The sequence below is a fragment of the Juglans microcarpa x Juglans regia genome, chromosome 5D, assembly GCF_004785595.1.
Source record: "Juglans microcarpa x Juglans regia isolate MS1-56 chromosome 5D, Jm3101_v1.0, whole genome shotgun sequence".
Taxonomy (NCBI): domain Eukaryota; kingdom Viridiplantae; phylum Streptophyta; class Magnoliopsida; order Fagales; family Juglandaceae; genus Juglans; species Juglans microcarpa x Juglans regia.
Window position 1 is genome coordinate 26252448 of NC_054602.1, and position 72089 is coordinate 26324536.

General features: G+C 35.7%; 4 protein-coding genes across 4 annotated transcripts in view; 2 read left to right on the plus strand and 2 right to left on the minus strand.

Moving 5' to 3' along the window:
- Positions 1-5792: 5792 nt before the first annotated feature.
- Positions 5793-31446, plus strand: LOC121265305 (cyanidin 3-O-galactoside 2''-O-xylosyltransferase FGGT1-like). The gene is made up of 5 exons (XM_041168879.1): positions 5793-5798; positions 6402-6403; positions 9520-9531; positions 16699-16707; positions 29798-31446. Exons 4-5 carry the CDS (start codon positions 16704-16706, stop codon positions 31192-31194), a joined length of 1401 nt encoding a protein of 466 aa, XP_041024813.1. The 5' UTR covers positions 5793-5798; positions 6402-6403; positions 9520-9531; positions 16699-16703; the 3' UTR covers positions 31195-31446.
- Positions 31447-33712: 2266 nt separating this feature from the next.
- LOC121265847 (uncharacterized mitochondrial protein AtMg00860-like) lies at positions 33713-34168 on the minus strand. Its single transcript, XM_041169517.1, has one exon. The coding sequence runs from the start codon at positions 34166-34168 to the stop codon at positions 33713-33715; it is 456 nt and encodes a 151-aa protein (XP_041025451.1).
- Positions 34169-34498: 330 nt separating this feature from the next.
- On the minus strand, positions 34499-36247 carry LOC121265848. Its single transcript, XM_041169518.1, has 2 exons — positions 35521-36247; positions 34499-35439 (listed from the first exon to the last, which is right to left on the minus strand). Exons 1-2 carry the CDS (start codon positions 36245-36247, stop codon positions 34499-34501), a joined length of 1668 nt encoding a protein of 555 aa, XP_041025452.1.
- A 34766-nt stretch (positions 36248-71013) lies between these two features.
- The window catches only part of LOC121264495 (ABC transporter B family member 1), a 6656-nt gene continuing 5580 nt past the window's right edge, over positions 71014-72089 (plus strand). The window contains exons 1-3 of the mRNA XM_041167687.1: positions 71014-71549; positions 71641-71695; positions 71797-71972. Of these exons, the coding sequence (XP_041023621.1) occupies positions 71073-71549; positions 71641-71695; positions 71797-71972 (708 nt within the window). The 5' untranslated portion in view covers positions 71014-71072. The remainder of the gene's footprint in view (positions 71550-71640; positions 71696-71796; positions 71973-72089) is intronic.

Sequence of the window (72089 nt, forward strand, 5' to 3'; positions counted from 1 at the left end):
GACTGGGGAATGTCACGAAGTGACATGGTTAAACTAGAAGTCATGCTTGTGATGGGTAAGGAGTTAATGTAAGAATGGCGTAGCAGGAACTTGATGAGATGTCACGATGTGACAGGAGTATGTGAGGGACCGTACTCACAATGAGTTAGGAGTTGGCATAGAAATGGCGTAGCAGGATGTCGGATGATGTGACAAGGTCAAAATATAGCTTGAGAGTAGTCTCGAGCTATGACGTGACGTAAGGTGTAGTTATGAATGAAGTCTTGTCGTGTTAGGTGTTAGGATGAACTATTAAAAGGGACCGGTAGCATGAAGAGTCATGCAAGCCGAGTTGAGAAAAGGTTGGTATCGAAGTATGGGCTTATTTACACAAGTAGGTGATCAATGTGTTATAGGTTGGTCTTAGGTGATAAAAAGGTAAGGTACATGTGTAATCTAATTAGACACATGTGCCAGACGGATTCACCATATGTAATGAGTAATCTGTTCTAAACATGGTTACACAGTGCTTAAGCCTCAGAGTTGACTTAGAGCCGTGTGGCGTGTATGGATGGGAATGAGGATTTGGTGTGGGCTAAAATGCATGAAGGCAGTGACAGGTGTATTGTCTAGGATTGGGATGCGTGACTCCATTGGTCGAAATCATGCGTCGGAATGTGGTCAATAGGAAGAGTAAGATGAAGGTCTTAGTATCTTAATTCTAAGGTGAATCATGGATTCACATTAGTGGATGAGCACTCGAGGTAAGACCTTGAGTTTGGAAGATGTAATGACTGTAAGTAGATCCCGTAGGTTTAGCATAGTAAAGGAGAGTGTTTTCAAGTGAAGTGTAGTTCTATTCTAAGTTTAGTTGTTTCTACATTAGATAAAGAATGACGTTAAGGTTATGTGTATGCATGTAGGTTGCCATCTGACACGCACATGAATGGATTGCATGATATGAAAGTAGCATGGAGTCCAGGTAAGTATTATGTTCATACTCTTCTAGAGTTTTCTAAAAGACCTGAAATGAAAATGAAATGATTTTCCTTAACGATGCCTTACGAAAGGACACGAAAGATGTTTTACGAAAGCATGCTAAGTATAAGTGTTTAAAGGTATACGTATGTATGGCCCCTTCTTGGCAGTACATTTTTACGCACCCAAAGTATTAATTGTATGCATGTGAACTAATGGTTAAACGATGCGGAGAAAGTGTTTTAAACTTCTCTATGAACTGATGTTTTATGGATGTCCCTATGAAATAATGCTTTATGGATGCCATGAAAGATGATGTTTAAGCTCTTGCTTTTAAATGACATTTTCCATGAATGATAGTTTAATGCATGAAAATAGGTAATGGCCATATGAATGAATGGAAAGGATACCAAAGGATTGGGCAGATTGCAATGTCCGGATCCCCAACCCGTGGCCATGGGTGGAGTCCGGGTCCAAAAGACCACTAACCCCAACACACGGGGCGTAATAGTGTGTACCCGCCAAAGAAAGTAATAAGAAAGAATGTATAAATGTATGAATGCATTGCATTCTTTAATAAATGAAGGCACTAATGGGAGAAACATTTGACAAAAAGAAAATCCTTTTTAAAGAGAAACCCTGCCTAGTGATGTTTTCAAATGAATGCATATAGGCATGTACGTTTAGTATGTATAGAATGATGAATGCATGAATGAGAACCTATGTTATTATATTTTAACTGTATGAAGTAATGCATACGAGTCATCGACTCATTTTAGTTTTTATGTATGCCCCTCCCCCCACAGGAACTGAATGAGCAGTATGCGTCAGGACGGACACGGCCCATGGGGAAGAGCATGGGAGTCTAGGCATGAGAGTTTAATTGTATGCAAGGCCTTTTTATTTTATGATTAATGTTTTATGTTGTAAACCTCTTTTATTCTCAAAGCACATTTTATTTTATAACGCAGAGTCTTGCACTTTGGGTATGGGAGTAAAAATTTTTAAATCGAACGGTAATTCTCGTCGTCCTTTCTAAGACCTCGTTTGTTTTCAGGAAACATCTCATCTCATCTTATCTCATCTCACTTCATCATTACAACTTTCCTAAATCCCCACACAAAATAAAATAAACAATTCAACGTTTTCAAATCCCAAAATAAAAATAATATTAAAAAATATATTCTAACAATATTTTATTCAACTTTTTAACTTTAATCTCATCTCATTTCATCTCATCTCTGAAAACAAACGAGCCCTAAAATCATTTTATAAAAAGTCTCACCATAAGGACGGGCATTACAATAGCATCCCAAAAGCATAGAGTATAGTTTAAATCTCCCAAAACTAGGGACCTTCTCAAAACATTGTTCCTCCAAAGTTTGAGATCTAAAGCATAGGTTCTTTCCTTTTTCTTTCTCTTTTTTTTTTTTTTCTTTTTCCACAAATAACTTAGGTTCCCATTTTCTTCATCACTACTGTACCATCAGGAGACAAACACCAGAAGACCCCATGGGATTGCTAAGGCTCGGGCGGTGTCACACCTAAGTCCTTCGTCGTTGCCTTTGTGTCAGCCGAGGCCTTTGAAGCTCACTCCAGATAAGTAGACAGTTGGTCCATGTTCCACCAAAATTTCAAATTCTTGGATGGTTGATAGATCGTAGCATCGATCTCGGTTTCGCTAATACTAGTTAGGATCTCCTTGAGAAGCTTAGCCAAATCTTTTAATGCGTCAGCAATATAGTCATGATGAGCCCAAACAGTCTACTCAATTTCAAGAAATCTTAGTAAGTAATCACACAACATATCACAATTAGCACAAGCAAACAAGAGGTATATCATGAAATGCGTGCATGGACATGCACTTGACTTATGACTTGACCATTTTCAAAAGACTTATAACAGAGACTTTAGCTTTTCAGAAAAACTTCTTAACTTCTTATTCACATGATCTTAATCAGAACTTGTCTTATCAGAACATATCACAAGATTTGCATCGAGTGACCCTTATCATATCACGAGATTTTCATCATGCTCTTATCCTTGTTCAAAGAGTGGACACAACACGGTTCCCCTTTGCACCGCATGTTCCTGCTAGTTACCGCACCATTAATGGTCCATGCACCGTGATGAATACATCATAAGCAGAGATTCATATTAACTTGACGTTACTTCATGGAGTTACATGCCTTATGCACCCACTAGCATTAGGCGCTTCCTCGCTCTGGCATTCTTTGAAAAGAATCCATTCAAGGCTCAACGACGGTACTTTGTCAACCCAAGGGTTACCATTCTATTCTTAAGCACTCCAGAGTGGATAGAGGAGTTCCACTAGGACATTCCTCCGCCCTAGCACTTGGGGTCATGATAAAACTTTTAAACCCTTTTCTTTGAAAACATTTTTCCCCAAATGCATGTGACATGAGACTTAAGACATGTGTACTTACACTTGACATATGACATATGGAATACCGTGCATGAAATTACCAAGCACAACATATTCAATTCATGGGATGATAACATAAATCATATGAGATATCAAAACACATACATGGAAACAAGAAAAATTGGCCTTGGCCAAAACATGTAGATGCAAAAACATGAAAAATCATCACTTGAACATGCTTATTCTTCATACATATTTGCTTAGAAATCAAAGCATGACGAAATGAAATATAAAATCATGGTGTTTGGCCAAGATCTAAAACTTCTAAGACATGGTATAGCCGAATCATCAAGTATAACAAATTGACAACAATATTTCCTTGGAACCGAAACATGCTAAGAACATACTTGCCATTTTCATCTTAAACCAAAACATGCCATTCATGTAATATTCATATTCCAAGATCACATAAGCATATTCAAACAAACAAACAAGAGATAGCAAACAAAGCAAACATATTGATGAAAGGATTTACACAATTATATACAAATAAATCCAAATGTGCTTCATTAGAAAGTGTCTAGAAAAATCCTATTTCATGTTCTTGAGTGTGTGAAGATTTCTAGGGTATCACTTGATCTTAAACCATTCGGCCTTTAGGGTCTTTCGGTCAAAAACCCATTCATTTCACTCATGTAGTAAAACAAAAGTTGAAACAAGATGAATACACATGTGGTGATCGATAACATGGAGAACATACATTCCCCACCATTCGGCTTCAAGGTTTCCTTGAAAACCTTAAAACCTTTTTCCATAAGAATGGGTAGAAGTGTGTATATTTCTCCATTCTCGAAATCCTTATGAGATTTGAACCTCATTTTGAGTTAAGAAGATGACTTGTGTGTGTAAGACTAGAGAAACCGATCCTTAACTTGTCTATTCTTGATGGTGGCAAAATTCTCTTTCGAAAAGGAATCCACCTTGTTTGGTTGGAAAGAAATTACGACAAAGTGCGAGAATCTTTAAGTGGAGGTGTGAGAAGAATGAGGAGAAGATGAGAACACATGCAAAACTCAAAAAATGACCAAGAAGAAAGTCTTTGGCTTCTCTTCCTTTTTTATAGAACTTTCCTCAATCCCTCATTGGTTGCTTGATGAAGTCCATTGCATGTAAGACAAGTGGTCTTTCCCTCTTCCTTCTTCTCTAGCCGAAAATGACCCTTGGTGTTCCCCACTGATAAGTGTTATTTTTATGTGATTTTTATCACTCTTTTATTTATGAAAAGTGTCATTTTGCCTTCAATACTATTGATTTTATTTTATTTCTACATATTTTTATTTATTTTCTTGGATTTGAAGGAATGAGAAGATTTAGTGCAAAATGAGAGTATTTTGGTACAAAAGAAGAGACTATAGATCTAGACAGATGAGAGGCAGCGAGATCTGAAGAGAGCCGATGAGATTTGGGCAAAGAGCCCTGTCCTATGGGCAGCAAAGAGAGTTCTCTCACCCAAAGGCGGGAAGACTTACCTCTCGGTAGGCGAGGAAACTTGCGACCAGAAGGCACGACTAGAAGGTGCGAAGACTTGGCAACAAGGCTTTAGGCGGTTAGATTAGGTGACTAGTCTAAACGACCAACTTAAAAGACCAACCTAAACGACATCGTAGGCAACAACTAGAAAATGTGAGAGGAATCTTTCATCCCAGTCAGGAGTTTTTCTACTCGGTAGGCGAGGAGATGCCCGTTCATTTGTGACCTCCAAGCCCATTCATTTGTAACCTCCACACCCGTTCATTAGTGACCACCACGCCCATTCATTTGTGACCTTCCCGCCATCAGCATATTGACAACCAAATCTGCCCAAACTCCGCAATTCAAGCTGCATATCACTAAATCTTCCATTTTAGATAATTCCAATATTCTTGGGATAATTTTATTTTATGTTAACATCTATCTTTAGAAACTATTTTCAGATCTTTAGGCGAGGTTTTAGCCGCAGTTATCTTGTTTCCAGATGTAATAGAGCCCATGGGAGCGAGTGTCGTCAGGGTAGGAACCAGTGCTTTGACTACGGTCAGACAGGCCACTTTGCTCGTGAGTGCCCTAATCATACCCAAGGGAATTGGGGTGGTCATCATGGTGGAAGAACTAATCAGAGGCAAGTAGTTCAGGCTCAGGTGTACGCGGTGACTCCTGGTAGTGCTGGCGACGAGGTTCCAGAGACTTAGGACGCTGGAGTTATGGCAGGTATGTGTATAATCTGATGCTAATGGATGCCTTGTGTGGTTTATTCTCGGGTTTTGGAAAAGTTGTGCAAGTTGTACCCATATTCGTTGGGTGTTAGTGGTCGTGCGATTTTCTTAAGCATTTTCTAGGTTGTATCTTGTAACTGCCTTAGCATTAATGTTTGACCTTACCAATTTCGAGGATGAAATTTTATTTAAGAGGGGAGGATGTGAAACCCTATATTTTAGTGTATTTTAATTGAAGGATTATTTTAATTAATTTAAATATTGGTTCTCTTGTTTTAAATTTATTAGATTTCTCGTTGGATTTATTTTATAATTTTTAAGTTGTGAAATTTATTATTATGTGCTTTCTTGGTATTAATTATTGTTTTGCATTTAAATTGTTCTTTACTTTAAATTAGTTTAATGTTGGACTTTAAAATTATTATATTGTTGGATTTTTATTATTATTTTATTCTAACTAGTCACTGCATTTAAATTATTTTATTCAACTTACTGTTTTGAAATTCTTTTTGTTGGATCAATTTTTATGACCCAAGTTGTGAGGATGGGACCTCATTTCTTTCTCTCACTTTTTCTTTTTCCCTTTTTCCCTCTTTTTCTTTCCTTCTTCTCCTTTTTTTCCTTTCCTTCTCTCCTCCTGCGCGACTCCCCCCTCCCCTCTCTCTATCCATTTCTTCGTCTGCCCAGTGCGCCGCCATCCGTGGCCTCCACCACCCCTCCTATTTTCTTCCCCTCCAGCTGGCGACCATCCCCCTCCATTTTCAGCCCACCCCGTGCCACTGTTAGCCCCCACGCACGGCTGCAAGCTGTGGGCCATTTTCATTCTAGTTGGGCCATCACGCCACCATTGGCCACCAGCTCTTCACCACACCACCATCAGCCCTTCAGCTACCTAACCCACCATTCCTCAACTCTGATCCACCACCCTTGAAGCCCCTCCATCCCCATTTCTGATTTCAGTGTTTTGGCTTTCAACCGCCACCCTTACCACCACCCGCGGTCAATCACCACCACCATTAGTTTCACCAACACCTTTAAGTCCCTTCCCTAGCCCTCCCGAATATTCATTTGTCCCCATTCAAAAGTTGGGTTTTTGAGACCCACGGCCATAGTCCAAAATACACCATTACGTTGTTGTACCACCACCTCTTGCACCTCCTTGATCCTTCAAAATTTATATTTTAGCACTGTAAGTAATTTTCCAAAGAATTTCTTGAGATTTAAATATATTGTCGCACTAACAAATCTTCTGCAGTCTGGTTGGTTGTGCCGGACATTGAGTCCGAGGAGTATGGGGGTCGGCTGGATGTGAGGTTGGGTTGTTTATTTAATTGAATTATGCTTGCGTGCATTTATGTTGTGTTTGGCATCATGGCATTTATTACATCATTTCATGCATGCTCATGTGTTGTGAACGAAAACTAGGTTTTCATGTGAGAGATGATTTTGGGTATGTTTGAAATGAATGGATTGAACGCTTTGAAAGAGAGGAAAAATGGACTAGGGATGGTGGTAGAGTCCCGCCTGTGATTCGCACCTACGGTGCACGAGGTAGAGATGGTGGTAGTCCAGCCTGCGATTCCTGCTTGCAACGAGAGTTGTAGGAATGGTGGTAAGTAGGGATGGGGGTAGTCTAGCTTGTGATTCCTACCTATAGTGCACGCGGTAGGGATGGTGGTAAAGTCCCGCCTGTGATTCCCGCCTACAGTGTCCGATAAATGATTATGTTGGGCCATTTTCCTGGAAAATTGTTGTTTATGATTTAATGGTTATGAGCACCATTTTCTGGGAAATTGGTTGGTTTATGTTTGGGCCATTTTCTGGGAAAATGATAGATATTATTCATGGCATATTTTGGGTCAAATGGGATTTTGACGTGCATTGGAAAATAATCATTTTCAGGGAAAATAGGGGTTTTGGGTCACATTCATGTTTCTTCATGTGCATACATGTTTGTTGGATACATTAATGTATTTTTATCTCTTGGTTTGCTTGGGTGATTACTTACTGAGATTCACAATCTCACAGTGTTCGACACCTTACGATTTCATTTTTATGGAACCATAGACTTTGATGCAGATGTGGACGTCGAGCCGGAGGCTTTGGCTCCACCTGAGGAGTGATCTGGGGTTGCTCTCGTGTATCGAGATTTATTTTCTCACTTGTTATGTATTTTGCCCTTTGTATTATATTTTTGGGATAACTGTATAACTAATTTCTGTACTACTTTTATTTTGGTAAATTTGTATTTAAAATTGAAGTACTTAGATGACTAGCTTTTAACTTATCCGTTGCGTTTTTTTTGTTGTACACTTTCTGCATATACACACACTTAGCACTTATCGTTGGGATGCGTGATCTGTGTTGTCATTATCCCGACGTCACGATTCCTGAGTTTCCATACTTGGGAGTTGGGGCGTCACAAGTGTGATTTTCAAGAAAATTCCAAAGAACTTAATGAGTCTCCAATTAGTTAAATTCACATAGAGATATGGAGTTATTAGTTGGAGATAATTTTGGTATTATTCAAGAGAAAATATTGAATAGTTAAGGAATTTTTATCATCAACTTGGGATAATTGGGATTCTATAACAAGGAAGAATAAATTGTGTAGGATTTGCTACGTGAAGTCAAACGCTCTAGATTTATTCTTATTATTTTTAAAATCTTAATTTTAATGTTCTTTTCTTCAGTTTAATAAACCATTCTTCAAATTTCGGCTTTCCAAATAGTAATTAATTTAGTCAATTTCAATACTCAATAGCATAATTATTCCTTGTGAGTTTGATATCCATTTTCTTTAAAACACTTTACTACTTATTATGATTCTGTGCACTTGCAGATTATTTTTATGTGAACAGAATGCATGTGTGACACTTGGCAAAGATGTTGTTGGGTCTTTGAGGATGGTCGTGCATCTCACCTTGGCCGAAACCCTAACTCTTTGTGGGTTTTGATTTTTGTTCTTTGAGCTTCCCTATGTGCCTCTTTCCCTTACAATCTTCCTTGAAACTCTCATGGTTTTGAGAAATGGCAAGGGAAAAGTGGGTGGCTGGTGTGTGTGGGTGCAATGGCCGAGTATCCCTTGTCTTCCCTAGGCAACTCATAATTACTTCTTCTAGAAGAATCCTACTTCCATTCTACATGAACGACAAGTGTCAAATTCTAATATTCTTGTCATGGATGGCATGCAAAGGTTTGAAGGCTGCACCAAACCCTAGTTCTCTCACCCTTCTCCCCACTATTTGGTCTAGATTCGTTGGGCCTTGAATGTATGACAAAAAGGCCATGGGTTTTTGGTGGGTTGGGCATGTACCCTAAAACCTCTAGGGTTTTTTGTACTACAATCGAGTTGGCTGCCCGAAATCCTAAGGCCTTGTTGGAACTCTCTTATGGGCTAAAATGCAAATTGCACTAGAGCAAATAATTTTTAATAAATAAGAGCCTAAGATTTCTTAAGGCTCTAAACCATATGCACGGTCCAACTTAGGTATATCATGGTGACAAAAATAGGCGAGGACATGGCTAAGTTCGGGTTGTCACAAAAAACAATGAGGGTAGTGTGTGTCCCTTGCATTTTCCAAAATCCACTTCTCTTCCTTCCTTCTTCCACTTTTGAGTCCAGATATAATGAATTCATAGAGTGAGATTGCATGGTTTCCAATTGGCATGGTGGGAGGAGGGGTTGGCATGTGCCTAAGGTGAGCCGAAACCTTAAGGTTTTCATCCTTCACTTGGCTTCTTCTAGAAGCTTTAGGGCTTTAGTGCATGAGGGACAAGTGGTGGATGCTTCAAAGCATGAAAGACATGAGGGGTGCACACATCTCTATAGCTTGCCTTAGAACGCTCACAGTCCTCCTCCTTTTGAGAGTTGCCCATGTGGTGCTAAGCCTTACTTCTGAGGTCAGACGATATGGCATACAGATCTGCATTCTTTCTTTCCAAGGGTGCACCTATGGTGACATCTTTGATGGAGCTAAGCCTTGCGTATATCATTTGCTGCCTTCTGAACTCCTCCATACTATCTAAAAGTGCTCCCAACTTTTCGTCGGGATTGCCTTTTCCCATGTGACGGCCAAGATTTTTGCTATGCTTTCTATGCATTTTATTATATATTGTTAAATTGGGCCAAGAAAGGTGGAGTAATGTAATGCCCCGTTCCCGGAGGTCCGAAGAGTTAACTCTTAATACCTAAAATCAACTTAAATAACACAACTATAAAATCCAGAAAATCCCATAAAATGTTAATCCATTTAATCAATCCAAATATCCAAGTTCCTTCATGGGGACAATAAAGAAAATCTCAATAATATAAATTAAAAACTCTCCAAAACTCGAAATTATCCTTAACTCATCAAATCAAAACACCCGAAAAATAAAATCAGTTTACTAACTACGACTCTCAAATAAGCACTTGTACCCTCGGGCACTTATTCCACTTCGATCATCACACCTTGCTAAAGCTTCCTACTCTTGTTCTCCAGCTGAACCATCAAAATTATCTGAAAAATATATGGAGATAAGGGGTGAGTTATCAACAACTCAGTAAGCAGAGGACATATACTAGTGTGTAAACATAAGCATTTACAGAAATCAGAATGCAAAACAAAACATTTTCATTTTCAAAGTACGGAAGCAAAACATGTAATCAAAATATCAGTGCGAAGATTTAGAAATAATTTCATTCAAAAATATCTTTTTGGCATAGCATAAATGATCATCATCATCATCAGAGCACCATATCAGAACAGAAGCCATGTATAACCCCCGTGATAGGGTTGTGCAATCTGCAGATAACCAAGCAGAACATAAATCACTCTGTCACCAAGGTGTGCACTCAAAACAGAGACCACTACTATAACACGTGGTAGGGCCGTATCCACTATTATAACCCATGGTTGGGCCGTATCCACTATTATTACCCGTGGTTGGGCCGTAGCCACTATTGTAACACGTGGTTGGGCCGTATCTACTATTATTACCCGTGGTTGGGCCGTATCCACTATTATAACCCATGGTAGGGCCGTACTGAACAGAACGGAAACAGAATCAAATTCAGAATCAAAGAGTCATGCCAAATGTTTTCAGAGATCATATCTTATCCCAACAGAGTACTGAACAAAATCATATTATCTTCGTAATCAAAACAGATCCAAAGCATATTTATAATATTTATGCACAAATTTTTATATTCGCTCTTTTTTCATAAATAAAAAATAAAGTGTCAAAAATAAGCTCATGTCTACACCAGTCATGATGGAAAATACTCTCTTCTTAAACAGAATCTCATGAATAATGCAGAACAAATGATTGAGGTAGTTCAAATTTCTTTTCATAACCAAATATGTATATTTTTCAAAAAGTCAACCTCAGCTCATTTTATTTTAATGCAAAGTCTAGCATAGGAACCCCGCTTACCTGGACTTCTTAGCTTTTTTTTCAGAATTTTCCTCAAAAATGTCGAACAATAATTAATTGTCACCTATAAAATAATCACATAATTCTTGTAAATTTCTAATTAATCTCATATTTCAATATTTAAACTTAAAATGCTAAAAGAACCTATTTTTAAAACCTCAAAACTTAAAATTCTCATAATACCTAAAATACCACCATTTTCTAAGACTATCAATGCCCACTTAATCGAATTCGTACTGAAGAAGAAAAATTCATAGAATAAGTATTATGATAATTATAGAACTCAATAAAATTTATATTCAAAATATCTAAAATGCCAACAATATTTTATAAATAAAAAGAATACATTGGTTACTAAAATTTTCCATAAAATAAGTCATGAAAAACTCTTCTCTTAAAAATAGGTTTACTCTCTTTAGTTAACAATATTATTAAAATACAAATATAATATCTATTGAAATTTAAAGTAAAAATCTATTTAAATATAAACTCAACAAAACTTCTCACCCGAAAACAGTAGGCTAAAACCGGATACTTTCCATATATATATATATATATATATATATATATTAGGTTAAGACTTTACATATAAATATACGTATATATATATAATTACACTTTATGAAATAAAACTAGCGATAAACATAACTCATGAATATTAGACATGCAACGGCGGCAGGGACTCACCGAGAAGCTAAAGTGCGAAGGGGCTGTCTGGAGGGACTGTGTTGGCGCGGCTGAGGAACAGGAGTGCGGCAGAGATGCCGTCGAGTTGGGCTGAGCAAGAGAAAAAAAGAGAGGGAGAGGTGAGCGTGAGAGAGGGCGGAGAGAAAGGAGGAGTAACCGAGGGAGGTACTCACCGTGAGGGGGTGCTACGGCTGAGGTGGCCTGAGGGAGTTCAGCGCCCTTTTCCATGCGGTGGCGACGGCTTGGAGTGGCTGGGGTGGTGTGGCGCGGTACAGTGCAGTGCAGTGGGTGGACCTCTGTTTCGGGCGGCTAAAAACAGAGGAAAACACAGCTGGGTTTTCCGTGAGAGGGGTGGCTTGCAGTAGTGTTAACCGTGTGGTTCGTGTGTTTTGGGCAAGGTTGTTGAAAGGAAGAGGTGGCGCACGGTGGTTTTGAGCCTAGGTGGTGGCCGCTTACGGTAGAAGGATGGGTGTCGGTTTTTACGTGGAGAATGGAGTTTGGCGTCAAACTAGGAGGGCTGGGTGGTTCTGTGCAATGGTTCAGTGACGGCACAGGGTAATTCTCAAGGGTATAAGGTGAAAGTGTATCTTTATAAATGTGAGGTGAAACCCTAGAGAGACAAGAGAGACGTGTGTGTGCATGCATGCCGTGAACGAATGCGTGTGTATGCATGCCGTGGATGAGAGGCAGACCTAGGGGGAAAAAGAAAAATAAAAACGGAAAGAAAAGAAAACAAAATTAAATCTGGTGTTTAAAATAAGAAATAAACATGTGAAGAAAATATAATAAAATAAATGAACTAAAAATAAATAAATAGATAAAAAAAAAAAAAAAGAGCTTGGTTGGGTCCGGGTGTTACAAGTAACCCATTGAGAAATTAGGTTGGAATAAACAGCAAATGAGACCTTGAGGAAGGCCCAAGCCCATGAAAAATTCGGCCTTGTAATGGAACTAGGGTTTTGGAGCCCATTGGAATTAGGGTGCACACCTACCCTAGGGAATGGATTCCCTCTTGCCATGTGTCATACATGCAATAAGGCTTCCTTGTGAGGTAATAGTATGGTGACACTTGTCACTATGGGGAAGAGCTTCTAGAAGGAAGATGAAGAGACATGAAAAGTTGGAACTTGAGGGAAGCCCAAAGGGCATGCACAGCAACCATAGAGAAAGATGAGTTGATTTTTGCCATGTGTCATGCATACAAATAAAAGGTGAAGACTCATGTCTTGGTAAAGGGCAAAATCTTATTGGAAGAAGGAGTTACACGCCTATTAGGGTTTCTAGAAGGAATTTTTGTAAGAAATCCCTTGAGGTGGACGGCTAGAGCAAGGGAGTTTGTGCACTTTTGCCACATTTGTGACCAATCACACAATGTCCAAAATATTAGTGAAACAAAATCTTCTTAGGAGGAGATGGATATTTCGGCCACCATGCACACCCACACCCTCCTCATGCGCCACTTGGCATGCAAGCACACTTGTAGGAGATTGAGGAAGATCCTAGCTAGATGAAAGATCATTTTGCCATAAGGTTCATTGAACCAAGACACAAGATGAAGGGCAAATAGGGGATGGAGGTTTCTGTTTTGAGAGGGAGGCACCACTTGTCCAAAAAGCTCCCTTGTATTCCTAACACAATCAAATGATGGGAAGGGGATGAGGCTCAAGGGTGAGCTGCCACTTGGCATCCATGCAAATAAGCTTAGCTTGTACAAGAAGCCTATTTTGTCTATAAAAGGGAGAAGATGCCTAAAACCCTTTTTTTTAGTCACTTGGAGGATTTTCTCTTGAAGCTTTCGTCCACCACCTTTCTCTCTACTTTCCATCACGTTCTCACCATCCAAACACCACCCACGTTACACTCTTTTCTTTCAAACACCATTTTGAGGGCAAGCAAAGTTAGAGGATGCCTTCTAAGGAGGAAATCACCTAAGGTATGAAGCCAAAAACCACCTTTCCATTTCACCACACACACGGCCATGAGAGGCAAGTTTTGATTTTTGCAAGTTCACCATGAACTCGTGCTTTCACTTGCACATACGCTTGAGCTAGAGGAAGTAGCTCTTGTTTTGTGAAGTTTCCCATATGAGCTTATATGTGCACACACACGATTTTAGGGTTTGCTTTTAGACTAGGGTTTAAGTGATGCTAGTTTTAGACTTAAGGAATGGAGGTCCGAAATATTGGGAGTTTTTCCTTAGACAAGATGTCACAAGCTTTTACATATACACACATAGGTTAGGGTTCTAAATAACTGAACCTAATGATTTTTTGTATATATATTTCCAGCTTGCTTATTTATCATTTTCGGATTTTTGTAAGTAAACTTCTAACATGTACTTGATATTTTATGTATATGCAATATGCACTTGTTGTTTGGTTGTATGGTTATGCTTGATATGATGATGTTCTTCTATGTGATACAATCGGATCCTTGTGTGAATGATCAACCTATGATTGAAATGGTTCATTGTGGTTACCTTATGTCATGAATGTGGAGTGGATTTTTGCCATATTAGGGTTTCCGATTTTTGCATGATTCTTAACATGTTCATGAAAATTATCACCTTGCCTAAATCTTTAAATGGTTTGAACTCAAAGAAATGCTTGTGTTTCCTACACATGCTCACTTATATGTTTCGGCTATACATGGAGGTTTCATTGATAAAGTTTTGTTAAGCACGTTAAAAGATTCTAAGTTCATGAAAGTTGTTGTAATGTATATCCAAGAATAATAGGTTTCTTCCATGACCATAGATGAAGGGTTAGCATGATGTGATTAAAGTTTTAAAGGCATGAAATTAATTCTCATGCCTGCTAGTGTTTATGTGTCTCAGCTATTGTATGATACATGTGAAGTTGTGAATGTTGCTTTTTGTTTGTTGATTGAATGCCTTATCATTTATGAAAAAAGAACATGGTCGCATGTTCTAATATTTTCAATTCGTAACGCGAAATGTACATGGATATGCATGATTGTTTGTTATATGGTCATGATTAAGTTTCATCATTTGCATATGTCACATGAAAGTTCAAAGTTTCATAGTTCATATCACATGCATTGGTTTTTTTGAAACTTTTAAAAAAAAAAATGAGTCTTTTAAAAAGTTTTGTCACTACCCCGAAAGTTACGATGAGGAAATGCCCTAGTGGAACTCCTCTGTCCACTCAGGAGTGTCTAAAATGGAGTGGTAACCCCTGGATCGATGAAGTACAATCGGCAGATCTCGAATGGTTCCTAAAAGAAAAGGATACCGGAGCGGGGTTGCACCGAAAACTAGTGGGTGCCTTACAGTGAAGGCGAAAAGCGAACTGCCATAGTATGAATGGTTCAAAGTAAGACAAAGTCACCTTGGTCAAAGTCGGCCAATGGTTGATGTGGTAACTAGCAGGAAGCACATGGGGCACAGGGGAGCCGTGAGGTATCCATTTATAAGTTAAAAGTCAAAGAAAGACCTTGAGCTCCAAGTTATGCTATGATATATGAACAAGAACTGGAGTTCACAAGTATGTTAAATGAACAAGTATGAAATGACGAAAAGATGTTTTATGAAAGAAAAGGGTTATGAAAGCCATGACATACATGGTATTTTTGAAAAAGTCAAATGCATAAGTAAAGTTTCATGTCCATGCATTCATTTCAAGTTTGCTTACATATGTTTACGATATCTGTTACATGTTATTTGTTTACGTACTGAGATTTTTCAAAATCTCACTATTGTAATTTCCACTACCATTCCCCTACTCAAAATGGTAGAAGTTGTGCTAGGTACGTGAGACCCATAGGTATGGATGGGATTTGTGAAATAGTGGAGGATGAGTTTACTGTGGAGGCTTGCCATCAATCCACTCTAGAATTGCTTAAGGTCATAGTTCAACGACTCAAGAAAATCTTAGTGACCCTCAATGAGCCGAAGTGTTGGGATTTCGTCCCTAGATCCTAAGAAGATTTTGAGGCTTAAGGATGATATGAATTTTGTGTCGAGATATCTTGAGCAAGCCCAAAACTCTATTATAGAAGCAAAAGAGGTCGCTACTAAGTTGGGATTACTAGAATCGGATTCCCGGAAGACTAGGGGAGTCTTCTTGAGTCTAGTAGAGGATGGAGCCTTGGTTTTGATCCATAAGGCTTTTTTGATAAATGTCTTATTTTGATGACACTTGATGTAATGGTCCCACGTTTTGCGAGTCTCTTTTAGAATAATTAAATCTTTTGATGATTATTATGAAATTTCTACTTTGGGATTTATGTGCTTCGGTACCATGATGTCTGTTTTATTTATTTGACCTAAGTAGACTTTCTGTTGTTATATACTACATGCTGCTGGTTATTAATAGGTGCATTGCATCTTATATGTCATGTACAAAGGGTATGTAGCCTTGTGTTTCACGTCCCGACACTTCAGTCACTGTTCAATCCCAAGCGGGGGCTGGGGGCATCACAGCCCATTGCTAGCCTTTTGTATGGTCAACACATCCTTAGCTTGCTCGATGTAGGGCAAACCTTCCTTGGTCACCTTGTGAGGTCCGCGTTTACCAGTCTATCTACAACGTGTTGCTCGCCTTACTTCTCTCCTGACTGTATGTTGCCCGCCTACCTACTTGAGGGAATTCCTTCCTTCATTTTGGTGTGGTCCTCACAACAAGTTGAATCCCATCCTTAAAAATCTTTATGGGATCCTCTTTCTTATTTGAGACCTTTGAGCTTGCCTTGGATTGTTGTGACATCGCAGCCCAAGCTAGGTTCTTGAGGTTAAAACTTAAATTCTATGTTGACCTAAGTGGACTTAAGCCCAGCAGATTATGAAGACTAGAACCGTGTGAGTGAAGTGGACCTTATCTTTTGTTACTATGATAGGTACCCAAGCCCAAGAGAAGGCCCAACTTCTAGTAAAGTTTGGCCATAAAGGGGTCTAGGGTTTGAGAAAAGTCATTAGGGTTTTTGGGAGGCGCCACTTGGAGCCAAGCAAGAAAGGGGACCTTTGAGTTTCCAAGGCCATAATCATGAGGCATCTAGGAAATAAGAGTTTTGGTTTTACCAAGGATTTGCCACTTGGCAAACCTGAAATCAAACTTTTAGAAGAAGCCATTTTCTGTTAGGGCATGAAGAAGAGAGACTAAAGGGGCTTTGATAGATGCCACCCATGCATGGATGTTTCAAAGCCCCTCACATGCATGGGTGCCATATGACAAATCCTCTCTATTCTCTTTTCTTCATGCCCTGGCTAAAAATGGCTTTTTCCCTTCCTCATTATGGCTTCTTCTATAAGCTTTATTGCATGTTTGCCAAATGGCAAATCCTTGGCAAAACCGGAACTCCCATTTCCTAGATGCCTCATGCTTATGGCCTTGGGAACTCAAAGGTCTTCTTCTTTCTTGGCTTCAAGTGGCGCCTCCCACTTACACACAAAACCCTAATGGCTTCTCTCAAACCCTAAACCCCTTTGTGGCCAAAGTTCACTAGACCTTGGGCCTTCTCTTGGGTGTAGGTGCCTCTCCAACTAACAAAAACTAAATTTGGCCTTACTCACATGGTTCTAGTATTCCTAATCTATTGGGCTTAAGTCCACTTTGGTCAATAAAAAAAATTAAGTCTTAACCTCAAGAACTTAGCTTGGGTCTGGATGTCACAATAACCTAGTGTTGCATATCCTAACACTCCAAGTCACTGCAAAATCCCAAACAGGGGTGGGAGGCATCACAATTGTTATGGGTGGCGTCAACATTATTAAGTCAAATGAGGAGAAAGTAGGGAGTCCACCCCTTCTTACTTTGCTAAAGTTGATTTTGTTGATTTCTTGATGGCAATTATCTATATGATCTATCTTTTCCAGGTTCCAAATTCACTTGATCCTAACGTTGAGAGGGTATATATTATTGGAAAAGACTTGACCGAGCTCTTGTTTTCCAATCTTGGTTCTCTGCTTTTCCTCAGGTTACTCTCACTCTCACTACCCTATTTTTATCGAAGACAAAAATGCTTTAAAAATAGATCCGTCTTCTTTTATGTTTCAAAGAATGTGGATCAAACACAGAGTTTTTAGGTTTTGTTCACTCTATTTGGAATCAACCTTGTCATCATTTGGAATGCATAAGATGGTTTTCAAAATGAAACTTCTTAAAATAGCTTTGAAAGATTGGAACTTTTTAGTTTTTGAAGATGTTTTCTAAACCTTTACTTCATTAAGGGACAATATAAAAGCTGCTGAAATTATTTTACAATAATACAGTCTTGATTCTAATCTTATTGCTCTCCAAGAATTAGAAAAATAATATAATGACAAGCTTCATCAAGAAGAAATATTTGTTAAACAAGAATTTAGAATTCATTGGGTGTTGAAGGGCAGTAGAGATACTAAATTCTTCCATTAGATGAATGCTCATAAAAATATGAGAGCTAATATTGCTTATCTCACTCTGATCATAAAATCATTGATGTTGCTGCAGTTGATTTATTTCATGATCAATTGATCGCTGAACCTATTCATGAGGCTACTTCTCTGCTTAGTTTTATTCTCAATCTTGTGACTAAGGATGATAATGACTTGTTGCTTAAAACTCCCACTCTTGAAAACATTAAACAAGTTGTTTGGAGCATCCCTATCGAATTTGCTTCCAGCTTTCTTGGTTTCTCCTCTTCTCATTCGTTTTAGTCTATTATCTATCATGATCTTTTTGAGGTTGTGGTCGAATTTTTCCAAGAGGATCTTTTCCCCCCTTTTACAAGCACATTTTGATCGCTTTAATTCCTAAAACTAGTAGGCCTACAACTCTCTCTGAGTTCTAGCCCATCAATTTAAGCCAAGTCTCTTATAAAACTGTCTCCAAATCTTGGCTTCTCACATTGCTACTATTATGCCTAAGATTATCTCTAGACATCAAGATGCTTTTGTTGAAGGTCGGATTATCTATGATAGTATTGCTTTAGCTTAGGATTTTGTTTTTGTTTTTTTTTTTTTTTTTTTTGACGAATTAATACTTTTTTTTTAAGAAACTAGAGATTAGGTCTCCTTATTATTAATAATCCTCACTTTTGGTAGAGGAAAACCTTATACAAAATTCCAAAGCATGAAGCATCTTTTGTAAAACAAATTAACCCAAAACCAAAGGACTCCATAAGCCGTGTTACTCTACTACTGAATTGACTCATAGCTTGACTAGAAAAAATTATGGTGATAATGGCATGCTTAAAATTGGCATGGCCAGAGCTTTTGATGGAGTCAATTGGGTTTTCTTTCCCATGTTCTATCCACATTTGGTTTGGTCTTCTTTTTTTTCACAGATAAGATAAGTTGATATTAAAGTTAAAAATTGAATAAAATATTGTTAGAATATATTTTTTTAATGTTATTTTTATTTTGGGATTTGAAAATTTTGAATTGTTTATTTTATTTTGTGTGGAAATTTGGTAAAGTTATATTGATTAGATGTCATGAGATGAGATGAGTTGAGAAGTGTTGTGAAAACAAATGAGACCCGCAAGTTGTTGTCTCTCTTCTTCAAGCTTGTTTATCTAATTGTACTTTTTCCATTTGCCTCAATGGTCCTCACACCGATTACTTCTTCGCTAACAAAGATCTTAGATAAGGGGATCATTTATCCCCATTCCTTTTTGTTCTTAGTGAAGAGCCATTAAGTAGAGGTCTCCATCAGCTAATGATTGATGGTCATATCACTCCTTATGTTATACTTTATGGGTGCAACCCTATCACTCACATTCTTTTTGCATATGTCCTTTTGATTTTCACCAATGACTCTAAACAAAGTTCTCAAGCTCTTTTGACCTCCATTACGCATTATGAAAATATCTCGAGGCAAAAGTCAATCACTCTAAAAGTTTTTTCATGATACATAAAAATGTCACTGGCACTAGAAAGAATATTATTAGAGCTACCACGGATTTCAATTAGGGTAAGTTTCCTATTGTTTTTGGTGCCCCCCTCTCCCATAGTAAGCTCCCCATCTCTACTTTTAACTCTATTTTGAACAAAACCAATAAGAAAATGGTTGGGTGAGACGGTTGTTTATCATCCATAGGAGGTAAGCTTACTCTAATAAAATTTGTCCTTACCTACATCCCAATCCATATCCTCTTTGTTCACTTATTGTTTCCAATAAGTGAGGCCTAAAATCTTATGCTTACTAAGTTGGACATAATATCTTTGGTCTTAGCATTCTTGATAGCAAAGTACTCCTAGTGTGAGAGAAGTGTGAAACCGAGTGGGTTGAGAGTGAGTTCTTGGAGGGAGTTGATTTTTTGAGCATCAAAGCGATGTTTTGGTGAGTAATCTTACTATATATATATATATTATATATATATATATATATATATATTTTGTGTTGGGTTAACATGTTAGGCTTTGATTTATGGCATGAGAATGCAGTTTTGATCGAGTTATATGAGGTTTAACTTGAAGAGATGCATATCGGTTCAAATTTGTAGTTTTGATTCAATAAATTATTTTGGGATGAAATTTTAGCCAAGACATGTCTTGATATGATTTTATATGTTTTACTAATATCTTTAGAGATTTATTGAAGATTTAAATTTGAGGAAAATAGCATGTCATGATAGGTTTATAAATCCATATCTTCTATTGATCCTCTAAGTATTCGGTTTGCACTTGTATGAGAATGATCTTAGCATATCATGTTCTATTTCCTCAATGATGGCCTTATGAACCTTTAAGAACCAATTATCATAATGTTAGGCATTGAGATGCGTGATTTCTTTAGGCTTAAAAACTTGCATTGATAAAGAGAAGCTAGAAACATCATACATACACAAGGTTCGGAAGTTTTTCAATGATTTGGTGTTATTCAATGCCTAAGTGTTGGGATGAACTTGTGTGGCATTATTCTAAGTTGTAAACATGTTCCATGATCAATTTTATGGATTTATGTTTAATGTAATTGGATCACACATAGATGCAAAGAAGCTATAGGTTCGAAATCACAAAATTGTCACCAAATTGCAAGCCACGGGTTGGATGCTTTTGACTTAGTAGTTGTTTTCTTTTTGAAAGTCTAAGTTCGTATATGGATTTAGAATATATAAAATACGAGGTTTGTGAAGTTTGGTAAATTTTGGGGCCAAATTGTAAATAGTGAAAGTTTAGGGCTTTAGTGGAATTTTTGGGAAATAGTAGGGGCAATTTCGTGAATATTGTATGTGCCCTTTTGATTATTAACATCTTCCTTAGTTATGCAATTCCTAACTTAAAATAACTCTTATTACAGCCGCACCAATTTCCTAAGTACTCGTAAAGTTTGTAAGTTAGCCTATAGCTTACTCTTAAATAATTTATTTATGATTTATGTATAAATATCACATTCATGATATAAATACCATTTTGAGCATGAAACATTATGTTATATGATACATTGAGTATTTATTTGTTTACATGACATTTGTAATTTTCACAATTTTACCATATTATATAAAATTGTCATTTTCACATGAAACTTATTACATATGCACATGTCATGAAATACATTTTGCAAGCATAGCATGAAAATAAATTGTTGTCATGACCCCAAAGGTTAGGATGGAGAATAATCCTAGTGGAACTCCTCTATCCACTCTGGAGTGAGTAAGAACTACGTGGTAACCCCTAGGTTGACAAAGAACTGTCAACGGGTTTCAAATGGATTCTTTTTAAAGAATGCCAGAGCGAAGTCAATATGACACCTAATGCTAGTGGGTACATATGTTATGATGAAACGTTATGATATCAATGCATTGGGTTACGATGTCTACAGACAAAGATGTAGTGTCAATATGAGTAATGCTACAGTTATCGGCAGGTGCTCACAGTGCATATGAGGAACCGTGTTGCTACCATACGTTATGTTAATGATGTTAAGAATAAGAAAAGATGTTATGTTTTCGAAACGATGAAATATGAAATGTTCTCTTTCAAAATGTCATGTTTTTTAAATGAGGAAATGAAAAAAATGTTCTTTAAAAGAAAATGTGCATTAAACTTTTTCTGAAAAATGTTGAGGAATTTAGATAGGAGACAAATATGAATTTTTCTACATAGCATGCATCTCATGTTTATCGTTAATCATGCATATATTATCTCTGTGCAAGTTGGTTGTTTAACTTACTGAGATTTCAAGTAAATCTCACCCTTGTGGACCCACTACCATTCCTCCCGGAGTGGTAGAAGTTGTGTCAGGACCAGCATTCGACAAACAAGATGAATCGTTAGATTCAGATGGTTGAGGAGGAGCCTGATCTGAAGAGGAGGCTGGACTTGATTTTAACTTTCGTAACAATAGCTCTATATACTATAGGCTAGACTTGATTTTAACTTTCATAACAATGGCTCTATATTATGTAGATTTTGTTTTATGGAGATTCAATCTTCCAAGTTATGTTGAACTCAAGTGGACCTCTTAAGTGAGGAAGTACCTCTTAAGTGAGGGCTTTTTGGGATCACAAGGAAATGCTTAGAAGGCAACATTGTCATATGCAGAGGCTTATACTCCACCTGAAAGGTTACATTTGGAGTAAGCCTACAGAAGGAAAATTACAACTTTGCAGGCCATATAATTTTAACCCAAAGGTATTGTCGAATGCCATGTGGGAGACCCTTACTTAGGAAAGGACTGCAGATTGGATTGAAGACAAGGCGCAGGAACATGCGTGCCTTGTCCTGTCATTTTGTCTCTGTCATCCTACACAGGGGCGGTTGAAACTAAAAAGCTCCTGTTCAAGCATGTCTGGAGTCAGAAGTATGTCAGAAGAACACCTAACGGTCACACCCTTTAAAAGGCATTAGACAAGGGACAAAATCTCACTTTTGAGATTATAAGCATTGGAGTTTTTTTAGAGTCGAAGTCTTCGAAGAATGCCAGTGGCTTCAGAGCAACGGGGGGAGCAGAGTCAACACCACCATAGCATTTTAAATACTATTGAGGTTGGTTAGCTTTTAAAACAGTACTTAGAATGTGGGGTAAATTTATGGATATGTTGTGAGATTTAGCCTTGCATATTCTATAACTTTTCCATTTTTATGAATGTAAATAATATACATTTTCTTCATTATATTTATGGATTATCATTACAATGTGATTTTGAGATTATGGGTCTGAATGGTTTTGATTGATGATGTTGTGGATTTTCGGGTGCATAAGTCTTACCATGTGTCAGTCATCATGGGTGGGTTTTGGCATTCCCGTGCCATTCCTACGACACGTTACCATGACTTTTATACAAAGGAGTAATGGTCCTCATGATGATCAAGGTGGAACACTTTCGTATTGGCTTCACTTGATACACGGGTTGAGAAATTCTCCGGGCATATGCATCTTGTGTCATGTCCTTGAGTCAGTTGATCGAGTAGATTGTGTTCAGGGGCCAAGCTAGTATATCTTAGTGTGTGTGATCGATGATTTGAAACAAGGGAGTCAGCTTGCACATTGGCCAATTGGGAGTGAGTCCCGGAGTCGAAAGGTGTGATGTATGTGGGATCTATATGATGAGATATGATGAGTTTTATGTGCATGAAAAGATGGTGGTTCCTCACCTCAGTGATAAATATGTATACTTTAGATTTGCACTAAGGGTAATTCCTCAAAAGGAGATTCCTTGTCATGCTTATATACTCGTGTTTTTTTCAGAGCGTGGTTTCTCGCCATAGCTATGGTGGTTCTTTTTTCAAGGGTTCTAATCAATTTAAATTGCTTACTCGCATGTTGCCATCGCCTTTTTTCTTTTTTTTAGAGGTATGGCTAGTACGAAATGAAGAGAGATTTGAGCGTTTTGATACTCATTACTATAACTAGTAAGATTAAGAAGTGACTACGAGAGATAAATCCTCTCCTAAAGCCTAAAATTATTGTATCTAATGTCAACACTAATGTGCTCAACTCTTTACATATTTCTCAACTCACTATCCGAACCAAAAGACCTATCCTGGTGACGTGCATTCTACCTCCGTTAGATACTCTCAAGCTTAATATTGATGACACTTCAAAAGTAATCCTAGACCAACTAGTTCTAGTGGAGTTTTATGCTCCACTAATTGCTCTATCATTACTAGTTTATCTTGCTAATTTTTTGGGTATGGGTATTGACACTTTTTGCACGGACCGTGCCGACGCAAGGAGACACACCACTTTTCAAGGGCAAGTAGAAGGCAAAGAAAAGAGCCTTTCATTGGAAAATGGAAGACAAGGTAGCGATGGCTTGCAAAGTGCAGCTAGTCCAATAGGGTGAGTAGCACTATGTGGAAAGCCGAGCTGATACAGTTCAACACAGGGTGAAACAAACAATTTGTCACCCGAAACCGGTCAAGAAAGAAGAGGCACTGTGATGATCCGAGTTTGTCTAGACTTGGCCTTTAGAATTCGTTCTAGGTTGCCATGGCATTTTAGGAGCCTTAGTTACTTTGGATGGCCTTAGAATCTTTGATTTGGTAACTTGAGCCCAAGAGGAAAGTGTCCTTAGTTTACTTTGTAATTTCAGCCCTATTTAGAAACCCAGGTCTAATGGTTTAGGCCCATGACTCAATTCTAAGTCACTAGTGTCATGTGTCATGAGAATGTTACACCTTGAATCTAGTCTTGATAGTGGGTTAAAGGGGAGAGAGAGGTGTAGGAAAGCACCAAGAATGGCTTGCACGCCTAGCCCATTGTTTTGCCCAGAATTCGAGTTCGAAGGTAGATTTCTTAGAAAGGGAAGCCCAGGATAGTGAAATTGAGCTTTTCTAGAAGTTTTGCAATGGGAACCGAAGGGAGGCACATAGGATTTCGAATTTAGTCAGCTTTAGCCAAGTGTCAAGCATGCACTAAGTTTCTAGAAGAATCTATGAAGGGACTTTTGTATCAAGGACAAGTATTCCCTTAGGGTTTCGGCTAGCACACTCCCAAGCACCCCATTCACTTGCCACTTGTCACTTAGTTTATTTTGGACCAATGGTACATTAAAGGTCATCTAAGGAAGGAGCACTTGGAAGATGAAGCATCAACATGGGAAAGGAATAAGGAGTGGATGGCTAGGGCAATGGCACACGCCCAATGCCACTTGACATCCCTGCCTAAGGTTATTTGTTGGGAAAAGGAAAAAGGCATGTAATGTTTTACCAAGCTACCCTTGAATAAATATTTACTTGTTTAAGGAAACAAAAGGCATAAAGGGGAGAGAAGGGAATTTCGGCCAAGGGAAGAGAAACCCTACACACCACCCCCAAGATGTCCCTTCCCAATGCAATCCAAGTGGGGAACTCCAAGAAGCATTTTCGGCAAAAGGGAAAGGGGAAGAAGAAATCTATGTCACTTGTCATCCATGTAAGGATTTTGGAAGCAACTAAGGAGGGAAGTGAAGGGTCTTCTATAAAAAGGAAGGGGTTCATGCCAAGGGGCATTTCCTTTGCCATTTTTTTCAGAAATCGCATGAGCTCTCACTCTCTCCACACAATTCTCCCATGTTCATTTGAAAGTTCTCTCACTTTCTTGTATTTTCTTTCCAACCAAACAAAGAGGATCCTTGCAAGACAAGGGATTTTGGCACCACCAAGGATAAGCAAGGTAAGGATTGGCTTCTTCTTAAGTGTTGCACACACATATGTCACTTCTCAACCCGAAAATGAGATTCAAATCTCATTTGACTTTGAGAATAATAGAACACCCACACTTTCTAACGTTTTCTTGGAAAAATGACTTAGGGTTTCTAAGAAAACTCTTGAAGCTGATTAGTAAGGGGGAGTTCATCCTCCGTGTTTTTGACCACCACATGTATCTTTGTTTACTTTAGGTTTTGTTTTACTTCATGAGTGAAATGAAGGGGTTATAACCCAAAAACCCTAGAAGTCAAGTGGTTTAAGACCAAGTGATGCCCTAGAAATCCACACACATACTCAAGAACATGAGATAGGGTTTTAGTTACTCTTTCTAATATAGTATTTTCGGATTTACAGCTTGTTAATATTTCTTTACGTGAATTTTTGTAAGTATACACTCAACTTACTCTTGGTTAATGCTTATATATATTTGTGTAAATCCTTCCATGGTTTCGATTGCTTTGTTTGTTATCTCTTGGTTGTTTTTTTGAATATGCTAATATGATCTTGAGTAACTCTAAGGAAGGAATTATACGTTTTGGATTTGTGATGAAAATGCCATGAAATACTCTTATAAATTTCGGTTTTCACTTGATTAAGGTTGATGGTTTATGCAACATGATGTTTCGGTTTGAACATGTCTTGGAAGTTTCGGACCTTGGTCAAAAATCCATGATTTCATGTTTTGTTTCACTATGTCTTTATTTCTATATTATATGCTTATAGTTTGGAACACGTTTAAGTGATGAATCTCATGTTTTTATACCTATGAGTTTCGGCCTACGCAAGTTCTCGTGGTTCCATGTATGTGTTTTGATATTTTATATGGTTTATGTTATCATGTTATTAAATGAACATGTTATGTTTGGTTATTTCATGCACGGCATTTCACATGTCATATGTCAAGTGTAAGTACGCATGTTATAAGTCTCATGTCACATACATTTGGGGAAAGTGTTTTCAAAAAAGGTGTTGTCAAAAAGGGTTTTCAAAGAAAAAAGTTTATAAGTTTTATCATGACCCCAAGTGCTAGGGGAGAGGAAGGTCCTAGTGGAACTCCGCTGTCCAATCTGGAGTGTTTAAAAATGAAGTGGTAACCCTTGGGTCAACAAAGTACCATCGATGAGTCTCGAATGGATCATTTTCAAAGGATACCGGAGCGAGGAAGCGTCTAATGCTAGTGGGTGCATAAGGCATGTAATCCGACGAAGTAAGGTCGAGTTAATATGAATCTCTATTTATGACGCATTCATCACGGTGTACGGACCATTGATGGTGCGGTAACTAGTAGGAACACGCGATGCTAAGTGGAACCGTGTTGTGTTCACCCTCTGAGTAAGAATACGAGCCTAAGTGTTAAGGATCACTCGATGTAAATCTTGTAATATGTTATGATAAGACAATTTCTGCAATAAGTTCATGTGAATAAGAAAAAGTTAAGAAGTTTTTATGAAAAGCTTAAGCCTCTGTTAAGAGTCTCTTGAAAATGGTCCAGTGCATAAGACAAGTTCTGGTCAAAGGCATAAGTCAAATACATATCCATGCACGCATTCCATGATATACATTTTGTATGCTTGTGTTAACTGTAGTATGTTGTGTGATTACTTGCTGAGACTTCTTGAAATCTCATTGTGGTAATTTCCACTACAATTCCCCAACCGGAATGGTAGAAGTTATGACAGGTATAATAAACGACGACCATGACCAAGAAGAAGAGAATGGCACCTCCTCCTTTGAAGAGGATTGTGCCTAAGATGATTATGAATCGGCCCGAGCCCTCCATCTTGGAGCAACTCAAGGCCATCAACCGGGAGATTACTAGTATATTTGAATTCATTATGGAGTTCAAGCGGCATAACAACCAGGACAAGGATAAGACTTTGGAAAAACGTGTGAAGCTCAAATCTTCTTGAAGAGTATGAGAGATTAAGTTATTTTGAGGGGGAGGGAAGAGGAAAGGAAAACAGTACTTATGGCTTTAGACATCAACTTTTGTGGAACTATGTTTTTTTTTAGGAGGTCCCGTGTTTTTGGAGTTTTAAACTATACTCTATGATTTGGGATGTTATGCCTTTATGATAAATGTTTACTTTTAGACAATGTTTGGGGTATGATATTAGTATGGTGCCATGTGCTTTGTAATTATTTATCACATTGCTTAGCTTATCTGACTTTTACTATTTTTTCATTGATACGCTATTGCATACTGCTAATGTACTTAGGTGCATAGCATATTATCTGTCATGTACAAATAGTGTGTAGCCTTGTGTTACATGTCCGAGCGTCTCAGTCATAGTTCAATCCCAAGCGGGGGTTGGGGGCGCCACAAGCGCCAACCATATCAAAGAGAGAAAGAAGAGCTAAAGAGACTGGTAGCTAAGACAAAGGGTGAGATACAAACCTAAGGTGAGCAACGGCCAAGACAAGACCCATATGGATGTGAGGACTTTTTGGAATAACAGGGAAACGCTCATAAGGGAGCATTGTCGTACATAGAGACCCATACTCCACCTGAAAGGTCACATCTAGAGTAACTCTGTGGAAGGTAAATTATTACTTTGCAGGCTATATAATTTTAACCCAGAGGTATGGTCTAATGCCATGTGAGAGACCCTTACTTGGAAAAGGATTGTGGATTGGACTAAAGATTGTAGGAACATGCGTGCCTTATCCCGTCATTCTATCTCTGTCACCTTGCAAATGGATGACTAAGACTAAAAGGATCCTATTCAAGCATGATGGTTCTGATAATGTTGCCATTACTATAATTTGTTTGGAGATTTTGACATTCGATGTTACATGCTATGCTATGTAACTCAATTATGCAAGTATAAAGCACATGCACCACACACCCCTTTGTTTAATTTTTATTTTTTAAATTTTGCGTTCTATTCAGTGAGCTGTTTGAAAACATTGCCCACCACATTGGTACTATCCAATCTTTTCAGCTTTTTAATCCTAGGTCCCCCTCCCCCGGCCCCCCAAATTGTTAATCAGACTTCTTAACTAACTTGGCTCTGGGTCCTACTTCACTCTCCCCTGGCCCTCTGCTTTTGACTTGTTTGGCAAGCTCTTGGGGTCACATGCTATGCATAATGTGGAAATTTCTTAATATAGGCTTTTGGTTCATCCCCTAGGACCTTCCCCCAAAGCAAAGAAAATAAGTGGATTGTAATTCCAGAAATGTACATCTCATAATGAAAGATATTGATGATGCTTAGACTTGATTTGTTGGGCATCTTTGTCATTTTCAGTAATATCATTTAAATTGTGTCACATCAAATGGTGTATGTGGAGATGATAATTATAAGATTACAAGTAAAATTACTTTTTTACCCTTCCGACCCAAAAAACTTTCTATAGAAAATTATTTCAAAACATTTGAATAGAGGAGTATGGAAGAAAATCTCTTTCATACAATCTGATCTTTTCCTACAGAACTTTCAATCAAAACAATCAGCTCAACAACAGTTTCATGTCACGGCTTTCCTTTCAATAGGCACTATTATGTGATGAACCACTATAAATCGTGTATTTCTTACCCATTATTTTTCTTTATTTGCCTGTATCAAATTTTTCTGTTTTTCTAAAAATATTGTTGTCTGGTAGAGTTGTTTCCCAACCCTATCTTTGTTTAGCATTTTCCTTTTTTTTTTTTTTTTAATTCCAGTTTTCTCTCTCTTTTTCTATTCTTTTCTTTTCTTTTTCTTTTTATTCTCCAAGGATTATAAGAAGACCGATCGACTGCACGTGTGAGTTCTCCAAGCAACACGTGAATTTAACAAGGGTCTCCACCTCATGCATAGCCTAAGCACACCCACATTTTTTACCTTAATCTTCGTATAGAAATGTTCTAGTCATAAAAAAAAATCGTCTCACAAAAATAAATTTATAAACTGATATGAGTTAATGTAGTATGTTAAATTGTATAACTACTCAAATTATAAAATCACTACAATAAATCAAGTTTTTTCCAACGATTTTTAAATTGTCGCAAAAAAAATCGTCGCAAATAAAGACTATTTGTGTAAAAAAATAATATTTCTTTTAAAATATTATTGTGTAAAATATTGTCAAAAGTTACGTGTTTATCATTTTTCTTTATATACAACTAGCTTATTTTTTTTTTAACAATGCTACACAACTTCTTCAACCTCTACATACCATATTTTTTTAAAAAAAAATTGAGTTTATTTTTTTTAAATTAATTCAATTCTTCTATTCATTATTCATATATTAAATATTAGATAAAAGAAAAAAATAATAAAAATTAAAAAAAGTGTGGTAGGTGGAAGTTGTGAGAATATTAAGAAGTTGTATAGATATTTTTATTTTTTTTATTACGATCCCTCTACAGGGACCGGTCAAACTGTCGTCCCCTTTGCAGTTTCCTTCTTATTATTTTGTGGTCCAAAAACTTTCTAAGTTGTTTGTGATCGGAGGCATACGCCGTGCTCCCAACTTCTTTTTAGGATCAAGCACTTTTTACTTGTTTCTGTTCGTGATTCTTGAACTTGTATTTTGTTGGTTTCGCAGCAAATATGAGCTCCGAGGCCCTTCTTCACATAGCCATGTACCCATGGTTTGCCATAGGCCACCTAAACTCGTTCATGGACACCGCCAATAAACTTGCAGAAAGAGGCGACATAATCTCTTTCTTCTTGCCAGCCAAAACTCAAACTAAGCTGGAGCCTCTTAATCTGTACAAAGACCTCATTACTTTCATCCCAATTACTGTTCCACAGGTAGATGGCCTCCCTTCTGGTACTGAAATAACTGCGGATATTCCTCGCTCATTGTTACCCCTCCTCACCACTGCCTTTGACCTCACTGAACCCACAATTGAATCCTCTCTTCGTGACATCAAGCCCCATTTCGTATTCTACGATTTCGCCCACTGGTTACCTTCCTTGGCTCGCCGCCTATGCATCAAGGCTATATGTCTTTCAGTTGTCGGCCCTCCAGCCGTGGGATATTTGATTAGCCCAGAAAGGAAACTCATTGAGAAACCCATAACAGAGGTCGATCTTAGAGCACCTCCGCAGAGTTTCCCACCTTCTTCGATTAAGCTATCTGCCCATGAATCCCGAGAAGCACTAACCCTTGTAACGGTGAAGAAAGATGGCCAAGGCGGCATATCATTCGTGGAACGCCTAATGATCTCTTACATAGATTGCGATGCCCTTGTTTTCAAAGCCTGCAGGGAGATGGAAGGGATTTACTGTGACTATCTGGAAGCACAATTTAGAAACCCTGTGATTCTTTCAGGCCCAATGGTGCCCAGGCCACCAACTTCAGCATTAGAAAAGAAATGGGCAACGTGGATGGATGGCTTCGAGGCCAAAACTGTGATATTCTGTGCATTGGGAAGCGAATGTATTTTAAAGAAGGATCAGTTTCAAGAACTAATTTTGGGTCTAGAGCTATCGGGTTTACCATTTTTCGCTGCGCTAAAACCACCAATGGGGGTTGAAACAATTGAGTCTGCATTGCCAGAAGGGTTTGAGGAGAGGGTAATGGGAAGAGGGCTTGTTCATGGGGAGTGGGTTCAGCAGCAGTTGATTTTGCAGCACCCTTCTGTGGGCTGCTTTGTGACGCATTGCGGGTCAAACTCTTCAGCTGAAGGCCTTGTGAGTGAGTGCCAATTAGTGCTTCTGCCACACGCTGTGGAACAACATATCATTGCCAGGGAGATGGCCGGAGATCTAAAATTAGGAGTTGAGGTTGAAAAAGGAGAAGAAGACGGGCTATTTACTAGGGAGGGAGTGTGCAGGGCTGTGAGGGCAGTGATGGATGACGATAGCAAGGTTGGGCAGGAGGTGAGAGCCAACCATACTAAATGGCGAGAGTTACTGCTGAGCCCAGGGCTTGAGAATTCCTACCTCGACAGCTTTGTTCAAAGGCTGTATTCTCTGCTGCAATGATTGTATAGTCGCAATAAAAAATAATAATTTTATTTATATTTTCATAAGAAAAACTCTTCTCATCAGTTACTATTCACCACCTCAGATATGAAAATGCTATAGGTGTGGGGGTAATAGTAAATAGTGGCTGATGCATAGCATTTCTCTTTCCATAGTATGTTGTTGGCTGCTGCAAGTTTCTGCCTCCGCCTTCCAGATATGAGTGTTGTTGCTAAGTGCAATTCTAGTTTATGTCAATTATGCTATTTACAATTAGTGGGTGTATAATTTATAAACATATTATGTTACGTGCCTTCTTCCTCCCAGCTCCCAGTGAAGTGCAGAACGTATACAAGGTAGAACGAGAACAAGAAGAAAGAATAGAAGAAACAGAATGAATAGCAAGAACCAAGAATCTACTTCAATTCCTAGAAGAGATTTTCGAGCAATCTCCAAGCTCCTTACAATTCAGACTCAGTACATTCTTATTCCCTTCTACATACGCAACCCTTCCTTTTATAGAACAAGTTCATGATCTAACTAACTAACAGATTAAAACTTGACTAACTAACTTCTATTACAACAAAGAAAGGAAACAACGCCGCTCTATTAACTAGAACGCACCGTTTAACTAAAGCCGTATTCTTTAACATGAATTCAAAACGCATCGTTCCATTAATTCCTTAAACGCCCCGTTTCGATCTGGTGGTTAATTCTGTTGCTCGCACAGTTTGATCCCCATACACCTTCTTCTCATTTCTTCCACCCTCATTTCTTCAACCAGAAACACACTTCACATTCTCCCCCTCTTGAAGGACTTGACCACAAGGCCTTCAACCAGAAACACACTTCACAGCACAGTTCCCACAAGGTGTGGGTAAAGTTGTCTCAACCTCCACAAGCTTTCCCAAGAAGAATCCTCCACAGTAGCCCCCACCCAACTCACAAGCACTTATGTCACAGCATGAGTACCCTTCCTTGAAACTCGTCTGTCCAAAATCTTTTGAGGCTTAGGCTGTATCTAACCACTCCAATCAGTGGGAGGTAATGTTGGCAAAGGTACAATAGACTGGCCAATTTTCCTTTTTAAACAGGAAACATGGAAAACTAGATGTATTTTAGATGAACTAGGCAAGTTAAGCTTGTAAGCAACAGATCCCAACTTCTTCACAATCTGGAAGGGGCCATAAAATCTTGGAGCTAGCTTCATGTTGTGCCTCATTGCCAATGACTTCTGTCTATAAGGCTGGAGTCTTAAGAAGACCCAATCACCTTCTTCAAAGGATCTTTCACTTCTATTTTTGTCAGCATAGAATTTCATCCTATGCTGTGCCTTCTTCATATTATCTCTCAATAAACCCCACAATTCTTCCCTTGATTTAAGTTGCCTATCAACAGCATCATTAGCACAAGTACCTGATACATAAGCCATCAGTTTCGGGGGAGCATACCCATAAAGAGCTTCAAATGGGGACATTTTGATGGAAGAATGCATAGTAGTGTTGTAACACCACTCAGCAAATGGTAACCATGAAGTCCATTCCCTTGGCTTTTGACTGCAATAACACCTTAAGTATCCTTCCAAGCATTTATTCAAGGCCTCTGTTTGACCATCTGACTGAGGATGGTAAGAAGAACTGAAATCCAAAGAAACTCCTTGCATCTGAAATAATTGTTTCCAAAATGAACTAGTGAAAACTGCATCTCGATCAGAGACAATTGATCTTGGTAACCCATGCAATTTGAAGACCCTAGAAAAGAAAACTTGAGCAACTTTAACAGCTGTATAAGGATGCGAAAGGGGAAAGAAATGGGTAGATTTGGTTAATCTGTCCACCACAGAGAAAACCACAGAGAAGCCATTAGAATTGGGCAAGCCATTGATGAAGTCCATGGAAATATCCAACCATGGAGATTGAGGTATAGAAAGTGGTTGTAAAAGACCAGGGTACTGCACAGTTTCATACTTGCTGACTTGACAAACCTCACATTCTTTCACCAATCTTCTCACATCATTCCTCATGCCTTCCCACCAAAAATCTCTCATTGCCCTTTGTAGAGTCTTATGATACCACACATGACCTGCCTGTGGGTTATTATGGATGAACTGCAGAATCTTGGAATGGAATGAAGAAGAAGGAATGACCACCAACTTCCCCTTCCTCAGCAACAACCCTTGCTAAATAGAAAAATGTTTAGGTGCCTCCTCAACTTGTTGCAACTTAGTCACAATTTCAGAAAATTTAGAACTTGAGGAATAACTTCCTTTCAACTCTTCAATCCACAAGGGAGTTGGAAAGGAAATCATTGCAAGCACTGCTTGTTCTTCCTCATTTCTTCTCGAGAGAGCATTAGCCACCAAGTTCTCTTTGCCTTTCTTGTAATCAACTGAAAAGTCATAACCAATCAGTTTAGACACCCACTTGTGTTGTGATTCAGTGCCAATCTTTTGCTCCACCAAAAACTTCAATGCTTGTTGATCAGTTTTGATTTTAAAGTAAGGTCTCCATCTCTGGACAGCAGACACTAGAGCTAAAAGCTATTTCTCATAGGTAGACAAAAGTAGTGCTTTTCCTTTTAAGGCTTTGCTATAAAAGGCAATGGGCTGCGAATCTTGCATCAAAACTGCCCCAAGGCCCACACCAGAAGCATCACACTCAATGGTGAATACTTTGGTGAAATCTGGTAACCTCAACACAGGAGGGTTGCTCACAGCTGTTTTCAACAACTCGAAGGCAACAGCAGCTTTATCATTCCAACAAAATGAATTTTTTTTCAAAAGATCTATTAAAGGTGCTGCTATGGATCCATAACTTCGTATGAATTTTCTATAATAACCTGTTAATCCTAAAAACCCTCTTAAAGACTTCAAGGTTTTAGGAGCAGGCCATTGAACCATGGCTGCTGTATTGGCAACATCAGTTTGTACCCCTTTCCCCGAAATAATGTGGCCCAAGTACTCTATTTCATGCACCCCAAACTTACATTTAGACATCTTTGCATAGAGTGTGTGCTACCTCAGAATGCCCAACACAGTTTCTACATGCAACAAATGATCAACAACATTTCTGTTGTACACCAAAATGTCATCGAAAAATACCAAAACAAACATTCTCAAAAAAGGTTTGAAAATGTGATTCATCAATCCTTGAAAGGTGGCTGGAGCATTGGTAAGCCCAAATGGCATTACCAAGAACTCATAATGGCCTTCATGAGTTCGAAATGTTGTTTTCTAAATATCCCTCTCCCTTACTCGAATCTGATGATATCCAGCCCTTAAATCCAACTTGGAAAAAATCTGAGCTCCAAATAATTCATCAAGAAGTTAATCAATGACAGGTATTTGGAATTTATCTTTGATGGTTTCTTGGTTAAGGGCTCTGTAGTCCATACACATACACCAAGTCCCATCAGCCTTCTTAACCAATAATACTGGTGAAGAAAATGGACTTTGGCTTGGTCTTATTACACCAGTTTGCAACAATTCATGGACAATTTTCTCTATTTCGGTTTTCTGATAATGAGGATACCTATAAGGTCGAACTGAAACAGGAGAAACTCCATCCTTCAGGTTGATTGGGTGATTGAATTCTCTTCTTGGTGGCAATCCCACAGGTTCAGCAAAAAGATCCTCAAATTCTTTAAGCAACTTAGCCATTGGTCCTTCAGAACAAACTCCAGTCTTCTGTTGCTCCCTAGGCATTAACTGCAACAACCATGCTTGCTGACTTATAAAATCTGATTTAATTGCCATAGTTCCTGACATCATGAGAACACTTGCAGAATTCAACCCTTGCAACTTAATCATCTGACCACCCCACTCAAAACTCATTGACATATCAATAAAGTTCCAAGTAATGGAGCCTAAGGTTCTCAACCACTGAACTCCAAGAACTATATCACATCCCCCCAAGGTTAACACATGAAGAGGGATAGAAAATTTTGAACCTTGGATCTTGATTACTTCTTCACCCCTTCCCTGGCTCAAAATTTTATCACTATTGGCCACCCTCACTTGCAAACTGCAGTCTTTCCTGACACTCAGTTTAGCTTCTTGGACCACCAAAGGATCCAAGAAGTTATGTGTGCTTCCAGAATCAATAAGAATTTCAACAGAACAAGGGCCGATACTACCATGCAGCCTCATAGCATTGCCATTATTGCACCCAGAAATGGCATTAACAGAAACTTCTAAAGTCCCCTCACTATCACCACAGACCTCCACCTCCTCCACGATCACAGATTCTTCAAGAACAGGCTGGGGACCTTCATCATCGGCATGGATCAAATAAACCTTGGGATTCTTTCACACATGATTAGGATTCCATTTTTCTTCACAGTGATAACAGAGGCCTTTCTTCCTCTTCTCATCCATTTGTGAAGAGAAAACTCTCTTTGTTGGCATTCCATTCTTTTGAAACTTGGAACTATCCCCCACAGTTTCCCCAAGACTCTTAACAGGCAATGCTGTATTATTTCTCCAAGGTTTCCTTGATGCCAAAATATACTCCTCCTGGATCTTAGCAAGACCAAAAGCAGCATTAAGATTTATAGGATTTAGCATTCTTATAGGAAGCCTAACCTCATCTTTAAGACCACTCATTAAACAGCTTAGTTTATGCTTTTCTGACAAACCCTTCAGTCTATTGGACAAAGTTTCAAACTGTGCTTTGTAGACAGCCACAGAAGACACTTGTTTCAATCTTGTTAAAGCCTCCATAGGATCATCATAGGCTGTAGTACCAAACCTGACCAGCAAGGCTTTGACAAAAGATTCCCATGTTGTAAATATACCCCCATCTACGGCATCTTGGTACCATACGAGGGCCTCACCCTCCATATTATATGAAGCCATTAAACGTCTTTGATTCATCGAGACCTGATGATACTCAAAGTATTGTGTTACTTTAAAGATCCATGCTCCAGGATTAGAGCCATCAAAATGCGAAAATTTGAGTCTAATTCCCCTTGGAAACCTCTCCTCTTGGTTCACACGTCTCCCAAAAGAACTATCTTCATGATTCTCCTCCCTACGAGAATTGACTTGCTGAAACTCAACCAACGACTTCAACATATCAGATAATTGATCAAGCCTTCCGTGAATGCTATTAATAGCATGATTGTGGTACTCTAACTACTTCAAAACTTCTTCCTGTTGTCTTAAGGCTCCTTCCTACTGAGCCTTCAAAGCAGCTGTGCGCGTGCCTTCTGCCATGGATCGCCAAACTGATACCAATTGTTACATGCCTTCTTCCTCCTAGCACCCAGTGAAGTGCAGAACGTATACAAGGTAGAACGAGAACAAGAAGAAAGAATAGAAGAAACAGAATGAATAGCAAGAACCAAGAATCTACTTCAATTCTTGGAAGAGATTTTCGAGCAATCTCCAAGCTCCTTACAATTCATACTCAGTACATTCTTATTCCCTTCTGCATACGCAACCCTTCCTTTTATAGAACAAGTTCATGATCTAACTAATTAACAGATTAAAACTTGACTAACTAACTTCTGTTACAACAAAGAAAGGAAACAACGTCGCTCTATTAACTAGAACGCACCGTTTAACTAAAGCCGTCTTCTTTAACATGAATTCAAAACGCATCGTTCCATTAATTCCTTAAACGCCCCGTTTCGATCTGGTGGTTAATTCCGTTGCTCGCACAGTTTGATCCCCATACACCTTCTTCTCATTTCTTCCACCCTCATTTCTTCAACCAGAAACACACTTCACATATTATTTATTACTTTCTTCATGTGTTGAACCTTATTATATACGTATATGTGCGCAGCGAAGTTCATCGGAGTCAAGTCTCCGATTCAGTATAGACGGAGGAAGTATGGGATCTCACTATTGAGATATGGAATGAACTTTGCTAGAGGAACGTGTGCATTTGATACTGTTGTGTACCCTGGCTCAAACATGACAACCCAGATCGATTTCTTCCAACATCTCATAAAAAAAAAAAAGGTGTTTACTGCTAGAGACCTGAAGTCCTCTATGTGCCTTCTCAGTGTTGTGGGTAATGACTACACTACTTACATTGCCAGGAATGGATATGCACATGTGAGAATTTTTTATCGATAAATCATTGTAAGTACTGATCATATGTGAAAATTTTGCCACTAGTTCTTAATTATCTAGCAATATCATTATTTCCCTTACGTAGAAAGAAATTATTAATTGGGTACGTAATTGGCCCGAGAGGCATGTTGAGTTGTCGCACATCCTAATTTTTTTTTTCCTTAAGCAAGCAAACTTCATTAAAATAAAAGATGATATATGTCAGTGGGCGTGGGGTTCCCTAGCAAAATGCTCCAAAACAACAAATACAGTGCAAATGTGATGGAAAAAAAGAAAAAAAAATAGATTTTGAGACCAATTTCTTAGTCTCTACCCAAGCCCTACTAAGAGAAAACCGTCTTAAAAGACGTTTTAAAGTCAAGCCACCGCTGGAACGGTGCAAGTGGATGCATTGTCGCACATCCTAATTAGACGGGTTCAATCTTATGCACATCAAGAAAATGCTAGGAACCCGTTTTGGGTTCCCGTTTAAGTATACAACTCTTCTTAAACTTTGCACTTTTGTCTTTAATATGGGAAGAGAAAACTGTTGTGGCATTTTGTCGAGCACTGGGTTCTTCGAAAATCATCTATTAGTCTACAACAAAACTCAATAATGAGTCTCAGCCACAAAAAAATTTCAAAACAGCCACAAACAAAATCCAAACAAATTCTAAAACAAATTCCAGAAACAATTTTATTTTGTTTCGAAAACAATGACGAAAAAAAAACTTATAGATTTACCTGAAACGAACTGGGCAGGGGAGACGCGGGGCAGGGGAGACGTTTCACTGGGCTGCCTTACCAACTCGGGGAGACGTTGACAACGAACTGGGCAGGAAAGACCAACTGGGTTCCCTAGCATTTTCCATGGACATAAACGTTCAGATCTGACGACTTGCGAAGCAAGCCCACTTAAGGTTAAGTTGGGCTTCACTTCGATTTACTGAATTCAACACTGCCCAAGTTACCGCAACTGCTTCTGATGCCCCACGTAGCAAACAGAAGTTCCACGATTTAACATTTACTTAAATTACAACGAAAAAACAAAAAGTAAGCAGAATAAGGTAAGTGTAATTACAGGAAAAAAACAAAAAGTTAAAGCAGAATGCTTGTCGAGATAATTAGAATTTTATTTATTTATTTATTTATTTTTACAATATAGAAGTATTATAAACTAATTATTCTTTTATATATAATTTTTTAAAAATAAAAATTGCCAACATGTGGTCGTCGAAGTGGATATGAACATGACTTCCTCGTCTATATTTTATTTTCCTAAAAGTAGATTCCTAGGATATTCCGACAAGTCATGTTACAAATTACTTGTGTTAACCATTTAGCTGACATTAAAGATTATGGTCATGCTTGGATAGTGAAACGATTTTAGAAGATCTATAAATAGTAATAATAAAATATTAAATAATAATAAATAATAATAATAAATAATTAATATAGAGCGATATCAGATGATTCAACTACCCAAAAACAGCACGTCCTTGTAATTAAATTAACCTCCAGAAAGTCATGAGGAACCATACATAGAAGACAGCTTAAAAAAAGTATGGAATGGCTCATAAATCAATAATGTTATGTTAGTCAGACCGGAAGCCACATGTTGAATACAGTAGATCTGGTCACCACCAGCTATAAAAAAAAAAAAAAGGAGAAAAAGACTGAATCCTTCGTATATATTTATTAATATTCCTTCTAATAGAAATTAATTAAAACTAATTAAGAAAGTGGATTAATAGAAACTTGTAGCCTAATAGTATAGACAGCTTATATTATATATATAATAGATATCAAAAGAGGAAATTAAACCAAAAAAAGATTCTAAGAAAGTGTAATATTTATAAATTTATTTTTATAAGATCTCTTTATAATTGCAGTATTCTGATATCTCTTTTTGCCACATAATGGGGTACTATCGTTCATTTTGAATGGCCGAAATGTCGAATCTGTCCAATTCTACGTATTTAACAATTTTATTGCTTTCCTGAAATCTTGAATTTAAATTTGCGAACTTTTCTAACCAAGACGATTTTAATTTCTATGTATAATACAATGAAAGAATGAGTACTTACAAGTTTATAACCAATGGAAACGTTGCTGCATGCATGGTGCGCCTCACATTGACGATCGAAGAGTACATGTATGTGGTGGAAGTTAAGTCAATCTGATTAAGGCTTCTAAATCATATTATATGGTTCTAAATTTAAATTCTCCATGTAATTACTTTAAACATCGACATTAATATTATTAAAAGAGCATCATTAATATCAGGTTTGAGATTCTAAAGGTCAAAAGCATTAATCTCAAATCTAAGTTCATCATGTAGCTAGCAATACTATGCATTGTTGGAGAGATTTAGGTTTCATTTGGTTATACAGATGAGATGATATGAGAAATCTATGAATAGTAGTGAGATAATTTGTGAATAGTAATGAAAATAGTTTGTATTAAGATTTTTTATATGAAATTTTGGCAAAGGAAAGAGAGAATGTTAAATAAAAAAATTATAAAGTTAAGAGGATTAGAATATAATTTTTTAATAATTCTTTTTTGTTGAATTTGAAAAAGTTAAATTTTTTTTTGTATTTTGTTTAAAAGTTTGGAAAAGTTATAATAATTAGGTAATGATTAGATGAAAAAATTTAAAATTTGAAAATTTGAAATTAAAAATTAATGTTTGTGTTTGAATGGTATTTGAATATTGAGACGCACAAGATGATTTTAAATATTTTTGAAAACAAACCAAGCCTTATTGAAGGGAGACCCTCCGATCGGAACTAATTTTAAAATATTGAAAGAATAAGTTGTATATATGTATATGAGTTAAACAAAATTATGTTTTAAAATCAGTAGATAGCTAGATGGATAAATTGCGATATGGGGTTTGCACATTCAATCGTGGAAAACAGAATAATAGCTGATGAATCCACTCGAATAGTTTACATTAAAAAAAAGCTTGATTAATCCCTTAGGGAAAAAACCTAAAACTTTGAAACAAGGGAGTCAGCTTGTACACGCCGATTGGGAGTGAGTCCCCGACTCAAACGGTGATGCATGTGGGATCTATATGATGAGTTTTATGTACATAAAAAGATAGTAGTTCCTCGCCTCGATGATAAATATGTATACTTTAGATTTGCACTTAGGATAATTCTTCAAAGGGAGATTCCTCCCCATGTTTATATACTCGTGTTTTATTCAAAGCGTGGTTCCTCGCCATAGCTATGGTGGTTCTTTTCTCAAGGGTTCTATCAATTTAAATTGCTTACTCACTTGTTGCCATACGCTGACTTTTTCATAACTTTTTCAACTCCATAAGTTTATTATTGCTCTATTCTTTATGAATTGTGCATGTCTTCCTTCAATTGACACAATTTTTTTCTCTATTAATTTGGGGGGTGAGACGAGAATTTGTTATTTTAGATAAAAATTTAAAATATTATTTTTTAATATTATTATTGTTTTAAGATTTGAAAAAGTTAAATTGAGATTTAAAAAAGTTGAATTATTTATTATATTTTGTATAAAGATTTGAAAAATGTGTAATGATGAGATGAGATGAGATGAGAATTTTATGTTTTGTCTTATCCCCCAAACCAGCATTTTATATGGTCTTTATATTTTTTAGGAACTTGGTTTTGAGGCTTTTATTTTTTTATCATTGTAACTGTTGAGAAATAATCACACATTGTCTGTGGACAAAATCTTAGGTATGTTTATAAGGAATGAACAATTCTCTCTTATAGAACAGGTTTTATGAGATGAGTTAGGCCTATTAATTTCTTCATGGTATTAGAGTCTGCCACAGAACGAATGAAGGCCCACACTACTTATCATGTGACAAGAATCAGAAAAAAAAAATACTAGCATGCACGTAAGGGATGGTGTTGAGGAATAATCTCACATTGCCTGTAGATCACAAGATCTTAAGCATATTTATAAGCAATGAGCAATCCTCTCTTGTAGAACCGGTTTTGAATCGGTTTTATGAGATGAAATTTTTTCAGTAACATCCTACTTTTTCTCTTTGTAGAAGGTATTTTTTTACCATATAAGAGGATAATCATAAAATTGGAATATCGTTCTCTTCTTTAAAAAAATAAGTTCATATAGATTTCACTAATTATTTAATTGGAACGCTTTTTAAACTAGAGTTAGTCTAAAACTCATTTTTATTATTAAAACTCGCACATGCATGCATAGTGCGCAATTTCCATTCTCGTAGTGGCTTTAGCCTTTACCGCATTGATAGTTCCCTTCACGGCAAGGCCGGGGAATAAAAGTTAAAGAAATAAGTTGGTGCAAACTGCAAAGATCCTTTTCTTCGATGAAGCAGATTCTTCGGCTGCTGTTTCTTTGAAAGTACTGAGAAACCAATGCTGCATGTTAACGACAATTTTTATGTTATCTTTTTTCAGACCAAGACAATACAGAAAAACAGGATGAAAGTTCTTTCAAGAAGCTACGTAGAATCTTTTCAACTTTCACCGTTGATTTGGATTATCTGGTTGAGAAGAGTTTTTTTTTTTAATATATCTTTTACTTCCTCAAAAGATTTGACTGTACAGAACCTTACAAGTAAGAAATCATCAATTGCTTTAGAAATCCTCCAATGATGAACGGCCAATTCATCTACGGATTCTGAACTGGTTATCATTGTTTGTCCTCCGAGACAACAGCACTGTATGGCTCTGAGCTCTCTGGTCTGGTGACAGCCCAATGGCCAACATAATGTAACAACCCAACCCAACTAATGTTCCGGTCCGGATCTGCAGCCTTATCATCATATATACTGCATATAACATATCGGACAGTTTTATTATCTTCTTTTATATACATTGCATTATTAGCCTTGATTTGGATTGAAAATTCATTTTAATTTATTTTATCTCATTTCATCATTATAATTTTTTAAAATTTTTATACAAATTATAATAAATAATTCAACTTTTTCAAATATCAAAATAATAATAATATTAAAAAATAATATTATAATAATATTTTATTTTACTATTCACAAACCATTTCAATTCAGCTCTAAATCTAAACGGGCGGATTAAAATCTTACAAAAGAGAGTGAGAGAGAAATGGTCAAGGAATGGGGTCCAAGTGCTTTTAAATTTGTTTGGAGATTTTGACATACGATGTTACATGCTATGCTATGTAACTCAATTATGCAAAGTATAAAGCACATGCACCAAACACCTCTTTGTTTATTTTTTATTTTTTAATTTTTGCGTTCTATTCAGTGAGCTGTTTGAAAACATTGCCCACCACATTGGTACTATCCAATCTTTTCAGCTTTTTAATCCTTGGTCCCCCTCCCCCGGCCCCCCAAATTGTTAATCGGACTTCTTAACTAACTTGGCTTTGGGTCCCACTTCACTCTCCCCTGGCCCTTTGCTTTGACTTGTTTGGCAAGCACTTGGGGTCACATGCTATGCATAATGTGGAAATTTCATAATATGGGCTTTTGGTTCATCCCCTAGGACCTTCACCCAGAGCAAAGAAAATAAGTGGATTGTAATTCCAGAAATGTACATATCATAATGAAAGATATTGATGATGCTTACACTTGATTTGTTGTGCATCTTTGTCATTTTCAGTAATATCATCACTTAAATTGTGTCACATCAAATAGTGTGAGGAGAGATGATAAATTTAAGATTAAGATACTGTTCGGATACAGAAATACTTTCAATTCATCTCATTTTATCTCATCTTATAATTATAATTTTTTCAAATTTTCATATAAACAATTCAGCATTTTCAATTGCTAAAACAATTATAATATTAAAAAAATAATATTCTAATAATATTTTATTCAACTCATCTAAAATCATATCATTTTATCTCACTATCTAAATGAGTTCTTAAGTAGCATTACCCTTTTACCCCTCTGACCCAAAACACTTTCGATAGAAAATGATTTCAAAACATTTGAATAGAGGAGTATGGAAGAAAATCTCTTTCATACAATGCCACCTGATCTTTTCCTACAGAACTTTCGTTCAAAACAAACAGCTCAACAACAGTTTCATGTCACGGCTTCCCTTTCAATTATTTGTTTGCATTATAACTTCAAACACCATTGGAAAATGACTGATCTCCACTCCCCAAATAGGAGACACAGCCTCGTTACCAACGGCTAATTGCTCTATTGGCTTTATTATAGAGTCACTGATAATTAACAGCAAATGCACAAGAAGTTGTCTTGGGCATATCACTTTAAGGCTTCGTTTGAAACTATAAATCATCTCAACTCATCTCAACTCATCATTACAACTTTTTCAAATCTCAATACAAAATATAATAAACAATTCAACTTTCTCAAATCCCAAAATAATAATAATATTAAAAAATAATATTCTAACAATATTTTATCATCTCAACTCAACTCACTTCAACATCCAAACACAACCTAAATAAATGTAGCTTAGACCCAACTATGAAAGATGTCATGTGATGCTTCTCCTCTCTCTTTTGGCATTTTCAAAAGTGGGTTGTTATACATCAGCCTACAGCTCGCAGCACATTTCACATTATTTATTTATTTTTTTCTTTTACCGCAACACACGAGATATACTGCAGCTGTAGGCTGATGCATACATGTTTCCTTTTCAAAAACGTTTTCCTAGTGAACCTGTTTTTCCACAATTTGAATCTAACTTCATTTTCTGGTACATGATTTATGACTTGCACCAAATTATGGTTTGGCAGTCGTACATGTCACGCATATGGCACGGGCCAGGCCTTGTTCTTTTGGTGTTACAAGTACTTCAACGTCAACATGGAGCCTGACACAGATTTGTAAAACATTAGTACCAAAAGATTCGATTTTAGAAGCAGTGAGGCCGGGGCAACGCTTTCGTAGCTGAAGAGGAATAAAGTCCACAATTATGCCTCACCAAATATTTTTTATGAAAAATAATTTAGTCCAACGAAAATTATATAAAAATAAATTTATAAATTGATATAATTTGATATGATACGATAAATTATAAAATTATTTTTATTATAAAATAAATCTAATGAATTCTATGAAATCACGTCAATTTGTACATTTATTTTGTATAATTAATTTGTGTATATAGTAATTCTCTTTATTAATATAATATAAAATTATTAATTAATCCAAAATTAATCTACACCTATTTTACGAGTATATTTTTGTTTTAATTGAGACCCTTAAATTAGATAAAAACACAAGAATTTTGGTCCAAAGTTTACTAAGTTTTCATAATATTTTATTGTTTTTTGTGTTTAATGGATATCCACAACTAATATAGAAACTCGATAGATGTTTCCTGCTGCTCTCCTCATTTGGCCAAACGAAACTAAACTAAACAATCTGCAAGTTTCAGTGGCTATTTATAATGTTATAGTAAGTGAAACAATAAAGGCTACTTTGCCACAAAGAGAGTTGAAATCCATAGAAAAAAGTAACTAAAAACTGCCAGATCTAAAAAAAAAAGAAAAAGAAAAAGAAAAAGCATTCATGCGTGCAATAGGGACAAGTGAATGGTGTTTCTTGTGGCAAACAGCTAAGTAAACAGCGTGGCCCACGCCAAAATTAAAGCAAGCAGAGCCATCTCATGACCGTACAATCAAATTTGGGTTGCGTGTGACAAAAAAGAAAAAGTGATCATAATTTATTAGAAATTAAAGTAGAGCTTAAAAAAAGAAAATGAAAGCAAAAAAGAGAAAATAGTTGTGTGGGGGGTGGGAAAAAGGAGAGAAAAGAACAGAAAATAATGGAAGGGACAAAAAGAGGATGGGCCTGACATTTGAATTTAATCAATAACATATACACATGATGGAAACCAAAACTCATACCCACTGTGAAAAAAAATAAAGTCTCATCATCATTAACCCACAAAACACACACCCTTTTTGTCATTTGGTCACTAAAGGTCAACTTTCATCATCTCCATAATAAGACCAATTCATACCAACACTAATCATTTTGATGAACCAAAGACACTCCATAGCCATGGGATTACCCTACTTGGGTGGTCATGTTCCAATTATTCTGTTCCTCTCACCTTACACCAAACTTATTCTTGTGACTTAAAATTAAAATTGTGTAGTATTCTTCAAAATTAAAAAATTATAATTATAATCCCTCATGAGTAATTTTACAGATCGGCCATTGTAGACACCCCATATTCCGTATATATAATTTTTTTATAGGGTGTGGGGATGTTGTTCATAGAATATGAGAGTGTTTTTCATAAGGTATGGAGCGTGGGGTGGTGAATAGTGACTGATTAAAAGAATTTTTCAATTTCTTGTACTCTCATAATTGCCTTTTTTATATGCCAAAATTGATTTTGATTTCTTCATGTCAGGTTCAAATATTTATCCCTTTTTTTATCAAAGAAAAAATGTCTAGGCAGCGTACAGTTCCAACTTCCACATTTCCCATTTCACCTATGAAACTAGGTTTGATGGATTTTTTGGAACTGACAAAAAGGGGAAAGCCCAAAAGCTAAATTTCATGATTAAACTAACTAAAGGATATAATTTTTAACTTTGAAGGAGTTACAAGCTGGTCTAAGCGCGACTTGATCACAAAGGAAGCACTTGAGACTTGAGAAGTATTATGGAATCTTTGAACGAGAACGATCCATTGAGCCTGTACTGGACCTTAAAATCCGTGGTTTTTCCTATTTTTAAGTACTTTTTAAGCTTAACGTACATTATTTCTAAGGTGAAAATTGATAGAATTACAACTTTTCGACAATTTTAGCACAATTTATTCAGTACTACTTTTTAATTCACGATGCATGCGATTGAAGTAAGGCAGTGAGATGATAATAGAATTTTATGAATAGTAATAAGATAGTTTGTAAATAATAATAAGATAGTTTGAGTCGAATATTTTTTAGATTTTGAGAAATGAGAGAAAACAAGTTGAATAAAAAATCTTATAAAATCAAAAGATGGTTACAATAGTCTTATAATATTATTTTTATTTGAGAATTTGAAAAAGTTGATTTGTTTTTTATTTTTTGTTTGAAAGTTTGGGAAAGACATTGTAATGATTAATTTGAAAATTTTGTATTTGAATTATATTTGACAATGATATGAGATGAGATGAGACGAAAATTTTAAAATAAGATCTATTTCCAAACAAGCTTGCGATCTGTGAAGAATATAAACTATTTTCAACAATACATTCAACCAATGTAATAATAGAAGAAAACATGTGAATAAGACTAACTAGGGTTCCATTACGAGAGCTCCAACAAGATAATTCAAGTCATGATTAATTAGTAGAAATTTCACTATTTTGTAGTGTCTCCAAAATTTTTGCCATTCGTTTTTCACATAGTGTTTCATGATGTTAATTTGTACGATCGATGCTCCAACACCATTAGCTAGGCTCTATTATGTGATGAACCACTATAAATCGTATGAAGTATGTTAATTGATAGATTTACTTTTGTAAGATCTGTTTATAATTGTAGTATTTCTCATAAAATCTGATATCTCTTTTTGCGACTTCACTAGCACGTGGTACAATGGGGTACCGTTCATTTTGAATGGCCTAAATGCCGAATCTGACCAATTCTACGTATATAACAATTTTATTGCTTTACTGAAAATCTTGAATTTAAATTTGCTGACTTTTCTAACCAAGACGATTTTAATTTCTATATATAATACAATGAAAGAATGAGTACTTGTTAGTTTATAACCAAACCAATGGAAACATTGCTGCATGGTGCGCCTCACATTGACGATCGAAGAGTACTAGTATGTATGTGGTGGAAGTTAAGTCAATCTAATTAAGGCTTCTAAATTTAAATTCTCCATGTAATTAGTTTAAACATTGACATTAATATTATTAAAAAAAAACATCATTAATATCAGGTTTGAGATTCTAAAGGCCGTCAAAAGCATTAATCTCAAATCTAAGTTCATCACGTAGCTAGCAATACTATGCATTGTTGGAGAGATTTAGGTTTCGTTTAGTTACACAAATGAGATGATATGAGAAATCTGTGAATAATAATGAGATAATTTATAGATAATAGTTAAATGGTTTGCGCTAAAATTTTTTATATAGGGTTTTGGGAAAAGCGAGAAAATATGTTGAATAAAAAAATTATAAAATTAAGAGGGTTATAATATAATTTTTTAATATTTTTTTGTTGGATTTTAGAAAGTTGAATTTTTTTTAGAAAAATTTGAAAAGTTGTAATAATTAGATAATGATTAAATGAAAAATTTTATAATTTTAAAATTTAAAATTAAAAAATGTTTGTTTTTGAATATTGTTTGGATTGATTATATTGAGACGAGATGGTTTCAAATGTTTGTGAAATATAAGTACTACTTACAGGAGGGACCGAGTGAGGCCCTCCGATCAGTACTACTTGGGAAAGATTGAAAGAATAATTTGTATATAAGTATATGAGTTAGACAAAATTATATTTTAAAATCAGTAGATAGATAGCTAGATGGATAAATTGCGACATGGGGTTTGCACATTCAATCGTGGAAAACAGAATAATAGCTGATGAATCCACTCAAATAGTTTATATATATTAAAGAAAGCTTGATTAAGATGCCTAAAGCACGGGGCTTTTTGCATCTTTTATCGCCTAAAACTGTTAAGTATTATATAATAAACAATAAAATCTACTTCTTTCTATTGGTTTAAATTTTTTGAACAAATGATGATTTAACACAAACTCAACTATATAAAGTATGTTGTAAAAGAAATTAACGGTGCAATTTAGTTGTCGAAATATGAATTTCTCCTTCACTAAAAAAATATTAATAATTATAAGAAGAAGAAGAAGAAATGAAAGGAGGTTTGCTACCGCTAAGGAAACCTGTTTAATTTACAAAAAGGAAGACTTTTCCAATCAGATACTTCTGATCAGTAGGATTCCCACTACACAAAATTAATGGAGTATTGTTAATGACATTATACTCCTCATAGAATAATGTCTACTTTCAAAAGAAAATTAAAGCACAAACAGAAGGTAGTGCATGGGCAGTTCCACGAATTAATTAAAGAATAAGTACGATTGTATTGCATTATATAAATATATGGATCATATACTTTGACAGATATTATATATATATATATATATATATATAGATATATATTGGCGAATCCAGACAAATTAATGAAAATGAGTTGGTAATAATATGGATCTTTTTGTCACGAAGTTTCCTAATCTTTGCATTATTAGATGCGAAATATGTGCGCATGGAAATCTAAATATCTTAATTATATGATCCTGCTCTTATTTTTATGTTTTTTTTTTAGTAATGCACATATAATTATGAAGTGTGCAAGTATTATATAGTTGTTAAAAAATAGAGTTTATTATTAAAAAATTAAATTTTTTTTTATGTAGATATTATATTTTTTTATTTTTTTAAAATAATTATACGACACTTACATATTCACGGTTACAACTATCATATTTTTTTTTTTTTTTCTTTTTCACCTTTTTGTGTTAGGTTATGGTGGGCGAGCTTTTCCTTTGGACAGCTCAGGAGAGGGAGTGGTACTGCGAAGCTAGCCTAGCTCGAATATTTTCCTGCTTTTTCTAGCTTGCTCGTCTACCCTATGTAAAGGATCGATCCTCAAATCATTGGCCATTTTTTGTTCTTATAATTGGCAAATACCATGATATATAAATACTATTTTACTACTGTTTAGTACTTTGCTCGTTAATTTGGTTTCTCCTTTCCAATAAAGGGAGAAAAGCCCCAAGATATTCCCTTTTCATCTATGTAAAACTCGAAAAGGTTTCGCTATTTCCGAAGGTACTGTGTTAAGTATTACTGACAATTGACAAACATCCTTTTGGGAATCAAAACTACTTACCCAATAAATAACATTTATGCACTTAGAAACTAATTGGGAAAAAAATTAAAAAGGGAAATTTCCCTTTTTAATCAGCTTGTTGTTCTCCTTTTGCAAAACAAATTTTACGAACTTGAACACGTGAAAAATGCAGTAGTCCATGCAGCAAAGCCTCAAAAGTCTTGGGTCTCTGAGATGAAGACGTTTGATCTACTTCAATTATTTTCCTGGAATATATGGTTTACCAGGGGCTCAACTACCGAAAGTGTTTTTATTTATGATCATGACTTTGAACGGGTACATTTCTACCTTGACTTTTACCCTACTTTTATATTCACTATATATATACCTCGCAGATTTCAAACATATCTGATGCCTATCTAATCCCATAGCTTGTCAATGTCTGTTGGTAGAATTTTTGTTACAAAATTCAAATCTTGCTGATAAGATATGCCACTTCTGAACTGTTAAGAACTTAATTTGATAGTAGTTCAAATTATTGACTTCAATGGTTATTTAACGAAATGTTGACATCGTATCATTGCTGCCAAAAGTTGCCTCTATTTTATTAATTAGAGAATTTGTATAAAGAAAAAATTGCATGATCATGCTTGGAAATTTGGACTTTTTATAAGCATGGACTTGGATTGGCCAAACTGCCATTTTTTTTTTTTTTTTTTCTCTCAACAAAAAGGGTTGGAGGGGGCGACTACAAATGGCTTTCCTACCCAGACATGATCATAGTAGCACCCAAATAACGCCGTGCATAAGGCCGCAATGCCTGACTTTCGTTGAAGATGGCATGAAACTTAATTGGTATTGAAAATAAGAAAGTTGAATTATTAGGATCCTCCAGCCTTGTCAAGAAAATTTACAAAAAGGACCGGCGCATGAGATTTATGCGCCGGCCTGATCGAGTACTGAATCTGAGCTTTAATGCTACCGCCCCAACCCACCATCAAATCATGCAAGTCTTATCTTCACTAATTTTTTTTCAAAAGAGTTTATACAATTGATGACTGTATTTAATATTACTTACTTAACAAACAAAAATAACTTTTTACCGGCATGCGCGCAGCAACTTGAAATGATCTTATAGTCTACCAGTTGGACTACATGCAAATTACAGTCTTCTTGTCCTTGATATTTCTTTCTTGCCTAATGAATTCAACTCCGAGATCCATTGCCCTTTTTTTAATTTTATTTATGAACTGTCTCCATCTCCTACAATTGGATTTTTTTTTTTTTTTTTCTAATTCCTCCTACGTCCCTTTCTATTTTATTTCTGATCATTTATATTAACGCAGTCGTTCATTACAAATACAAACCATAACAACAGAAAGAAAAGAAGATACTTTAATTCAGTAGGACATATGTCACATGCTCAGGTTGGTGAGAAGACTTTTCAACCTTATTATCCTTCCATAGATATGAAATTATTATTTATAATCTTAAGTCTCGTATACTCTCTTTAGAAAAACAAATAAAAAAAAAAAAAAAAAAAAAGACTGTCTTGCCAAAGAGAGAGGATGAAGATAAAAGTTATAAGTAACAAACTTATATTTAATTATTTAAACTAGAAGTTCATTTAAAATACGAATAACACGAGAAATTAAACAAATCATGAATAAAAACATGGCATCGGGGGTACCCAATTAAATGCAGATCTTATATCAAAGAAAAGGTCAGACCAAGTGAGGCATTCAAGTCAAACACGAATAAAGAAAGAGCCTGTGTTCTGTGGAAATTGTTTGTTATTTTGGCAGTCATACATAGGAATTGGTGAGTCTTGGTGGGTGGACCCAATCTAATCTTCCTTCCAAAGCTTTTCCATGCCCACTTCACATTGATCTTTTACATATATATATATATATATATATATATATATGTATATATTGTATAAATATAAACAACTCATGTGGCACTTTTAATCACATTCCCACAAGGTATCCTACCATATCCTCAGCCGATTTTCACTTTGCACTGCTCAAGAAATAAAGCTATATATATTATATACAACATATGCTATAAATATATATATATATATTATATAACTTTCATTTGAGTTAAAATATTATTTGTTGCCATTGTAACTAATATATGTAAATCATTGAAAATCTCTCGTTTTTTAAAAAAAGAAAAAAGATTAGTTTATCTATTTTTTATGAAGCAATTTTAAGGAACTCAGTACTTTTTTTTTTTTAAATAAGTAATCGGACTCTTTAAATTTTACTTGAGTACTTCTAATTCTATGTAAAGATTTATATTGCCATTAAAAGAACTCTCAAATTAACTAACCGCAAAGCAAAAATTCCTAAATATTAAAAGATATGATATATCCACATATATAGTTTTATCTTCTATGAACAAAATCATGATTTTTTTTTTCTCTTTTCTACATGACTTATATTAAGTTATATGAAATGGGGAAACAAAGAACAAAGTGATTGCTTGAAGACTTAATAAATAAATTGCATCCCTTGACAAGATATTAACTAGGCCGTCACGTATTATAAGAAAAATACTTATTCACGATCAAGTATTTATTACGAAAATGATTATTTATTATGCATTATCATATGTAGCTTTTAAATCGTACATACATCGCTAGCTAAACTTAAATTTTACCACTACTCCATATTGCTAAGATATAAACTAATAACCTCCCATCAATTTAATTTTTTGAGATAAATGGTGATTCACATGGTATAAAAGTAAAGGTTTTGAGTTCGAATTCTGACTCTACACTCTATCTCATTTAATTAAATATTCCACTTGTTGGGTCTACTCATTGAAGATAAGTCTGGCCCACAAGTGAGGGAGAGTATTAAAATATAAAATAATAAAATTTACATTTTCTCTTTAACCTTTTGAGACAAGTGGTGATTTTACACATAAAAAAAAAAAAAAAAATATCACCACTACTCAATTGCTTTTCATCCCTTTTATGTATCTGGGCAGTTTTTTTAAAAAAAATTCATGCTTCCTCCGTACAACACCAATGGGTCCTATTTTTACTCTAGTTTTTTTACTCACATAAACTAGAGTAATTTATTATTATTAGTTTTCTTTTTAATTTTGCCAAACGACACTTACGGCCGAATCGGAATACAAGACGATCGATCTACAGCCCAAAGTATGCTGGAAATTATGAACCATAATGTAAACTTGACTTGCTTGTTTTCTAATCCTAATTGTACGTTGATGATTTAACAATGCGAGAAGTATATGTTGGGAAAAAGACGAGATCGATCGAGCAGTATTGACACGTACGCTTTAGCTGATCTTAGGATGCCAAGACAACCATGCTCATGTGGTCGCAGTTATGTCCACAACCCACAATCATAATACTGAATAAATTAAGAGCATATAATCTGAATAAAATATTGCACACTTAACCACAAGAAAGACAAGGGGATGCCATAATTAACAAGCATCACATGCATCACTTTTGATAGAGATGCATTTGAGTGGGCACTTGAGTATATTTGATTTAGGACTTAATACATTAATCCCACCCGGCCTCTTTTTCCCCCCACTTTTTCCCATTACAACAGGAACCGGAATTGAAATGGACCATCCCTTTATAATAACAGCAATAATAACCTCTCAAGTCTCAATACCACAGAGAGAGAGAGAGAGAGGTAGGTTTACCTTTTTGACTTCTTCAAGGTCACTCTCTTCGATCCATCCATCCCTTCCCCCCAAATTCAGCACAGAAACCTGCCTATAAAATACTGTACTCCAAGTAGGACTCAAATGAAATTTTCTTTATGGAAGTTTGATCACCGACCCCACTGACTTTATACCTAATCTTTACCAAACTTTGTGGATCGTTTATTTTCTACCATTATTTTATTTATCAAATGATCTAATTGCATTGTTCTTACCTATAAAGATACTTATTTTTTTTTTATAAAAGGTTTAATAGAAGGAGGAGTGAAGTAACTCTTTATAAAGATTAGGATGAGTTTATTCTTAAGTCATGTGAGACTTCTCAACACGTCTCCTCAATGTAAATCGGTATTTCCGATACCATCATAATGGGTAGGTCGCAAGAGCCTATCATCGTAATCTGGCTCTTAAACCATATAGAGACATTAATTTCTCTTTATAAAATACCTAATAGGAAGAATGTGGTAATTCTTAACAAAGATCAAGATAAATTTATTCTTAAGTCTTGTGAGACTTCTCGGCTCTGTAATTAAACCATTTTCTTTCTCTTTTTATTTGTTGCATTTTGTTAACTGAACATAAGACTGCCCATTTTTATCTTCCATTGAAAACCCAGCTCTAACTTAACTTCCTGAGAATCTTAATCCTATGACGTATAATGGGTCAAAAAGTTAGGGTCACTGGATAGGCACTAAGTCACGAAGATGCACCTTTCCTGTTTCGTGATTAATCTGTCAAGGGCATGGCCGGGGAGGACTAGTCCTTTGTGTGTTAGTTGTTTTTACCCTCCCCTCAAGGGCATGAAGCCCATGATATGGAATGTGGGGTCTTCTGTTCTATCATTGCGGACAGTGGTCCTTGGTGGACGGTGCCCCTGCAGATGGACTGTGGTGGTCCTTAGTACTTCTCCTGTTTAGAGCTTATGCCTAATAAAACTATTGGCTTTCTAATATTATTCAACACGTATTTTAAAAATCATTAGGCACGAGACTACGATGCCTAGTCCAACAAAGTGAGGACCTGAAAATTAGAAGGATATTGTTGATAACGACGTCTACTACGACATCATGTTCCGACTAACACACACGACACTTACCCGACTATTACTATATATATATATATATATATATATTAGTTGCTTATGAAGACTCGACTTGCCACTTGAGATTCTTAGTTCAAACGCTTTTTTTTTTTTTTTGTTTAATTAATTTTACTTTGGCAATAATTTAAGCTACAACCTAGCTAGTTGTTTTTCCTAGATACAAAATTTGGAGGGAGGATGGATTATGCATATGGCTGTCTAGGCTATATTTGAATATTGAGTTGATCTCAGATAATTTATAAATAATAGAAAATAATAGTAAATTATTTGTGAATAGTAATGAAATAGTATGAGATTACTTCACTTACCAAACACAACCTAAGGGCCTACTGATTTAATGGTCAAAAAGAAATATAAGATCAATGCTTCAAATGGAAGTAATCACCTACTAATTTAATTGAGTATTCAAAGTACCACTGACCATGGATAGAATATTAAGCAACTAATTGAATTATCAATAAAATAGTGACAAGAATCGGTGAAGAAGTTGACCGTTTGTTATATTACACATAAAATTAAATCAAGATATATCCAAAGTGAATAATGTGATTTTTCTAATAAATCTTGTTGACGAAAAGGGAAGAAATCAGCCAGATCGAGAATAAACTTAATAATTCCTGTATTGTTATATATCTAATTAGCAATAATTCATTTAAAAGTACCTAATAGTCATGTAGTTTAATTATCATTATGATTAACCAATTTTTAAGCTAAATTCCATTCGTATCAAAATTGGGATAGTTGAAATGATTAATTTACGTGGCAATGACCCACAAAGAGAGAATATAAATAATTATCCACAAATGAGGGCGATTCATGTGCAGTGCATACAACATATATATAGGCAGTAATATTGAAAGCAGAGTAATGATATACCTACAATTCTTTTTAAAGATTAGTTTACAATTCGCCAAGAGCTTGATAGCTTGATAGCATATAATCTCGGTTCTCTAAATGCAAAATCTGGGTTCAAACCTCCCACCCTTTTTTTTAAAAAAATAGCTAGTTTACAACTCATTTTGCAAACAACCAAAGAAATCATGCCACTCTATTAAAAATAAATTTTAATATTACAAAACTACAATCCATTTTATGTAGAGTTGTAAAATAATTATAAAATAGTCATAAATTATCATTTTCCTTGGCGTAAGTCGACAGATATGCATGGCTTTCTCCATAAATTCTTACCACTTATTTCTATCCGCTTAATTAGAGCATTAGCATTGGATTGACTATCCTATTTTTTAAATTTTGACTAATATGTAACTTTTTCACTTTTAGCTAATCATTCAAAACTTGAAGTCTATATTGGATTAGTCATCACACTCTTTATAATAATAAAATATTATTATTTTTTATTATTTATATTTTTTTAATTAATTTATATTTTATTTTTATAATATTTAATAACCTCCAACAATCATATTCATTTTCATTTTCATTTTTACAATCTAACAATATATAATATAATAATCTCATATGTATATAGATGATAAAATCTCATATGAATAAAAATCTCATATCATAATCTAATAATCTCAAAAAATATTTTTAGACTTGCTATAGTTTTTTCATATTTGAAAAGAAGAATAGATTTACTATAACTTATAGTTTGGATGAAAATAATTTAGTTAATTCAATGCGGAGCAAATATAGATGATATTTGTTAAATTTAAAGATAAAAAAGTATTTAGCTAATTCAATGCCAATCCTCTTTTAACTTGTTAGCTTGGTTAGTTTGCAGATATATATATATAGTGTGGTTGCATATATATATATATATATATATAGTGTGGTTGCCTGGCCGCCTGGGAATGCTCTCGATCGATCAGTCCCTTCCACTACTTCGCGTTGATCAGGAACCTAACTTCTTTGACTATCTAGGATACTTCTCTATATGAATATAGCATGCCTTGTACGTCTTCATGAACAGCTAGTGGCCGTTTTTAAATCCGGAGGCCATAAGTTTTTAAAATCGATGTGCATACTTCTTTTTTCAATTTTGTTTGATTTTGGCGTGTTTAATTTTTTTTAAATTAATATTACTTTATTAGAAAATTTTGTAAAATTTGTGTCATAATTTTTATCATTTCGACCTCTAAGCTAATACATCATGCAATAGGGTACCGTAGTAGTCCCAATTCCAGCTAATATTATAGGGCACTGTAGTAGTCTATAGACTTGGAAATTATTAAAATATTTTGTGTTATGTAAAAAATAATGATATAATCTAATGTCATTGTTCAATACGTGAGTTCGGTTAACAATATTTAAATAAAAATGTATCACGGTAATTTGAACCAATGTTGCATGCCTCTTAGAGATAGGAGCCTTAATCGTTTGACCATCAAACTAGAGATTGTGCTCTTTGGTGAATTAGAAACTTTTTCAATATGTTATTTACGAATTAAATAGTTATGACTTTTTACAAATATATTTTTCATTTTAGTTTTGACTTTTCTCAAGTGTTATTTTCTTTTTTTAGTTAAGACTTTTTACAAGTGCTCTTTTATTCTAGTTGTTACTTTTCACTAGTGCCATTTTATTCTCTATAAATATGGAACCCTACCCACAAATTTACACTCTTAATTCTCTAGAAAATTAGAGAAACACTCTCCATTTTTTCTTTCTTTTTTTGGGTTTTGACTATTTTATATCAAGTTCGAAGATTTATTTTTGTGTGCACTGAAAATGAGATTAACGGGAACTGACATTGATGTGTTCTGAGAGTAGACGGTCAAGAAACTTAGTGTATGTTAAGATTTGGAGGTGGCAAAATCTACTTTTAAGGAAAACATCAATCACAATGTACCTCAATACTGGATTCTCTCTTTCTAATTTATTCTTGTCATTTTTATTTATTCTCTAGTTTACAAAGCGTATGCATATATATATATATATATATATCTTTTATCAATATTTTTTCCAACACATATTTCTTTGTTGACAAGGTTTAAGAAATAAGAAATGATATTTTCAGTCATTACACAAGTAGCGTGCACCTTTTTAAAAAAATGAGTAAATATGAGACACATATGAAAAATTAATTTTTTAATAGTAGAAACCATTCTTTTTTAAAAGAAGTGTGCGAGGCTTATATAATTTATGACTATATCTAGTATTGCTCAATTAACAATATGGACATTTGTTATAAAACCAATTTTACAAAGAATATAATAGGACAACACAAAATTTACACAAAATCTCAACAAAATATCTTGTGAAGTTGTCTCGCCGCCCACCCGGTGATGCCGTGTCCACTGCCCCACCCTCACCTTGGCGAGGCGGTCATCCCAACCCGTCCCATGGGGGGTGGGGATCCCTGCTCGTAGGGAAAGTAGAGGGCGGGGGTGGCAGGCGATTTGGGCCCAGACCCTCCACACCCAGCACCCCAAGCTAGGCTAAACCTGGTCCAATATATATACACATATATACCTATGAAAATAATTAAATTCGTTATCAAAACAACGTCGTTTTGATAACAAATTTATTTATTTTATTTTTATTTTTATAACAGATGACAAAAATATTTTCGGTGAGGGTTAAGTTAAACCTAACGCCTCCTCCCCCCACACCATGAAGCTTCTCTTCCTGATTCCCCCTCTCTCTCTTTCCTCTCTCGCCGTAGTAGATCCTCTCGCCATGGCACCGTCCTCCTCTTCTCCTACTCCTTTTCTTCATCTCCTCCTCCTCTTCTCTCTCTCCATTTCTCTCTTTCTGATGGACCGACTTGTTGTTTGGTAAGGATTTTAATTTTTTTTTTTTTGTAGTTTAGAATGTTTTTTTGTTGTGGAATGTGCATTTGTATTTTGGTTTAGATTTGTTGTGGATTTTGATACGAAAGAATGATTTTTTTGTTTTTTTCCATGGCTATGTGCAGTGCTATAGTGGACCAGGGGGTGGACGGTTCAAGTGTCCACCCTTGCCCCTGGTGTGTAGGGACGGATCTCAAGGGGAAAACCACACCCTCTACCCATGAAGGAGTATGGTGCGAGAAGGGAACAACCCTCTTCCCGTAGGATGAGGTTAGCACCTGTACATAATCATTCAAAATAAGTCTATAAAGCTATCAAAATAAATGAAACTCAAAAATCATTCAAACAATGTCAAGGCAAAATGCAAAAAAATTTATATATGGATAATTTTGTGTGAAATCTTATACATGCAAAAATAATGTGTAAGAGCATTCCCAATGATATATCTAAATTTCTTTCTAAAATGGTTAGCCATAAGCAATTTTTATTCTAGCTATAAAAGTTGTTTAAATGTACTCTACATGGCTTATATGTTCTTCATCAATTTTGTTTCAAAATAATGTGATTATGAGAAATATAAAGAAAGAGAGGGAAAGAAAAAGAAAAAAGAAAACATTTACATAGGTCAATATAGCACAAATGTATTTTGGTTATTGTTTATATAAAATGATCAAGACTATTCTTTTAGCCATTGTTAACCATTTTGCATCTTCACACGAAATGGCTAAAACATTGTGATTGATATGCCAAAATAAAAAACTTGTGTAAATAATAAACATAAATTATTACTATGACTCATTTGCTTTTTTCCGAGGACTGAGGGAGTTGGTGTGCATACTCATTTTCTGAAAATGGCATGCAATAACATCTAAAAGAAGAAGAAGAATGTATGGAGGGTGGTAAAATCCCTCCCTTCCTTCTTGAGGGTAGATGCTTTATCTAGTGACATATCTTCTTCTTATAGTTGTAAATGGTAGTAAATATGATGGAGTATAAGTCAGCATGTAATATTCGTCTTTGTGTTGAGACTTTAGAAAATAACTTAAGAAAATGAGACAAGAATTACTGACCTTTTAAAACTTTTTTTCCTTTCCTTCCCAGAATATAAAAGATTCTATATTTAGAATTAAGACATGTTCTATAAGTTAAAAGAGGGTTTACAACGGAAATCATTAAATTAAATTAGAAAGGCCTTTTACAGAATTCTACTTTCATACGTTACGTAAAAACGTGACTAGGCCTCTCTCACTCTTTCCTTCGGCCATGTTTGTCCTGACGCTTCTTACTCATTTTGTTCCTAAGAGGGTGCGAGACATACATAAAAATAAAATGAGTCGAATACTCAGTAAGCATTATTTCATACTGTAAAAATATACTAATAGGTTTTCATTCATACATTTATCATTATTCTACATATTTTATGTAACGCATTCACTTCATTTGAAAACATTACAATGTGAAATTTTTCTTTAAAAATGATTTTCCTTTCTCATAAAACGTTTCACACACCTTTTACATTCTTCATAATGAAACTACATCATTCATACATTAATTTACTCTTCACTTTTTCTCTAGCCCGTACACACTATTACGCCCCGCATATTGAGGTTAGCGATCTTTTGGACCCCGATTTCGATCGTGATCACAGGTTGGAAATCCCTTTCAGTCAGGATAACACTGGGTGCACTACCAGTACCACTTACCCAGCATTGCAATCTGCACAGTCCATTGGTACCATCATTCATTTATTCAATTATGTTCATTACGTTATTTTCATACATTAAAACTGTTGAATCCAATGTTTCAAATCTCATATAATTACATATCTACATATGAATTTTGATTACAACAAATGAATTCAAGTATAAAAGAATCATAATCTCAAGTTGTCTACACAATGAAGCCAAGCACATAAGTGAACCAAGTATGAGCAAGAAAGGAAATAAGCTCGCAAATGAAGCTTTTAGAGTAATTTTGTACATCTCTTGATAAAATTTGAAATTGGATTAAGGTTCAAAATTAATATTTTCTCATAAAATATCAAATTATATTTTTCACATGTACATGACATATTTGAATATTAAAAGTTTGAAATTTGAATTTTGAATTTTTGTAAGCTGATTGATTATCTTCTTTCATATATGAATGACATGGTTAAAAATTTGAATTTTGAAACTTTGAAAGATGATTGATTGTCATCTTTCATATGAGCATGTTTTGTTTGAAACTTTTCAAAAGTGATTGATACACTTTTTGGCATTTGCAAAAGGTAAATGACTTTGATTTGAATATTTTGAAAAGTGAATGATGTTGTCTTTTACAATTATGAAAAGTGAAATTTTGATTTGAATATTTTGAAAAGTGAATGATGTGTCAAAGAAAAGTGAATGATGTTGTCTTTGACAATTGTAAAAAGTAAAATTTTAATCTGAATATTTTAAAAAGTGAATGATGTTGTCTTTGACAATTCAACTTTAATTTGAATATTTTGAAAAGTGAATGATATTGTCTTTGACAATTGCGAAAAGTAAAACTTCGATTTGAAAATTTTGAAAAGTGAATGATGTTGTCTTTGACATGTGAATCTTTTCAAATTTGAAAATGAAATCTTATATGCCTATAAATAACTCATTTGAGTTCTTCAAATTTAGAATAATATATACAATAACAAGAGCATACAACATTTATTCAAAACCTTTAATCTATCTTCTCTAAGCATTGAGCCTTAATCCTTATTTATTTTGAGAGAGATATAGTTTGCGATGTATTGTTTTTATTTCATTCATTGAGGAGTATTTTTTTATAACCTACCAACTATCAGCTCTTGTATCAGTAAAAAGGGTGTGTAGAACCTTTGTAAGTGTAGAAGGTGTTCTACACAGAAAATAGACTTTGAATCACCACATGTTAGGTGATTGCAAATATAGAGGGTGTTCTACACAGATTCTTTGTAGCTCAAATGTGTAATAAGTTTATATCTCCACCTGAAAGAGATTAGATAGTGAATTTGAAAATCCTCAAGGGGTAGCTTGAGGAGAGGGCATAGGCCGTGGGGTTGAACCTCGTTAAAATACTGAGTTTGCTTCCTCTTACCCTTACTATTTTTATTTACTGATGGTTCGTATTTTGTTCATATTTTATATTGTGTATTTAATTTATAATTACGGATTTTTAAATACAGCCCAAATCACCCCCTCTGTGTTAGCCATCTAGGCAACAAAAACATTCATTCATTTCATTTCATTTCCTTAATTCCTTTCAATCATTTCCTTTTCATTTCTTTAATTCATCAGGTCCATTTCATTTCATAAATATCATTTAAAAGCATAAGCATAAATATCATCATTTAAACATCATTTCATATTATCCATTAAATATTCCTTTCACAGCATTATTTAAAATTCATCTACTAAATTTAAAACACATTTTCGAGATTTAAAATAGAAAGGCGAGACTCATGACCAATTGAGAGAAAAAGAGCGATTGGTCACACAACGGGATTTTATTTAGTACCTTCAAAGTTTTGAGGAAAAATGTGTGTGCTTTAAACTATTTATTAATAAAAGAACAACACAAATAAATAAATAAAAAATCAATTTATCCACATTCAATTCCATGTTTTTATTAATTTTGTTGCAACCAATATAAAAAACTTAACATTTATCTTTTTAGGAAAAACTCTACTCCCACGAGGATACCTACCAAATTTTTGTACCGAATTGTTTTTTTTTTTTTTACTTAATGATTAAGGAAGTGTTTTTTAATGAATTTCTGATTTTTTTAATTCTTACAAGTATTTCGAGGGGTTTAAAAAATATTTTTTAAAAAAAGAGAAAAAATTACAGTAATCGATTGAAAATTTCGTTAGACTCCTCGGTGGCCCTAGCACCACTCTTTTTTTTTTTTTTATGAAATAAAATTAACATTTATATCAAAATATAACGAGACTGAAATAAAAGTTTGAATGAATTTTTAAAGCAAATCTGAAAAATATTATTCATCGATTGAAGAGTCATTGCAACTTTCTTCGTAAGGGATAAAACCATGAACAAACTCAAGATCCTTCTTTACCCATATTCTCTCTTCCTCCATCAATGACTTGTTTTGCAAGCTTGTGTGCAATTCCATTTGGTTCTCTATAAGTGAAGTGTACTTTCTAGCAGGGATGAAGGAGAATTAATTTCTTGATATCCTCAATTACTTGTCCATTCCAAGCCCAGAATTCTTCTTTGGCACGAATTGTTCTAATAACAATTTGTGGATCCCCTTCAAAAGTCACGTTTGAGAAACTAAGTTTTGCAGATACCTCCATTGCCATCTTTAGCACTAAAGCTTCAACAGTGCGTGGGTGTAGCCAGAAATCTAACTCTGTACATAATGCCATTAAAATTTCTCCTCTGTGATCTCTTGCAATAGCACCAATCATTACTATTTTAGAAGTTGAATTCACTGCAATCCTAGTTTATCTTGACTCTATGTTCTTCTGACTTTTTCCACATGCAATTACTCCTATAAGATCTTGTGGCCATGGTCAACACATTGTTTTTGACTTGAGCTTCCTTGAATTCTTCTAGTGCTTGGTCTGTAGCAAAGTATGGACATTGGGTTTTCAAATCTACTTTTAAATGCATACTTATTTCTTCTATGCTAGGTTCTCTTCATGACAACTACAACCAACTCCAATTGCTCAGGCTTTAACTTTGTATGCAATCTTTCCACAACTCAAGGAAGTCCATCAGTGTCCCTGACCATTTATGCACTGGGCTACTATTGGAAGATCACATATCAATTGCAGTTGTTCAACTCCACAAGGCATGATAGACAGTCTCTTCCTCTTTATTACAAATTGGGCATAATGGGGATTCAAGTGCTTGTCTCTTTGCCAAATCTTCCTGGTTGATAGAATTTCATGACATGCTTTCTATTTGAAGAGCTTTGTACTTCCCGAGACTTGTAAATTCCAAATTTGGTGCCAGTCAACATCCTTAGCAAAATGCATTGATGTTTCTCCCTTCATGCATCTTTTTTATAGAATGTGCCAAGTGGTAGGCACTTTTCACAGGAAAAATACCATTCTTTGAAAATCTCCATATCAACTTCTCTTCCACTCCCATTTTACTATGAGGAATGTTATAAATAACTTTTGCTTCCTCAGGACTTAATATTTCATTTATCCTTTGTTTATTTCAACATCCAATACCCCTTGAATTAGCTACTCAACTGTGGCCTCTCCATCTAGTATCTGCATAGGAGATTGTACTTGGAAGGAGGATTGGATTAGCAGCCATCTATCTATCCAAATTCTAATATTTTGCCCATTCCCTAGTCTCGATAACAGTCCCTCCTTGAGTAGTTCCACAGCTGACCAAATGCTTCTCTAGATCTGAGATGGTCCATGACCAAGTTTTGCATCAAGAAATTTTAAACTCCTGATGTATTTTTCTTTTATAATCCAAGCAGCCATTAAAGAAGGGTTACAAATGAACCTCCAAGCTTGTTTAGCCAGCAAAGGTTTATTGAAGCACTCCAAATCTCGAAAGCCTAGACCCCTTTTATTTTTTGCAACCGCCTTTTTGTGCTAGCTCCTCCATTGAATCTTATTTTCATTTTTTATGACTCCACCAGAATTTTGCTATCATAGTTGGAATTTCACTGCAAAGCTTCTTTGATAATGTGAAAACACTCATTGTGAATGTGAGAATAGTTTGGATTACTATCTTGAGGAGGATTTCTTTACCAGTCTGAGAGAAAAAAAACTTTTTTTTTTGCAACTATTAAGTTTCTGCCAGATTCTCTCTTTGATACCCCTGAAAGTGTTGTACTTTGATCTTCCCCCTAATGTTGGTAACCCTAAATATCTATCGTAGCTACCATTGGGATTGACACCTGCTACTTGTATAATCAGATTTATATTACTAAGGGTAGTATTGGAGCTGAAGAATATAGATGTTTTTTTGTTTATTCAAACACTAGCTAGAGGCTGGCCTATAGATATCTAATAAACTTTGTATTTTTTACCATTCATTCATGGTGGCTCTAACAACTGATTTATCCATGAGGGCACTCAACCCTTCCGCACATGAAATGAGAAGGTAAGGAGAGAGTGGATCTCCTTGCCTAATCCCACTCAAAGGGAAAATTTTCTCTCTCGGTTGTCCATTCACAAGAATAGAGTATGACACTGTTTCAACACACTCCCTCATCTGTGCAATCCATTTCTCATCAAAATCCATTTTTTTCCATAATAGCAGCCAAAGACTTCCACTCAATACGGGCGTAAGCTTTGGACATCTAAAGCTTAATAACCATACTTCCAGTTTTCCTTTTTTTTCTAGACCTCATGAAATGGGGCATTTCATAGGCAACCATCACATTATCTCTAAGAAGTCTCCCAAGAATACAAGCACTCTGATTTTTTGAAATAATTAAAGGTAAGACTTTCTTTAGCCTATTAGCAAGTACTTTAGAAATCACTTTGTACAATACGTTACAAAGACTAATAGGCCTTATATTGTTAACATAATTCGGAGTTTTAATCTTTCGAATCAACGCTATATAAGTAAAATTTGAGGAAGTATCTAAGCTCTCTCACCTTTAAGTACACTTAGCACTGCAATGCATACTTCCTCTCTAACTAAGCTCCAGTGATCTTGATAAAAACATGGTCCAAAACTATCAGGCCTGTGTATTTTAAAGGAGCCATATGATGAAGTGCCACTCCAACCTCTTCTGCTGTAAATTCTTCCAAATATTCCTTGAAAGGATTTGATGAGCTAAACAAATATTGGTAGTGTTGCCAAAAAGTATTCTTTATTCCTACGTGTTCCTTTAATCTGGCTCCCTACTAATTTGAATGTTGAGAGATTTGGTTCTTCTTCCTTCTTTGGCTTGCACATGAACGGAAAAACTTGGTGTTTCGATCACCTAACTGGTACCAATTTCTTTTTGCCCTTTGTTTTCACTTAATATTTTCAATCTCCAGTAGTTGGTCGAGTTCTTCTTGCAATTGCTTGATCTCTGCAACAGAATGATGATCCTCATTTTCTTGCAAGATTTTGAGTCTAGTAGTTTTCCTTGCAATCAACTTTTCACCATCTCAAAATCTAATGTGACTCAATTTAGTAAGGGCCTCATTGCATAATTTGAGACTTCTCGAATTTCGCTAACTGAGTTTTGGGTTCTTAGACAACCTCCCCATTCTCTTTCTATTACTTGTGCATAATCAACATATGTTGTCTAGCTGGCGTCATACCTGAATAATTTCTTTCTGGGCTTGTTCCTTTGGTTACCCTCTTCCATGACCAATATGACTGGCTTGTGGTTTGAACATCTGACAGCCAAGGCATCCAATATGACTGGCTTGGGGTTTGAACATCTGACAGCTAGGGTATCAACACTCACATTATGAAACTTGGTAGTCCAGGAAGAATTAGCCACTGCCTTTTCCAATCTCTCCTTGGTAAAAGTTTGATTTTCATGTTTATTGCTCCCTGTATATTTTCCCCCTTCCAATTGAGATCATATAGGCTATTTTCTTCCATTATCTCCCTAAATCCATTCTTCAGACTTTCAACCCTTGATTTGCCTCATAGTTTCATCATGTGATAGAATTTCATTGAAGTCCTCAATAATGCACTAAGGTTGGGAACTAAAGGGTCTCAACGAAGGCAATAACCCCCATGCTACTTTTCTCTTGCTACTAGTCTCCGGGTGACCATAAAGTGCAGTCAAAAACCATATGTTGCCTTGTTTAGCTTCATCCACCCAAACATGAATATGTTGAGAAATTTTGTACTTCCACAACACACTCTAACTTCCATAAGAGTGCTAAATCCCCTTTCTTCCCAAGTGGCTTGACAACATCCAGAGAAACCCAATTTTATATTTATTGCATCAAATATAGAGGATAGTAATTTTGTTTCAATTAGGAAGATGATGTCGGGTTACTTTTTGTTCACCATAAGACGAAGATCTTGAACTGTTCAAGGGTTTCCAAGCCCTTAGTAGTTCCAACTTAGGGTTTTCATGATATTTATGGGATTGTTTGGCAGCCTCCGCTATTGACAATTCTGTTTCAGCCCCATCCAAAAGTAGAACCTTTTTTTTTTCTTTGAGCTCTCATCAGTGGAAAGCTCAGTTTTGCTACTGCTTAATTCCCTTTTAGAAAAAAAAAACATACTTGGAAAGAGAATTCGAAGTATTACGTTGCTCTCAGGTTTGCCTCTTCCATTTCTTCTTGATCAACATCTCTCCCCTACCATTAATAGGAGCTTCAACACATAAGGCATTAGTAGTCTTATTCAAATTTGGGCATTTTAAAAGACGTGGCTTTTTAAAGGAAGTTGGGCCTGGCCCATTATGTAATACATTGAGGCTCATAATACTAGGGCTATAAGACTCCTTATGAGTATCTTCTTTACATATCATATTATCCTTGCCTCCAATATGAGAGGATATGATCTGCACTATCTCCTCCTCAATTTGCTCTTATTTATTATCCGTTTCTGAAAACCTTCTAATCCCTTATTCATTTTCCTTGAAGATGTTGATTTCAATAAGGAAACTTCCTTTTCTATAGCCAAATCACCGTGAATATCTCCGTCTGTTCTGCTCTTCCCATTCCTAAACCTTTTTGTCGCCTTGTAGGGGGACGGCGACTCTGCCCCTACTTGGGATTTGTTTTGGCTCTTTTGATGGGGTTCGTCTATAGCATCATTTGAGAAGTCTCGAGCTCGATTTGCCTTCCTCTATCCAGTAGTAGGAGTTGCTCTAAGCCATGATCCATATTGTTTGTCAGAGGTTCTACTATGACTCTACTTCTCGCCTTTGCTACTACATCCCTATTTCTCATGAAAAATCCCCCCACACTAGAAACATATCTTTAGTAATTTTTCATATGTAATAGGTACCGAGAGTTTCTGTCCCTTCGCATTAATCATTTGATCATGGGCAATAGGTTTCCTCAATTCTACCTCAATTTTCATCTGTAGATAGCCCCCATGCATGTCCATCCTCTTAGGCATCCAACTCTTAAACTTCTCCAATTGTGGCTCCTATATGCCTTCCAGTTTCAATGTTCATGCAAGCAAAGGGAAGGTTATGGATTTGTACCCAGAAGACTTCGCAGTCAAAGCTCATGAGATGTGGTTGAATCATTCCGTCAAAAGGTTGCAAGGCTAGAAGAGTATTATAAAAAAGCCATGGTTTTCCCCCAGTACACGATTTTTGTCATAAGTACTATCAAACTTGATGATGAACAGGTTTGGGTGAATGTATTGAAATGAAAATTTTCCAACTTTCCAAATCTTTTCCATTGTATTTTTCACAACCTCTTTCCTTACAGTTCACTTAGATTGAAGTTTGCCCACGAGACATAATTCTTCTTTTTTTTTTTGTTATCTCCTCTATCATCCCCAGATCTAGATTGATGGAGGAGCTTTTCACTTCCGATAATCTAAACTGGTCCAATCTATATGTGAGTTCCTCCATTTCCTCATTCTCGATCTAGCCACTGCCAGTTAAAGGACCTTACTCACCCTTACCATGAAAAGTAAATCGTGACTTCACAGGCTCCTCCTCCACCTATTCTTAGAGCGAGACGGTAGAGAGGAGAGTAAAATAGTTGTAGCAGAGAACAATGATGGGTCTTTAAATGTTGTTTTAAGACAAACTTACAAAAGGTTTTTCATTAAAAGGTATTTGGCACTTTATTGGTTTCAAAGTCTTTTCAAAACCATAAGTTTTGGTTCAATACTCCCTTTGTTTTGGGGCACTAGATTTAGAATCTTGTATAATTTCTTGAAGCCATTTGGTTTACTTGCATCTTCAGCCAGTCAAGATTCCATGGCTTTAAGCGAGAATTTGAACTTGTATGCTCTTCTATGGTCCCTTCAAGGCAGTTGGCCGCAGTACACCACATAATAAGGTTGCTTACATGTTGAATTTTCCCTCTGATTCCCAATCCATCTCGTTTTTCATGTTTCGTGCCTTAAGAAACTTTGTAACCCTAACAAGATCTTAGTTTCAAGATTCCTTCCATAAAATCTAGTGGAATGATCAATCTAGAATCTACAAAAATTAGAAAGCATTATTAGACCTTGCCAGCAAGATCGTTTTAAGGTAGATTAATTATAAGGTAACATCTATTAAAACATATAAAAGTTGAAACATCTCTTTTGTAAAATGCTGTGACACTTCAGCATTTGTGTATTTTAATTCAAATTTTAATTAGTTTTGCTTAATTATAATACAAACGCACTTCTTGTTCTTTTGGTCTTTTACACTTTTTGTCAACTTTCACCCTTTGCTACCAATTCATTAGTTGTCTCTGATACTGCCCATCTCTTGCTCTTCCCTTCAACTTCCCCCATTTACTACTACTTCATTAGAGAGGAATAGCCGATTATCATCTTTGAAGTCATTTAGGCTATGTTTGGCAAGTGAGAATATCTCAAGTACTCTCACTACTATTCTTTACTTTATTATTATTTTTCACCTACTTTTCTACTATTCATTACTTTTCACCTACTTTTTACTACTATTCAATATTTTATTATTACTCTTTCATTATTTTTTTACTACTATTTACAAACATTCTCAACACTTCTCAGGTATTCTCACTACCTAAACCAAGTCTTCTACTACTCCAAATAGCGGTGCAACTTCTTGAAAATCCATTTGATTGAGTGGTCATGAAAGGTTCCAAAATTGATTTCCCTATTACAGATGAATCTTTTTATGTCGAACTCACCATAACTATGAGAGAGAGGATAAACTATCAAAACACAAATCTAAATAATTTTCTTCACATTGCGCGAGCGTTTGGACACAAATATAAGACACGAAATTTTCAAAGTTAGTAGAACTTATCATAATTTCCTTTCTAAACATCACGCAAATACAAAATATTTTTCAATTTTAAATTTTCAACTTTTTTCATCTAATTATTATCTAAACATAAAAACTAATACAACTTTTACACATTTCAAAACAAAATACAAAAATCAATAAAACATTTACAAAATTCAAAACACAACACAGAAATCAATAAAATATTTTCAATTTTAAAAACAAAAATAATATTAAAAAATAATATTCAACTAAGTTTTTAATTGTATAATATTTTTATTCAACTATTTTTCTCTTATTTTTTAAAATCTAATTAAATATCTTAACTCAAACTATTTTATTACTATTTATCAAAATTTGATATACTCTTAATATCCAAACGACTCCTAAATTTAATTTGGTCAAACAATCCGAAAAGGGTTGTATCCTATTTGCAATGAGTATTAATTATATTGCAAGTAAGGATACATATAGTGTAATAATTGATATTTTGGAAGTTTAATGAATTAGATTCCTAGGGATTATTTAACTATCTCGAATAGTCCTATTTTTCCTTCGTGTTTTCTTTCATTTTCTCATTTTTCTACCTCATTCTCATTCATTTACTCTTTTTTCAATCACAAATTCCACCAAGAAATACTCAAAAAGACATTCACAAAAATCCATATCTTAACACAATGTTATTATTATTATTAAACCCCAATGGCATTGCCATAAATATGCCATAAATACCGACAACAGTACTACGAAATGAACAAGGCAGTTCTTACGTCATTCGACAAACGCCCGTGGGAGTGGAGGCAAAATAGAGCCTTGCCAAGGAGGGCTTGCAGAATTTGTACGTTAAGCTTGGATATAGAAGAAAGCATCAGACTTGCTTTTCTCTTTCTTTTTTCTTTTTCTTTTTCCTTGAAAAGTTCTCCCCTTTTTTCTCAAGGTGAAAGATTTATAATCTACACAATCTAATGGTAATACCACTATGGTATTTGGGTTTTCTCATTAGTAAAACCAAAATACTTACCTGCAAAATGTGTTGAAAGTCCATAACCATTTTTTAACAAAATCCCACTGAAAATGGTGATATAATATTCCATCTTCAAGGAATTCAGAGTGTCAGATCCATCCACTTTGTTGTATTTTGGCTTTAAAAAAGGGAGTATCTGACTCACCTAGCTCATTAAACTCCAAAAGCATGATTAAAGGCAAGCAAAGCAACCCTCTTTCCATCCCCGAAACAGAGGCTAATCTTATATTTTCAGCTTTAAATTTTTAATCAATCTTTAAACAGAATGGTACTCACACCCCCCCCAGTATGAAAACCGCTGAAAGTTTGAGGAGAGAAGCTGTCATTTTCTTTAAAGAAATCAAAATTTGGGGAATCCCAGGATCTGTCCACGATTTTCTTTTCATTTCGTGGAATCCTACTTTGGAATTTTTCAAGATTTTCGGTGATATATTATAGAAGCAGTGATACTCACAACCATAGAATAATACACATGATCAACTATCTCTGCATTTCTATGCATTATTCAAAATTTTCACAAAGTGGGCAGGGACGACAAAATTAGTGGAAGTTCGATACTACATCTTAGCTGTGTTGTCTATAATGGTGGAACTCAAATCTAGGTTTATTATTTTACATCACAGGAACAAGCCACGGTACTTTCTGACAAAAATGCTGAATTTTTATGCATGCTGCTGTATTCATTCAAGTATAAAGTCAAACGTTCAAACGAGGGTATGCTGTATATATTTGGTATAGTTTTTAAGTTTTTTGGTTTCCTGATTGGGCTGTTCTTAATAATTTTACAAATACACAAAAAATATAAATGTTAAAATGATTTCTATTATTATTGAATGCTCTGTTGAGAGCACACAAAAAAATCAATGCTCCAGTGACAACTTGTAGCCGAAGACGCCGGATTTAAAGGAGACAGACAGAGAGGTGGAAAGTCTGAACTCTGAACTTTTTGAACATGAAATTTTCTTATACAAGCTTTTTACACTTGACTTGCAGGAGAAGCCAAAAGGAGAGGAATTAAAATCGACAGTCACTGATTAAAGAAGAAGGTGAAAAAAAAAAAAAAGGGAATTTCCATTGGGTTTTCCACCTTGAACCTGTTTTGGTCAAAAACCCATCTCCAAGTTTTCACACAGTGTTTGCTGTCGGGTGGAAAATCCTTCTCCCTGTCTCTGTAGGCTCTACGCCCCTACCCATCTCCCCCATATGTCACTATCTATGTTTTTTACAGAAGAAGCGAACTGAAAAAAATACACCAGACCTTAAAAACACGCACAAGCATCTATTTTCATCTTTTGCGGATAATGTTTTCGAATCTGTGAATCACATCAACACCACCAATAAGAACAAGAAAAATGAGACCCAAAATATAGAAGAAAAAGGGAAAAAAGAAAAGAAAAAGAAGTTAAGAAAGAAACAAACTGGTAAGCAAGGAGGTAAAAACAGAAAAAGAAGGAAAAGCTAGCAGGAGGAACATGAAAAGCCAAGTAGAGTGAGATAATAAAGAGAGTGGGGGAAGAGAGAGAGAGGGTGGGTTTTGGGAGGGAGTGGGTTTGTTTCATAAAGCTATCAAGGGAATTTTGCAAATGTCACAAGATTCTCAGGAGATAAAGACGATTGAGCAGTGGAGATGGTCCGAAATGCAAGGCCTTGAGCTCGTGTCCCCTGCTCCTCCTGATCCTTTTAAAACCAACCCAACGACGCCAACGACAACGCCAACACCAACACCAACCACACCAACCACACCAGACACAGAACCACGAGTCTCAGAACAAGCAGCAGCTCCTCGAGCGACTAAACCAATGGAGAGCTCTGAGCAAAAGAAGGATTCTAGTGGCGGCGGTGGTAGTGGAGAGAAGGCCGAGGCAGTTCCCGCTGTTGGGTTTGGACAACTCTTTAGATTCGCGGATGGGTTGGATTACATTCTGATGGCAATTGGGTCTGTTGGAGCAATTGTACATGGCTGCTCTCTGCCACTGTTTCTCCGGTTCTTTGCCGACCTCGTCAATTCTTTCGGGTCCAATGCCAATAATATGGACAAGATGATGCAGGAAGTTCTTAAGGTAAATCCATTAGTCACATAATTAAGTTCATTCATTATCTTGCCGCCATGAATATGTTATCGAATGCTCTGCACTTTGTGCATTTTTGCAGTATGCGTTTTACTTTCTGGTAGTGGGTGCTGCAATTTGGGCATCTTCTTGGGCAGGTGAGAAGTCTCTGTTGCAGTCACTTTGAACTCTTTGCTTTGATTTTCTGTATTTGATTTTTTTGTTAAATGTAATCGGGAGAGCTTGAATTCGATTGCAGAGATATCGTGTTGGATGTGGACCGGAGAGCGGCAATCAACGAAGATGAGGATCAAATACTTAGAGGCGGCTTTGAACCAGGACATTCAGTTCTTTGACACGGAGGTGCGAACCTCCGACGTTGTTTTCGCCATTAACTCCGATGCAGTAATGGTCCAAGACGCCATTAGCGAGAAGGTGAAGGAAGGAGCTGCTTGTTTTTTTTTTTTTTTTTGTTTTGTGGTTATTTTGGAAGTTGCTCCCTAATTAGGCCTTTTGATAAAACCTCCTTTCTGTTTCTTTTTCTTTTTGGGT

Bases quoted from the DNA above. Each gene is read 5' to 3' on its own strand.
- LOC121265847 (XM_041169517.1), bottom strand. From the start codon at position 34,168: ATGTCTAAATGTAAGTTTGGGGTGCATGAAATAGAGTACTTGGGCCAC.
- LOC121265848 (XM_041169518.1), bottom strand. From the start codon at position 36,247: ATGTTGAAGTCGTTGGTTGAGTTTCAGCAAGTCAATTCTCGTAGGGAG. The intron at 35,440-35,520 runs GTTATCACTGTG...CCGATGATGAAG, and splicing joins GAAGAGGAAGAAAGGCCTCT to GTCCCCAGCCTGTTCTTGAA.